We start from the raw sequence: 72,089 nt of genomic DNA on the forward strand, positions 1-72,089 counted from the left end.
TCCCTTGTGATTTGTTCTACGGATACATCTGGTGTTTCAATTGAATTTGGATTCCTTTTGTGATTTGGTCAATGAATGGATACATGGGATGGTTTTGATTAATTCTTTGAAGCATAGTAAAACATATCTATGATTTAATTTGTGAGAACTTCGGATTAATATTGATGAACATAAAATATGTTGTTATGATTTGGTGAGTGTGAATTCCCAAACCTTAGTACCTTTATTCTTAGATTTACTTATTTTATTTAGTTTATGTTTATCCTTTAATTTTCAAAACTCAAAAATCAAAACCCTTTTGGAACTAGATTAGGATTTAATTAGTTTAGATATAAATTGCTCTTTCAAAAATACAATTTTCTGTGGGATCGACCTCGTACTTGCAATCCATTAAACTACAATCGATTCGTGCACTTGCGAGTTAAATAAATTTGCACAACAAGTTTTTGGCGCCGTTGCCGGGGAATTGTTCAATTTTTGAAACCAATTTATTTCTAAATTAGTTTTATTCTTCTACTAGTTATAATTAGGATTTTATTTTTCTGCAATTTGTTTTGTTTTATTCGTATTACTTAAAAAAAAAAAAAAAAAAAGATTTTTCTTGTTGCTTTTTGTTTTGTTTGGCTTGTTTTACAGTTCTGCCGCAGCACCTTCCGCACATCAGCGCGATCGAGCGCACTCATAGCAAAAGCAGCAGCTCCGTAGATCTTTGCCAAAAATTTATTTTTGGTCATTTTTGTGAGTTTTTAAATTTTCATTTTCATTTTTTTTTATTGTGTTAGCTGTTCTTTTAGTTTATTTTATTTAAAAAAAAAAAAATTGGTTAATATTTTATGTGAGATATCTGCATGCTAAAAAGTGAGGGGAAGCATGAATTTTCATTTTAATGATTTTAATGCATCTCCTAGTTATAGGACATCAGCTCCTACCAACTATCCTCAAAATTTTTACCCACATAAACCATGTTCATTTTGTTTCAATCCTTATCATGAGGAAAACAATTGTCCAGATTTGCGAGCTGAGCTCGATGACTTATGGGACAAATTATACCAAATCAGAGCAGCTAGATCTAACTTTTCATATGAACAAATGAACACTAGTTTCTCCAGCCTGGGGTTTAATTCAAATTTCAATTGTTATAACTCGGACTGGAGCAACCAATCTGGTTTCTCATGGTCAGCTCAAGCTACAGGAAATTATGCTCACCAATTTGATGAATTGCACCATTTAGAATATCCGCAGTTCGATTAGCAAGCTCAACCTCCCATTTATCAGGCTACCACTCAAGTGTCACAGCCTGCACCACAGTCATCATTGGAAGCCATGATGAAAACACTAATAGAAAAAGTCGACCAGTCCAACTCCCAAGCTATACAAGAGCTCAAGAATTCCAACTCCCAAGCTATACAAGAGCTAAAAGGTTTTACCAATCAAGCTGTACAGGAGCTGAGGAATTCCAACATGGCTAATGGTAGAGACATACAAGAACTTAAGCAGGCCATGACCAAGATAGAAGGACAGATCGGTCATCTAGTTGCTGACTTCAACAGAATAGAGGAAGAAGAGCTTCAAAGTCAGCTGATGGCTGAAAGACACTACATGATGGATGAGGATGATTCTGAAAATTCTTATCATGAGCATGCCCAAGTCACCATCACACTTGAGAGTGAGGAAATTGTGGATAACAAAGAGGAGGAAGAGAAAGTTGAGCACTTTGAGCAAGTTGAGCACCATGAAAATGGTGAACTCCCAATGGATCCTAATCTGCCCAGTGACATGGAAGTGAGTACTGAAGCTCCTGCCAGCATCACTGTTCCTCTTGAGACACATCAAGAGTCCAAAGCTTCAGCGCCTAAATATCTCAGAGAGCCATCTTATGTCAAGATACTCAAGGATTTGTGCACACAAGCACACAAATCTAGGAACCACTTTCCTAAGACGATCCTTCCAAGCAAGAAATTCTACATAAGATGGCGAAACATCCTTCCAGAGGGGTATGAAGTTTTGAAGAAGAAGGGGTGGAAGGGATTGGTTGGACATCCGCATGATAGGGGGAAGCACTGTAAAGTTTTCTCCTCCAGTTTATTTTCTGCACTTCACTCCACAAATTCTTTCTTTCCTTTTTCATTATATTGCATTTCTTTTTATTTGTTTTTGTTTCTAACAGCAATTAATCTTTTGATGTTTTGTTTCTGTGAAAAAAATATTGCTGTTAGTTTTTGTTGACAGGTGTCTTGGTGTTTAAGTTTGGGGGACGCCCTAGCCTTTTTCATACCTTGAGATTTCTTTACTTCCGGTAATGTATTTCTATACTACACATTGAGGGCAATGTGTAATTCAAGTTTGGGGGTATGGAAAAACACTTTGTCTATTTATTTTTGTTCATATTTGTTTATTTTTATTTATCATTTTGTGTTAAAAAATTTGAAAAAAGAAAAAAGAAAAATTGTGCTATGTTGTTGTCAAGTTTGAGTTAAACTATAACTGTGATTTGCATTTCATTAGCTTGCTTAAAGGGTTAAACATCATCATTATGTCATTAGAAGTTTGAGTCCTTTGACTTATTTTTGGGTAAAAGAGATTTCACTTGTTTTGAAATAAATTTTTATGAGCACATTAGCATGTTTTCTGTGAGGTATGATGTTTGAGCTTAAGCTTGTTCTCTTTGAGATTTGTTGGATGACCTATTGATGAATAACCATTGGCTTGCAAGATATATATATATATAAAATAAAAAAATAAAAAAAATAAAAAAAGAGAAGGAAAAAGAAAATAAAGATCAAGTTGAGTTTTTCACTGAGTAACCGGACCTCTTGCCTCGTTAAGCATTGAGTGTTCGCGTCAAAAGGTGTGAAGTTCAGTGTTAATTTATGATATGGCTAATCTGACTTTGTAGCCTTTTTGACTTAAGTTAATAAGCCCTTAGAGATGTTCTACATCTAGTGCCCTAAAGCCACCTGGCTTGGGAGTCATTGGCCTAACACTTGTTACATGAGTCAATTAGAAAGCTTAAGGGAGTTAGACATTGCAAGGCCTATTAAAAAAAAAAAAAAAAATGCATATCTTGCCTCTGTTGTTTCATTTGTTAGGGATTCTTTCAAATTTTATGGAACTTGTCTTGAGTTTAAGCAGAAAGCTTCATGATTGTATGCTAATTACACTTTACACTTTTTAGAACATATGAGGTCTCAATTGTCCATTTATGAGTAATTTGATTTTGGATTTCCTTTTGACTGTTATTATGGTGTTTGTCTTTTTAAGTTTGCTCATGAATAAGAACCATGGTTTATGTGAAACTTCTTTCTTGTTAACAACATAGTGCACAATGTTTGTGGGTATCATTCCTGTTAAGCCCTCACGAGACTTCACTCGTCCACTAGGGATGCCTAGGGGTTTAAAAGGCTTGTTGCATATGCTAAATGCAATCGTCTCTCCCACGAAAGAGGATTTATGTTTCTTGCTTTCATTTTATTTTTTGTTTTGTTTTGCTAAGGGACTAGCAAAATGTAAGTTTGGGGGTGTTTGATAAGTGCCAAATATTGCATATTTGGACCCCTTTATTTACATTAGTTAATCCTTTAGCTGTGTCGTTATTTAATATTTTGTGTTAGTTTTGTGTTTTTAGTGTTTTGTAGGTCATTGAAGAAAAACTGCAGCTTTAAAGGGAAAAATGCGAAGTTTGGAAGAAAGCATACTTTGAGAAGACCTAGATTGTGTGGTTAAGTCTAACCAAATCTAAGGAAAGGTTAAATCAGATTAAAGTTCAGATTGGATAAGATTTCGGATCGGATTCAAATTCAGATTCTGCACACGTCTTAGTATTTTGACCATAACTCTCCGCTCAAATATCGGATTGAAGTGATTCAAACGGCATTGGAAAGCTAGCTCAAAATACTACAATTTGTTGTGAAATAGAATTTTCGTAATTCGTACAGTTACTATGTCAAAATCGCCCCGCAATTAAAGGACACAAATCTGGACGAATCCTATTCCGATTTCAGACTTCTATTTTGACTGGGAGACAGACTTCCGAATTATCTAGGTTTACTTGGGCTTCTAGGACTTCCCTAAGCCTATAAATAGACTTCTTTGCATTCAAGAAAAGACACACAATCCCAGAGAGCAAAATTCTTTTGTTTAGTTTTTCTTTAGGTTTAGGTTTAGGTTTAGATTTTATTTTTATGTGGAGTTAAATTCCCAACTAAGGTTGGGGATGAAGCCTCACCGATGAAGAACAACATCACTTTTATGTAAGTTTTTATTATTCTGATTTTATTGGGTTTTTTATTTCAATTGTTTTACTTTTAATCAATTGTACGGATTGATTCTTGGATATCTCTTGTGATTCAAGGATACATGTGATGATTTGAGATAATTTTATATGATTGATTGCTTGGCTTTTAACTCATAAAAATTGGATATCCCTTGTGATTTGTTCTACGGATACATCTGGTGTTTCAATTGAATTTGGATTCCTTTTGTGATTTGGTCAATGAATGGATACATGGGATGGTTTTGATTAATTCTTTGAAGCATAGTAAAACATATCTATGATTTAATTTGTGAGAACTTCGGATTAATATTGATGAACATAAAATATGTTGTTATGATTTGGTGAGTGTGAATTCCCAAACCTTAGTACCTTTATACTTAGATTTACTTATTTTATTTAGTTTATGTTTATCCTTTAATTTTCAAAACTCAAGAATCAAAACCCTTTTGGAACTAGATTAGGATTTAATTAGTTTAGATATAAATTGCTCTTTCAAAAATACAATTCTCTGTGGGATCGACCTCGTACTTGCAATCCATTAAACTACAATCGATTCGTGCACTTGCGAGTTAAATAAATTTGCACAACACCTTGCACCCTGAGAGAAACAGATTTACACATACCCTCACTCAAGATTGCTGCCTCATTTGCTACCCTCACTTGTAGATTGTGTGGTAGAATTAAACCCAAAGAGACCTTATTGAACACAGATGTATCGATAAAATTATGAGTGCTACCCGAATCGATTAAAATCACAACCCTTTCATTTTTAATGACCCCCACTACTCGCATAGTATTAGGGTTCAATGAGCCAGATATAGCATTTAACGAAATTTCAGATTCTAACATCTCTTGAATAATAGGTTCCGACAAAGGTTCTACCTTATTAGAGGTATCATAGAAAATTTCCTCGGTCTTGTCATCAATAGATACTTCAGTTCCATGTGAAAGATAGAGTTTAGGGGCCTTACATTTGTGAGTGGGACTCTACTTTTCTTCATAGTTGTAACATAAGTCCTTCTCTCTTCGTTTGTGCATTTGAGCTGGTGAAATTTTCTGAACAGGTACCAGAGTTGAAGCTTTGGATGTAGAGGAGTATTGAGATATCTGCAACCCCCCATGTTGTCTGGAAGAAGCTCTAGGCGGTCCCCACTGTTGCTGACTATAGGAAAAGGAAGAACCTTGAGGTTTAAAGGCTCTGTGGGAGCTGGATAAATACTCCTCTTGCAACTTAGCCAAGCCAAAGGCTGCTACTAGAGTGCGAGGTGCCAACATCCTCAAGGGAAGATGAACCTCATCTTTAAGACCACTGAGATAGCAACTTAGTTTATATGCATCAGAGAGTCCACAGAGGCGATTAGAGAGAGACTCAAACTGGACTGTATATTCTGCCACCGTAGATGTCTGTCGAAGCTTGACCATGGACTCCATGGGATCATCATATGTTGGACCAAATCGAGTGAGCAGAGCTTGAAGAAAAATATCCCAAGTAGGGAACTGACCTATTTCATCTGAGTCCTGGAACCAAACCAGTGCCTCACCTTCCATGTGAAAGGAGGCGATTCGAAGGCGCTGGTACATAGAAGTCTGGTAGTAGTCAAAAAACTAGTTAACCTTATAAGACCAGCCTGCGGGATCTTCACCATTAAAGCGAGGAAAATCAAGGCGAATATCCCTAGTACGAATCTGTCTGTCTCTGAAGTTATCGTTACCTTCATCCTCCTGGAACCATCTCTCATCTCTTTCTTCCCTACGATCATTGTCATGGGCACGCCTCTCTTGTCGTGCGTCTCTGCGGGGTGGTTCATGTCGTCTGTCTGGTGGGGGCTTAAGGGGTTGATTAGTCTGGTTTGCCAATACAGTACGAATCATCTCAGTGAGCTCATTAAGTTTCCCATCCACGGTGTCATTGACAACTTGCTACTGAGTCCAGCTATCTTGGCATTCCTTCACTAAGTCTGATATTTGAGCTAAATGAGTGTCGTTAGCCATGGAGAAAAAAAAAATTGGTGGTATGGAAGCAAATGAAGGGAGGAACGGAGGGCTCTGATACCAAATGTAAGGGGTGTTTACTGGCAGTGCAGATTTACAAGGGATACTGTGGCAAAATGAAGGAAGGTTGAAGATGATAATGGAGAAAAAAAATAGAGTGCAATAATATTAAAGATAAGCTGCTTCGAGAGAGCGACTCTCCATAGACTCAGGTAATACAAATATTCCCAAATCTCCTCTTCTACCCCTCTAGCCTAGCCTTTATATCCAGCATTCTGTTAGAATCCTTTCTAACAGATTTCCACCTATTCACACAAGCTGACAAACGACAGCTTGAGGGGATATTACAAACACAGCAGCGTGAACACAAAACGTAAATACAAGGTAAAATGACAAGGTAAATAAAATAAAGCATTTAAATGATAAAGGATGCCAACTGTGCAGAGCAATCTTCTAGAGGCTTCCCCTTCCTCTTCACTCGTGTCTTGCCACTGAGTGACTCACCACCATGGCCCAGCTCCACCAACAGCACCCATAACAAAAAATCAATTGGCCATGGGTTGCAAAAGAGCGATGGGTTGCTGATTTGGTTCTCAAAAACCGGCTTTTCATCTACCTCAAACTAGGTGGATTCCAACTATGCGTCCTTTGGTGGAGTCCAGCAGAGTTCTTCGGTGGAGTCCGGCGGTGGCTTTCGACGGTTGCGTTTGGCAGGGGAGGAATGCCCATAGCCACTGCACAAAGCAACCATCTTTCGGATCACGATAATTTTTCGGTTTGGGTTGGTTTGTTTTGTTCCTTCAAGCATGTAAGATTCCTGCAATTTTTATCCGGATTCATGAAACCTCGTTTATTCAAAGCTTCGTAATTGTAATTTTTGTTGAATAGTTTCTTCTGGGCTGGGATGGAGAAATTGCTTGTGGTTGGGTATGGAGAAATTGCTTCCGGTGATGAAGAAGAAGCGAGGAAGAAGAAAGGGGGAAAAATGTCAAATTATTTCAATTTTTTGTTTAAGTTGAATGTGATACTGAACCGACATGGATTTACCGTGGATTTTTTGTTTTAAAGGTGGACACGTGTCGTGATATTTTGTGATTTTGTGGCGATGACATGGACTTCATTTAGTGGGGGATTGACGGAAATTAACGGAGGTGGGGATTCAGTCTTTTTCGAAACCTGAGGTACTAGTTTTGTCATGTTTTAAAGCCTAGGGAAAAAAAAAAAAACATTAAATCCTAGATACCAAAAATGTTATTAACCATTTTTTTAATAGCATGATATCTCAATATTTTTATAAAGTCGATCTACGGATAATTTCATCGCGTATTTGATGCACATGGTCCCAACACAAGTCCACCATTTTATTTATTTATTATATGTAGTAGGGAAAACATTACTTACCCTCGAACTTTTCAGCATTTTAGTAATTATACTTCTAAAGTTTCAAAAATTGCAATGTCAAATTCCCATGCATGTTTCAAAATTTTGCAGTGTTATTCCTACTGTTAAAGTTTAAGCCCCGTTTAGTTTGCGAAATGGATATTCCATTAGGAAAAGAAATAGGTATTACTGAGAATAAAAGAGGTTGGAATGGAATACTTATTCTAATTCTTTAATTTGGTAATAATACACATGGTCTAATTAGAATTGAATCAAAATTACTAAAAAGCTCACATTATTTTATTTTATTTTTTCAATTCATATTAGAAAAAAAAAATTAAAAAAACCTTAAGAAAACCTAAAAAATAGTGGGTGGCCGACCACCCCAATAGAACCGGCCGGGGGTGGTATGACCACCCTTGGAGCGGGTGGCCGCGGCCACCCTCGACGACCTACAGGGTGGTTGGGGCCACCCCTAGAGCAGATCTGGGGGCCACCCCCTTTGATTTCCATTTTTTTTTTTAAGTTTAAAATAAAATAAAAAATTATAAGGGGTTGTTTTTTTTTGAAAAATCTATTCCATTCTATAAGGAATAACTATTCCTCTCATTTTTTATAGGAATAGTTATTCCTGTGTATATGAGATTAGTCATTCCCATGGGAATAACTAATTTCAGGAATAGATCCATACCAAACAAAAGAATGACTATTCTATAGGAATAGCCCATTCTATTCTATGGGTCCATTCCACAAACCAAATGGACCCTTAGGGTTAAATCAGATGGTAAACATGTGCAATGCCTTTTGTACCCTTATAAAACTAATAAAAATACAGAACTAACCTTTAGATTTTAAGGCAACCTAAAACTTTTTTCAAACAAAAGGTTTATTTCTTTCCTTTATTCATAGCATAATAGCCTTTAAATACATAAATTATTACAATATTTTTTAGGGTTGAGTTAAGTCAATCGACTCTTATAAAAATATAAAACCTAATAAAACTACTATTGACATAATCCGGAAACACTTTTATATGGGAATAAAATAAGGACTAACATGAAAATAACATAAAGATAAAACCAAATAATGACACACACAATCAAATGATAAAATTGGTCATTGTACTCAAGAACGAAATTATGAGAGTGTATTGATTGCATAAGAGTAGCACGTATTATGGAAGACAAAACCAAATAATGACTGATTCATCGATCAATAGACTCTTATGAAAATATGAAACCTAAGAAGACTATTAGTGAACATATTAGGGAAACAGTCTTACATGAGAATAAAAAAGAAAAAAAATATAATTTAGCCCCCCAAATTATCAGCTATTTGCGATTTAGCCCCCCAATGTTAAAAAAGTAATAAAGTAGCCCCCAAACTACCAACTAGTCGCAATTTGGCTACTCCATTAGTCATCTGTCAAATAGGATGAAAATTTCAATACGAGGTTGTTTTGGCAAGGTTACGTTACTAAAATGCCCTTTTGAAAAAAAAAATCAATTTTAAAAAGGGTTTAGGAAATGACATCATTTTCACTCTAGTCCCTAATCACCAAGCAACTTTGTTTATTTGTTTTCACTCTCTGTGTTTCCATGCTTGTTCGGATTTCATGGCGATGTGGCAAAGCCGGTGGGTTCTTGGCAAGGGAACGTACGGCACGGTGTTCTTGGTTGAACCCGGTGACCCCACGGCTCCACCGTTCGCTGTTAAGATGTGCCCACTTGAGAATTCGTTCTCCCTCCTGTTGGAGGAAAAGAGTGTTGGCGCAACTGTGCGGTTGTCTGGATATTGTTTCCTACCTTGGGAGTTCACTCACCGTCAAAGATGGTACCAGACTCTACATCTGTTTCTTGAATATGTGGCCGGAGGTACTCTTGAAGATTTGATCAAGAAAGAGTTGAGTTCGTGCGACTGGGACATGCGCCGCTATGTGCGTATTTAGTAAGAGGGCATTCGTGACCAACCTAAGAGACCAATCCAAACCTCCCTCTCTGTGTTCTATGATGAACTCCCTCCTGTTCGTGTGCACAAGTTATTTGTCCAATTTTGGGCACCGTAAGAACCGATTCTCTGATTCAATCAAATATCCCAAAGGCCGATGAAAGCCCGCCCAATAGCAAGAAGGCTATTTCAACGATTGGAATGCTTCCTTCCTCGATTGATGAGGCCTAAGGAGTGCCTTTTGTGCTTTGCTTGCCAGTTAGTTTTGCGTATCAATTCCTTGCTTTCCTTCCCCAGCTTAAGTTCAGTTCCAAGTCTTAGGTGAGAGGTTGTATGGAGAAGAAAACGAAGAAACGAAGCTGCTGTGACATCGTTTCCTAAACCCTTTTTAAAATTGATTTTTTTTTAAGGGACATTTTAGTAACTTAACCTTGCCAAAACAACATTGTATTGAATTTTCAATCATATTTGACGGTGATGACTAATAGAGTAGCCAAATTGCAACTAGTTAGTAGTTTGGAGAACTACTTTATTACTTTTTGAAGATTGGGGGCTAAATCACTAATGGCTGGTAGTTTTGGAGGCTAAATTATATTTTTACCATAAAAAAATGACTAACATGAAAATAACATCAAGACAAAACCAAATAATGACGCAATAATTTTAAAAATTTAGAAGATAGAAGAAAGACCGAAAATGATGAGTAGCAAGTCTCAAATATTATATATATTCAGAATAAAAATTCTTGCATAGAGCTTGTTAATTTATTCCTAATTGAACACAAATTTGGAAGAAATTTGCTTCAACTTATTCTAATAAATATCAACTATCTTGTAACATTGCTCATGCATCATTTTCTAAAAAAAATCAACATAAAAATATTCTCATTTTTTTTCTTTCACTTTTTATATTACATTATTCACTTTTTATTACTATTTAAATAACAAAATCTATATAAAATAATTTTTGTTTTTTTTTCACTTTTTAATACAAAAAATTTAAAATTTTATACTACATCAATTATTTTGGACCAATGCAAATATGCTTTACTAGACTAGGTCGAACAGTTGTTTGATCCACGGAAAGAGAACAGTTGCTTGAAAATATGTGTTCAGAAAGTAAAACAAAATGCAAATCAATGCAGCTTTTTCGAGAGCAAATTAACAGGAAAAACCAAAACACGAAGGTTATTCTTGAAAAAAAAAAAAAAAAATCCCACAAGTAAGGGTGGGTATTGGTTATAATGGTACTAGTAACTCTATTTTTGATAACTAACCAAAATTATCGGTTAATTTGGTTAATTAATCGATAACATTTGGATAATAAATTATTTTGAAAATTTCAGTTAATAACGGTTCAGATAATCGGTTACCGTCAGACCACCACCGTGCAACCCACGAGGCTCCAATGTTGTAGTACCGAGCAACCCATGACCACAAGGCTCCGACAATGCACCATTGACAACTGGAGTCAAACCACGCTGTCACAGACTCATGACAGAAGAGGAACACGACAACGACAGAGCTAGAGAGAGACGGTTGGGAGATGAGAGTGACGAGAGAGTGCCTTGCGAGATATGCAAGGACAAAGGACCACACATGTGCCCCTTGAGACCAATGAAGGAAGACTAGCATGGGCGTCTCAACTTCTTCCTAAAAAATTGATCCCAACACTTCAAACGCTTGTGGTCGTGGCCGCTCAGAAGGTGGGTTCTCTTTTGTCTCACTAGCATGTTCGTATGAGTAAGATAGCAAGGAAAACTTGCTTTTAGGAGGAATACTTTTTGCTGCTTTCTCATTGAACTTAAATAGAGAAGAGTTATAATTGTAGTTGATCACATCAAGCTAACAAGATAAGCATTGATGTGATAAGGTATCTATCTACGCTAATTAATACAAGAAGATTAATTACAATCGATCACAAGAGGTGTGATCGAATACAAACAGATTACTTAAATGTTACCTGTTTGTATTATAAAAGATAAGTAAGAGTGGTAAGAGTCCCAATAGGAGTAGGAAGTTTACGGCGATTGGTTGTGCTCTGGCACTGCGATCGAGCACTCTAGTGATTGCGCTCGATCGCCCTCGGGATGGTATTGCACTATGGTACTCTCAAGTACTGCAATCGAGTGCTTAAGTGATTGTGCTCGATTGCCCTCGGGTGCTCTAGTATTCTCTGGTACTGTGATTGAGCGCTTAAGTGATTGTGCTCGATTACCCACGGGATGCTCGTAGTGTACTTCCTTAACAACCCCTCTCAAACTGATGGGAGGAGAGGTGACCATTAGTTTGTCTCTAAGGAATAGAAACCTTGTGGATGTGAGACCTTTTGTGAACATGTCTGCGCACTCATTAGTTGTTGAGATATAAGATGATGCCAGGTCTTTGTGAAGTATCTTGTCTCTGATAAGGTGATAATCAACCTCTATGTGTTTGGTTCGAGCATGATAGATAGGGTTAGAAGCTAGGACAATGGCTCTTAAGTTGTCATACCATAATCGAGGAGGTTTTTGGAGCATGATGTGTGCCAAATATTGCATATTTGGACCCCTTAATTTACTTGTGTTAATCCTTTAGCTGTGTTATTATCTGATGTTCTGTGTTAGTTTTGTGTTTTTAGTATTTTGTAGGTGTTGAAGAAAAACTACTTTTTGGAAGAAAACATACTTTGAGAAGACCTAGATGATGTGGTTAAGTTTAACCAAATCCAAGAAATGGGTAAATCGGATTAAGGATAAGATTGGATAAAATTTCGAATTGGATTCAAATTCAGATTCTACACGTCTCAGTATTTTGACCATAACTTTTCGCTCACATATCCGATTGAGGTGATTCAAGTGGCGTTGGAAAGCTAACCCAAAATACTACAATTCATTGTGAAATAGGATTTTCCTAATTCGGACGTTTACTATTCCAAAATCGTCCCGTAATTAAATGGTACAAACCTGGACGAATTGTATCCGATTTCAACTTGTAAAACCCTAAGTTTTAGGTCTATAAATAGGGAATTATCAGATTAGTTGAGGGGGCTACGAATTTGAAGATTGCAGAGGAGAAAGAAGAGAGTTTAAGGTTTTCCTAACTTTTGAATCTCTACTTTGTGATTCTTATTTGTAAGTACTCGATTTTACATTATGAATTCAATCAATTTTGTTTTGTCTTTCAATAACATGAGAGGCTAAACCTTCAACTAAGGTTAAAGATGAAGCCTCACTTATGATTAGCAACTTTGTTTCATGTATGTAATATTTCCCAATTTAATGGTTTAATTGCTCTATTGTTTTACTTCTAATCAATTGGATTGAATAACTCTTGGATATCTTTTGTGATTCAAGGATACACTTGATGATTTAAGATTATTCAATACAATTGATTGCTTGGTTTTCTTTGTTAAAAATTGGATTTCTTTTGTGATTTGGGTTATGAATGGATACATGGGATCTTTTGATTAATTCTTTGAAGCAATAGTAAAACAAACTTAAGATTTATATGTGAGAACTTTGGGGAATATTATAGATCATGAAATTATGTTGTTATGAATTTGTGAGTGCGGATTCCGAAACCTTAGTGCTTCGTCATAAGATTTCAATCACTTTAAATTGCTTATGCTTTGGCTTTTTCATTCAAACAAAAAAAACTCTCAAAAATTTGGAACTAGACTAGGGTTTAATTAATTTAGATTTAAAATTGCTTTCAAGAATACAATTCCCTATGGGTTCGATCTCGCACTTGCAATCCATTAACTACAATTGATTCGTGCACTTGCGAGTTAAATAAATTTGCACAACAAGTTTTTGGCGCCGTTGCCGGGGAATTGTTTATTTTTTGAAACCAATTTATTTCTAGATCGGTTTTATTCTTCTACTAGTTATAATTAGGATTTTATTTTTCTGCAATTTGTTTTATTTGTGTTACTAATACACAAAAAAAAAAAAAAAATTAAAAAAAAAAAAGATTTTTCTTTTTGTTTTTTGTTGTTGTTTTGTTTGTGTTACAGCCCTGCTACGATCGAGCACACTTGTGGCCAAGACAGCAACCGCAACAGTTCAGTAGATTTTTGCCAAAATCTTTTGGTCCTTTTTTGTGAGTTTTTAGTTTCTGTTTAAATTAATTTCTGCTTGCAATTGTGTTTAGTTAGTTTAATATAATTTAATTTAGTTCAATTCATTTCAGTTTGTTAGTTTGTTAGTTTGTTAGGTTGTTAGTTCCTTTTTGCATGTTCGGTCGTAGATCTTTAAATCTGGAGTTAAACACTTTTGATCCCGAAATTGAAAGAACGGCGAGAGAGAATTTAAGACAGCCATCAAACTCACCCACCAATTCTCAAAGTTCCGAGTCTGATTCGGAAAAGTCTGTTAAGATGGGAGAACGAAATCAACCTAGATCCCTCAGGGAGCTGTTCGTACCCAATATTACCAACACACCATCATGTATAGTGTTGCCAGCTACTCGCTTCGAGCTGAAGCCGAGTACAATAGGCCACCTTCCTGCATTTAGAGGATTAGAGAATGAGGATCCATATGTTCATGTGAGGATTTTTTTAGAAATTTGCGACATTGTTAATACACAAAATGCCCCAGCAGAAGCGGTGCGCCTTCGGTTATTCCCTCTGTCCCTACATGATAGGGCGAAATCCTGGCTACTCAACAATAGACCTGGATCTATCACTTCTTGGGATATGTTGCAAAGCAAGTTTTACCACAAGTTCTTCCCAATTTCCAAAATCAATGCCCTCCGTCTACAGATCACCAATTTCAGACAAAAAGAAGGGGAAAGATTCACCGATAGCTGGGAGAAGTTTAAAGAGCTTACTATAAAATGCCCACTCCACGGGTTTGAGAATGAGGTGCTAGTTCAAATTTTCTACAGGGGACTAACACCAAGTGAGCGAAACTCGCTTGAGACAATGAATGGTAGAGAATTCTTAAGTGTTTCTGGGGATGAAGCTTATAAAACTTTCGATGAAATGGCTGAACGAGCGCAACAATGGGATTTTCAAGATAGTTGGGACAGACAACAACCCGCTCCCAAGACAGGAAGCATCTATGAGGTGAGGAACGATGCTGAATTAAGGGAGGAGTTCAAGGTTCTCAGGCGTCAGTTTGACACTATGGTCCTAAACAAACCAGTGAATGCAGCAGATACTTACCACGTTGATGCATGCAGGTTATGTGATAGTCAAACGCACTTCACTCAAAACTGCCCAACTCTGTCAACAAAGTACCCAATTGAGCAAGTCAATGCCTTCAATGAGTACAAAAAACCCACCACTGGGCTGTTTTCCGAAACTTACAATTCAGGGTGGCGGAATCACCCCAATTTCTCTTGGAAGCAGAATCAGCCATTGAACCAAAGAGATACCACTCAAGCTCAGAATCAGTTCAGGTCATCTCAACAAGCTCAACCGCCTGTTTATCAGTCTACCACTCAAGTGCCTGCACCACAGTCATCACTGGAAGACATGATGAAAACATTAATAGAAAAAGTCGACCGGTCCAACTCCCAAGCTATACAAGAGCTCAAGAATTCCAACACCCAATCTATACAAGAGCTCAAGAATTCCAACTCCCAATCTGTACAAGAGCTAAAAGGTTTCACCAATCAAGCCATACAGGAGCTGAGGAATTCCAACATGGCTAATAGCAGAGACATACAAGAACTTAAGCAGGCCATGATCAAGGTAGAAGGGCAAGTTGGCCAGATAGCAAATCAGGTGGGGGAAAGAGAAAGAGGGAAGTTCCCTAGTCAACCCTTGCCTAACCCAAAAGGGCAATTTGTGATTGGAAGTTCCTCCGCCTCTATGCATGGTCAGGAGCATGTACAAGCCATCACCACTCTGAGGTCAGGCAAACAGGTGGATAATCAAGTGGTCATGCCTGAAGAGGCCACTCAGGCTGCAGAAGAGAAGGAAAACTTGGACAAGCCTGCGGAAGACACAGGACCGGACATTGCCATTTCGAACTGACGATCCTTCCAAAAAGTATATACCCAAAGCTCCATATCCAGAAAGACTGAAACCGCCAAAGAAGAGCTCGAAGTTCGATGATATTTTGGAAGTGTTCAAGCAAGTGCAGATAAACATTCCATTCCTAGATGCCATCCAGCAAGTGCCTTCTTATGCCAAATTTCTGAAGGATTTGGTCACCATCAAGAGAAAGACGAACGTCCCCAAGAAAGCTTTCCTGACTGAGCAGGTCAGCTCTATCTTGCAATACAAGATGCCTGTAAAGTATAAGGACCCTGGATGTCCTACCATTGCTTGCAAGATTGGTGACAATCGAGTTGAGAAAGCTCTGTTGGATTTGGGGGCTAGTGTAAATCTACTGCCATATTCAGTATTTGTTCAGTTGGGATTGGGAGAGTTGAAATCCACTTCAATTACACTTCAGTTGGCTGACAGATCTGTGAAGGTTCCAAGGGGAATTATTGAAGACGTCCTGATCAAAGTTGATAAGTTCTACTACCCTGTGGACTTCATTGTCTTAGATACAGAGACGAAAAATGCAGAAATTCAAGTTCCAATCATATTAGGGCGTCCCTTTTTAGCTACGGCTAATGCCCTAATCAACTGTAGAACTGGAGTCATGAAGATATCATTTGGAAACATGACAGTGGAACTGAACATCTTTGATATCAGCAAGCAACCATTTGAGTATGAGGAGGTCAGAAGCACATGCTTAATTGAGGAGATAGTAGAGAAAACTGTCAATGAACCAGATATTGAAGACCCCTTGGGAGAATGCCTGATTGCACTGGGAAGTGACATGGCACTGGACACTTTATTGGAACAAGCTGACGCCTTGTTAGACTCAACGCCTGAGATAAAGACGGAGACTACAGAAATTACTTTGACATCGTCCCCTGATCCATCTTCATTAGCAGCTGAGCCTGTCAAGCGGGAGTTGAAGCCTCTACCAGACACCCTGAAGTACAAGTATCTGGATCCTATAGAATCTCTGCCTGTGATCATTGCTGCCGATTTGGATAGTGATCAGGAACATGAGCTGCTAGAAGTTTTGAGAGAGCATAAAGAAGCAATCAGGTGGTCAATAGAAGATATCAAAGGAATCAGCCCTGCAGTAGTGATGCATAAGATTCATCTGGAAGAAAATGCTAAAACTTCTCGCGAGCCACAGAGACGGTTGAATCCGGCCATGCAAGAGGTAGTTCGAGCAGAGGTAATTAAACTTCTGGATGCGGGAATCATATACCCAATCTCTGACAGCAAATGGGTGAGTCCCATTCATGTGGTGCCAAAGAAGGCAGGGATTACAGTTATCAAGAACAAGGAAAATGAGTTGGTCCCCACTCGTGTGCAGTCAGGATGGAGAGTGTGCATTGACTACAGGAAGTTAAATGCCGTGACAAGAAAAGACCATTTTCCTCTACCTTTCATCGATCAGATGTTGGAGAGATTGGCAGGCCATGAGTACTACTGTTTCCTTGATGGTTACTCCGGCTACAACCAAATTCCACTGGACCCCGAAGATCAAGAGAAGACTACTTTCACTTGTCCGTTCGGTACGTTTGCCTATCGCCGTATGCCGTTTGGATTGTGCAATGCACCAGCCACTTTTCAGCGATGCATGATCAGCATCTTTTCAGATATGGTTGAACGTCACCTGGAGATCTTCATGGATGACTTCTCAGTCTTTGGTTCATCATTTGGGGAAGGTCTACATCATCTCACATTGGTGCTGGTACGGTGCAAGGAGAAGAATTTGGTTCTGAATTGGGAAAAATGCCACTTCATGGTGAAACAAGGAATTGTTTTAGGGCATGTAATTTCCCACAAAGGTATCGAGGTTGACAGAGCTAAGGTTGATCTAATATCTAACCTTCCGCCCCCGCGGACAGTTAAGGAGGTTCGGTCATTTCTGGGACATGCTGGGTTCTACAGAAGATTCATCAAGGACTTTAGCAAGATAGCAAGACCTCTATGTAATCTATTGGCAAAAGATGTTCCTTTTGACTTCAATGACAAGTGCCAGACAGCCTTTGAGATTCTGAAAAAGACCTTAACTTCTACACCAATCATTCAGCCACCTAATTGGGGGGTTCCGTTCGAGATAATGTGTGATGCCTCTGATTATGCTATGGGAGCCGTTTTGGGTCAGCGAGTAGAGAAGATTCCGCATGTCATATACTATGCCAGCAAGACTCTGAATGATGCACAACTTAACTACTCCACTACTGAAAAGGAGTTGTTAGCTGTAGTGTTTGCTCTGGATAAGTTTAGATCTTACTTGCTAGGGTCTAAAGTCTTAGTCTACTCGGATCATGCTGCACTGAAATATCTATTGTCAAAGAAAGATGCTAAATCTCGTCTCATCCGGTGGATTCTATTGCTGCAAGAGTTTGATATTGAAATTCGAGACAAGAAGGGTTCCGAGAATGTGGTAGCTGACCATCTATCTAGGCTAGTTGTGGACTTCAATGAAAATGCTGTGCCGATTGCTGAGACATTCCCTGATGAACAACTTATGCACATCTCTCAAAATCCTGCACCATGGTTCGCAGACATAGTGAACTACCTTGTCACTGCCCAAATGCCATCACATTGGACTAGGCAAGACAAATCAAAATTCTTGGCTGGGGCGAAGTACTTCTTTTAGGATGATCCTTACCTGTTCAAATACTGCCCAGATCAGATTATAAGGAGATGCATTCCTGAAAATGACCAGCAAAATGTCCTATCTTTTTGCCATGATCATGCATGTGGAGGCCACTTCAGTTCTAAAAAGACCATGGCGAGGATTCTTCAAAATGGATTCTATTGGCCCTCTATTTTTCGTGATGCCCATGTCTACTGTTCAGCCTGTGATAGATGCCAGAAGTTGGGGAGCATTGGAAGAAGGAATATGATGCCGCTGAACCCGGTCCTTATTGTGGAGCTATTTGATGTTTGGGGCATTGATTTCATGGGTCCCTTCCCTAATTCTTATGGGTATCTTTTCATCCTTGTGGCGGTGGATTATGTTTCGAAGTGGGTGGAGGCTATTGCCTGCAAGACTAATGATCACAGAGTCGTGTTGCAATTTTTGAAGGAAAATGTGTTCGCACGTTTTGGGACACCACGTGCCATCATCAGTGATGGGGGGAAGCATTTCTGCAACCGATATTTTGAGCAACTCATGAAGAAGTATGGTATTACTCATAAAGTTGCAACTCCCTACCATCCTCAGACAAGTGGGCAAGTTGAGATATCCAACAGAGAAATCAAGAGGATATTGGAAAAGACGATGAACCCAACAAGGAAGGACTGGTCTCTTCGACTCAATGACGCTCTGTGGGCATACCGGACTGCATTCAAGACTCCAATTGGCATGTCTCCCTACCGACTCGTGTATGGCAAGGCTTGTCACCTCCCTGTGGAATTGGAGCACCGGGCTTATTGGGCTATAAAGCAACTAAATTTCAACCTCACCAAGGCTGGTGAGCAAAGGAAGTTACAGCTAGATGAATTAGAAGAATTGAGGAATGATGCCTACAACTGTGCCAAGCTATACAAAGATCAGATGAAGAATATCCATGACCAAAACATTTTGAGAAGATCATTTGAAGTTGGTCAGAAAGTCCTCCTTTACAACTCACGTCTGCATCTGTTTCCAGGAAAGCTCAAATCCCGATGGACTGGACCATTCATAGTGCGTGCAGTTTCTACTCATGGAGCCATCGAAATCCAGGATCCTAAGAATGGAAGTGCTCTCAAGGTCAATGGTCAGCGGTTGAAGCCATTCTTGGAACTGGAAATTTCGGAGAGTGAGGAATTGCCTTTGGAAGATCCTACGTCGTCTACTTAATCATCAGCAGTGAAAAGTCTGGCTGAAGACTGTAAACTTAGCGCTTATGGGAGGCATTCCTTTTTCTTTGGTATTTTTAGTCATTTTTTGTGTTGTTTCGTCTATCTTCATTTTTGTTTTATTTTTTGTGTTTTTCAGGACAGGTGTTATTATGAGTAAGTTTGGGGGTCGTCTCTTTGCTCACTCTGGTTCCTTATACCTCTTGGTATTGTGTTTCTGCCTACATTGAGGACAATGTGTGATTCAAGTTTGGGGGTATGGAAAAACACTTTGTCTATCTTTGTCTATTTATTTTTGTTTTTATTTGTTTAGTTTTATTTGTCTTTTTGTGTTAAAAAAAAAAAAAAAAAATTGAAAAAAAAATTATGCTATGTTTTTGTCAAGTTTGAGTTAAACTGTGACTGTGGTTTGCATTTCATTAGCTTTCTTAAAGGGTTGAACACATCATTATGTCATTTGGAGTCTGAGTCCTTTGACTTATTTTTGGGTAAAAGAGATTTCACTTGTTTTGAGATAAATTTTTATGAGCACATTAGCATGTTTTCTGTGAGGTATGATGTTTGAGCTTAAGATTGTTCTCTTTGAGATTTGTTGGATGACCTATTGATGAATAACCATTGGCTTGCAAGATATAAAAAAATAAAAAAGTAAATAAATAAATAAAAAGAGAAGGAAAAAGAAAAGAAAGATCATGTTGAGTTTTTCGATGAGTAACCGGACCTCTTGCCTCATTAAGCATTGAGTGTTCGTGTCAAAAGGTGTGAAATTCAATATTGATTTAAAATATGGCTAGTCTGGCTTCGTAGCCTTTTTGACTTAAGTTACTAAGCCCTTAGAGATGTTTTACATCTAGTGCCCTAAAGCCACCTGGCTCGGGAGTCATTGGCCTAACACTTGTTACATGGGTCAATTAGAAAGCTTAAGGGAGTTAGACACTACAAAGTCTGCAAAAAAAAAAAAAAAAAAAGAAAATTGCATATCTTGCCTTGGTTGTTTCATCTGTTAGGGATTCTTACAAATTTTATGGAACTTGTCTTGAGTTTAAGCTGAAAGCTTCATGATTGTATGCTAATTACACTTTACACATTTCAGAACATATGAAGTCTAAATTGTTCATTTATGAGTGGTTTGATTCTGGATTTCCTTTTGATAGTGATGATGGTGTTTGTCTTTTTAAGTTTGCTCATGAATAAGAACCATGGTTTATGTGAAGCTTCTTTCTTGTTAACAACATAGTACTACAATGTTTGTGGGTATCATTCCTGTTAAGCCCTCACGAGACTTCACTCGTCCACTAGGGATGCCTAGGGGTTTAAAAGGCTTGTTGCATATGCTAAATGCAATCGTCTCTCCCACGAAAGAGGATTTATGTTTTGTTTTGTTTTGTTTTCATTCTATTTTTCGTTTTGTTTTGCTAAGGGACTAGCAAAAGTTAAGTTTGGGGGTGTTTGATGTGTGCCAAATATTGCATATTTGGACTCCTTAATTTACTTGTGTTAATCCTTTAGCTGTGTTATTATCTGATGTTCTGTGTTAGTTTTGTGTTTTTAGTATTTTGTAGGTGTTGAAGAAAAACTACTTTTTGGAAGAAAACATACTTTGAGAAGACCTAGATGATGTGGTTAAGTTTAACCAAATCCAAGAAATGGGTAAATCGGATTAAGGATAAGATTGGATAAAATTTCGAATTGGATTCAAATTCAGATTCTACACGTCTCAGTATTTTGACCATAACTTTTCGCTCACATATCCGATTGAGGTGATTCAAGTGGCGTTGGAAAGCTAACTCAAAATACTACAATTCATTGTGAAATAGGATTTTCCTAATTCGGACGTTTACTATTCCAAAATCGTCCCGTAATTAAATGGTACAAACCTGGACGAATTGTATCCGATTTCAACTTGTAAAACCCTAAGTTTTAGGTCTATAAATAGGGAATTATCAGATTAGTTGAGGGGGCTACGAATTTGAAGATTGCAGAGGAGAAAGAAGAGAGTTTAAGGTTTTCCTAACTTTTGAATCTCTACTTTGTGATTCTTATTTGTAAGTACTCGATTTTACATTATGAATTCAATCAATTTTGTTTTGTCTTTCAATAACATGAGAGGCTAAACCTTCAACTAAGGTTAAAGATGAAGCCTCACTTATGATTAGCAACTTTGTTTCATGTATGTAATATTTCCCAATTTAATGGTTTAATTGCTCTATTGTTTTACTTCTAATCAATTGGATTGAATAACTCTTGGATATCTTTTGTGATTCAAGGATACACTTGATGATTTAAGATTATTCAATACAATTGATTGCTTGGTTTTCTTTGTTAAAAATTGGATTTCTTTTGTGATTTGGGTTATGAATGGATATATGGGATCTTTTGATTAATTCTTTGAAGCAATAGTAAAACAAACTTAAGATTTATATGTGAGAACTTTGGGGAATATTATAGATCATGAAATTATGTTGTTATGAATTTGTGAGTGCGGATTCCGAAACCTTAGTGCTTTGTCATAAGATTTCAATCACTTTAAATTGCTTATGCTTTGGCTTTTTCATTCAAACAAAAAAAACTCTCAAAAATTTGGAACTAGACTAGGGTTTAATTAATTTAGATTTAAAATTGCTTTCAAGAATACAATTCCCTATGGGTTCGATCTCGTACTTGCAATCCATTAACTACAATTGATTCGTGCACTTGCGAGTTAAATAAATTTGCACAACAGAGCACATCATGTAACTCTTTGAGAAGCATTCTTAACCAAGAGATTTCAGCATTAGTAATAGCCATTGCTCTATATTCTGCTTCTGTGCTAGACCTAGATACACCTGGTTGCTTCTTAGCATGCCAGGAGATTAAGTTATTCAAAAAAAATACATAGTAGCCTGTAGTAGATCTTCTGTCAAGTGGATCACCCGTCCAATCCAAGTCATAGTACGCTTGTATTTGGAGTAGTCCAGGAGTAAAATGTAGACCATGATCTGGAGTCCCTTTTAGATATCTGAGAACTTTTTTTGCAGCTTGAAGATGAGTAGTCGTGAGACAATGCAGAAATTGACAAAGTTTATTGACAGTATAGGCAATGCCTGATCAGGTAAGAGTACAATATTGCAATATTGCAAGGCTCCAACAATGTGTCTGTAGGCCGTGGGATCTGGGAGAGCATCACCAACTAGCTTTGTCATCTTCTGCCCTGAGGTGCAGGGAGTTGCATAAGGCTTAGCTCTAGACACGTTGACCTATGTAAGAAGATCAACTATGTATTTGCTTTGATTGAGATGTAGTCCTGTCTTGTCTCTCAAAACATGAATGCCAAGAATGTAGGACAGGCAGCCTAGGTCTTTGAGTTTGAATTCCTGTTGCAAACTAGAAATTATTAATGCAATGACAGTGGAATCAGTACCAGTGATTATAATGTCATCAACATATATTAGGATAAATAGATGTACTGAATCTCGATGAAGTATGAAGAGGGATGTGTCTACTAAGGAGCCAATAAATCCCAGGTGGAGTAGAGCCCGTGAGAGTCGATAAAACCAAGCCTTAGGTGCTTGTTTGAGACTATAGAGAGCCTTTTTGAGCTTCATACAGGGAGCTTACTGTCCACGAAACCAGTAGGTTGTTCCATAAATACTTCCTCAGATAAGTGACCATGTAGAAATGCATTAGATACATCCAGTTGTTTGAGTGGCCAGTTGTAATGCATTGCTAGAGAGATAAGTATGTGTATAGTGGCTGGTTTAATGACTAGAATGAAAGTCTCCTTATAGCCTATTCCATCTCTCTGTTGAGAACCTTTAGCCACAAGTCTGGCTTTGTACCTCTCAATTGAGCCATCTGAATGCTGTTTCACCTTGTACACCCATTTGTTCTTGATAATATTGTGGTTTGGTGGTCTAGGACAGAGGGAACAAGTGCCATTATCTAGAAGAGCTTGGATTTCACTTTCCATAACAGAAAACCATTGAGGTATGGGAGCAGCTTTGGCAAAGGTAGTGGGAACTAGAGGTAGGATAAAGCTGGTCATGGCCTTGAAAGGATTTTTGGTGGATTTAAGAGAGTGGTATAGTTTGTAGTCTAGAAAAATTTTAGGTTTGGAGAGTCCTGTCAATGATCTGGTATTCATATGTGGAGATGAGGATTTAGGTGAAGGGGAAATGGCTTGAAGCAAGGAGGCATCATTAAAGAGGATAGTAGAGTCAGGCTGTGGTGCTGCAGCTAAAGATAGTTCATCAGGGTTGAAAATGGATGTAGGAGATTGAGCAGGTGACTAAATGATGAGAGATGCGTCCTAAGATATGTTGCTGTCATTTGGCAATGGTGATGAGGATGGTGTGTTGTTTGAGAAAGGGGGGGGGGGGGGGGGGATGATATGATAGTGGTATTATCATTGACAAATAGATGAGAGGGAATCATCCATACTTATTGGTTTTGGTGATGAAGCATGAATAGGAATGAATTGAGAGGGATCAAGATCAATACCTGACTTGGGAGAATCAACCCTTGCAGGGGAAGTTGTGGCTGCTCCACCCTTAGCGGGAACAACACTTCATCAAATACTACATGTCTGGAAATATAAGTTCAGTTGGAGATGGGATCAAGGCATTTGTATCCTTTTTGGTTTGGGCTATAACCTAAAAATACACATTGCTTGCTTCTAAACTCAAATTTGTGTTTGGTGTAAGGTTTTAATAGAGGATAGGAAGCACAACCAAAAGTTTTCAAGAGAATATAGTCAGGTGCTTTTTGAAACAGTTTGAGAAAAGGACTGAAGTTCATGAGAGTAGGTTTAGGTAGTCTATTTATAAGGTAAACTAAGGTACTAACAACTTCTATCCAATACTTTGAAGGAAGATGTGAATGTGCTAAAAGTCTAAGGCCAGTTTCTATGACATGTCTATGCTTTCTTTCTGCAATGCCATTCTGTTGGGAAGTGTGTGGGTAGGCTAACTTATAAAGAAATCCATTGGTAGATAGGAAGCTAAGAAATTTGTTTTTGAGGTGTATTCTCCGAAATTTGTTTTTGAGGTGTATTCTCCACCACCATCAGTTTGGAGTTGTTTGATTTTGAGATTGAAGTAATTTTCAACAAGGCATTTGAATTTGACAAATGTTTCAAACACATTAGATTTGTGTTTAAGAGTGAACAACGATGTATATCTTGAAAAATCATCTATGAAAGAACATAGCAAGTGCTTCCATTTATTGATTTAATTGGGGAAATCCATACATCACTATGAATAAGCTTTAAAGGAGCATGAGAAATTCTAATAGACTAAAAAAAAACTAATTGTTTGCTCTTACCTAACTAACAAGGAGCACAAAGGGACTGACTCGACTTAATTGAACACATTGGAAGGTGATGTTGGCTGAGGATATGCTGCATAACAGGTTGGCTGGGGTGACCTAATTGATTGTGCCATATTGAGGAAGACACTTTGACTCCAATGTGACACCTGAGGGCAATTAATTTGTTTTTGGTGAAGTACTGCAACTGGATAGGGTAGAGACCATCCTTACTGGCCCCCTGCAGAAGGATCCTTCCCATAAGGTTTTCCTCAATCAAAAAATAGGTTGCTATTAATTCAAACATACAATTGTTATCACAACAGAATTTGTTTATTGAAAGAAGATTTCCAACAGCATTAGGACAATGTAGAATGTCATTAAGATAAAGTAAGGAGTTTGAGGTGAGAAATGAGGAGGAACCAGTGTGGGAGATACCAAGCCCACTACCATTACCTATTGCCACTGTCTCATTCCCATTGTATGGTTCCTGTATGGTTAGTTTACCCAAATCAGGTGTGATATGGATGTTAGCCCCACTGTCTGCTAGCTAGTGATCTTCATCTTGGATAGCATTGGCTTGGGATACCATGGCAGCAAGATCTGATGGTGGATGGCGCCCTTGGAAGGCATAGTCCATTCAATAGAAGCATTCTAATGCTTGGTGATTAACTTTGCCACAGATTTGACAAGGAATCCTGTTGGATGAGCCCACATTGGAAGGTGGGGCATTGGTGAAGTTGTTGGGTTGTCCTTTGGTGAAGTTGCTGGGTGGTGTTTTGGTGAAGTTGCTGGGTGGTCCAGAATAAGGTCTGCTTTGAGAGAAGCCAGCAGTGGAATTGTGGGGTTTCTTCTGAGAAAAGTTCCTGGATGGAGGGAATTGCCTTTGAAAGTTGTTGTGCTTGGCTGGTGATTTTTGAGACAACAAAGCAAAGGAGGTGTGCTCAGTAGTGGCTGTTTGATACTCCAAAAGCTGTTCATGTCCCAAAAGTTGGGATTGAAATTCTTCAAGGGTCATTGACTTATCCTTGGTATGCATAGAAAAAGTTATGACAAAGGCATTGGGCTCAATTCTCCAATGATGTAGGAGATTAGATCATCATCTATAATTGGATTACCAACAATAGCTAGCTGGTCAGAGAGAGACTTGGTTGTGCGTATGAACTCAGCGCAAGTCTTGGAACCTTGCCTCAGGGTTTGCAATTGTCGTTTGAGTTGTGTGACATGAGATCTTGATGGTGAGGCATAGCGGGCAGCCAAAACAGTCCAAACTTGGGTTGATGTTTTGCAACCATAGACAGTGGGAACAACTTGAGTGGTCAAAGTTGCAATGAACCATCTAAGTATGCACAGGTCCTTCTTTTCCCAAAGAGTGTATTCTGGGTTTAATACTTCAGGTAGTGTTTTGTCAGAAGCAGGGATGAGTTTTGTGAAAAAAAGTATCATTTTGTATTTTTTTTTTTTTAAATATCAAATAAAAGAAGGACCAAAAATAGATATTATTGCTTTAGACATTTTTTTCATTGCTATTTAGTTTTTAAAAAAATAAAAAATAAATAAAAAAAGGCAAAAGTTGGACTTAAATTGTGCAAATAAGTTGGGACTCTAGCATTTCCCTTTCCGTTAAGTCTATTAATGGCAAGTGGATGGAAGGATCATCTTGGTCTTTAGGCAAACGACATGGAGCTCCTGTGATTAAAAGTAAATCCTAAAAGTCAAAAAATAAAATTGTGAAACTCCAAGTGTAAATAAAGTATTTAACCTTAATAAAAAACAAAATGATAATTTTTATCATTTCTTTTAAACAAAAGTCAACATGTGCATGCCCATGCGCTAAGTGAAGAGCAAATAATAGTTGGAATACTTATTTCTTTAATCCAAAGACACAAATCTGCTTTTGTTTTATCTCATCGTCCCTTTTATTTGTATTGTCCGGCGGGCATCATGCGTAGGTATCTGTGTTTGCACATGTAAGATTAATTTTTTTAAGGAAAAAAAAGAAGAAAAAGAAGAACCCAGTTTGGCTACAAAAGGCCTGGAAAAACCCAGCTTTCTCTTAAAGAAGTCGGATTTTGCTTCTTTGTTTGTGAGTGCGTGAGAGAGAGAGAAAAATGAGTTCCATTTCGGAAGGGATTAGACTGTTGGAAATAAAAAAGATAGATGCACAAGCAATAGTCTTCTCCCTACAACTGTTAGGATGAGAGACGTAAAACAAAGTGAGAACAAATATATTCTAGATAAAACTGATGTGATAATTCATTAATGTAAGACATTTAAATAGACTACAATTAAACTACTTACTCCTAAAAACAAGGATCCACTTTAACTACTACTAGTAAACTCCTAGACTTGAGGACTCAACATGCATACAATTAGAGCCCTGCTATCTGGCTGCCAAGAGTCAGACAAATGTCTACCAAAGTCTAATGTGGCTTTATTAAAAAAAAAAAAAAAAAATCGTAGAAATCTCTCTCTCTTCCCCAATTTCGTATTTTTTTTGTTAGTTAAATTTTTATGAATTAATATTTAGTTTCTAATGCCTCAAAACGTGTTTTTGAATTCAAAACTAAAACCTAGGGGTGGAAAGTTAATCTTTTAGGGATGGTATCACCCAAAAGGGATTCAATCATCCTAAATTTGGTGCTAATGTCTTAAATTTGGTGCTAATATCTCAAATTTGAATTTCCCTTTAATGTTTATCTTCTTTAATTAAAACATAATAATTAAAAAAGAAAATTGTAAATGTCGCTTGAGGCAACCGTAAATCTTTACTCATACAATTAAGATAATGCTGAAACAAATAACAAGCTACTAAATAGGAACCACTAACCCACTACTCAACAAACAAGCTAAGTAATACAAAAACATTTTGCATTATCTCTAACATAGACCTCATGTTGTTTGCGTTCCATATCCAGCTCAGGGTCACATAAACCCAATGCTCAAGCTAGTGAAAATCCTCCACCATAAGGGCTTTCATGTTACTTTTGTCAACACCCATTACAATCATAGGAGCTTACTCAAGTCCCGAGGTTCCAATTCTCTCGACGGCTTGTCAGACTTCCGCTTTGAAATCATCCTCGACGGCCTCCCGTCTTCAGACGCCGATGTTAGCCAAGACATCCCCGCTCTTTTCGATTCCACCTCAAAGACTTGCCTCGTCCAACTCCGCAACCTCCTCTCCAAACTCAACGATGCTTCCTCTTCCAATGCGCCGCCTGTGACGTGTATCATCTCTGACGGTTCCATGGCATTCGAAGTTGCTGAAGAATTTGGAATTCCAAATGTTCTTTTCTGGACGCCTAGCGCCTGCGGCTTCTTGGTTTATATGCACTGCCGCCATCTTGTTGAATGAGGTTTAACTCCCCTCAAAGGTAACATGCTCGCTAACATTAATACTATTTATCCAGTTATACGCCGGCGTTTAATATATAGCTTGTTTTCATTTGATTCACATGCAGATGCAAGCTATCTAACAAATGGGTATTTAGAAACCGCAATCTATTGGATTCCCGGGATGAAAAACATCCCTCTGAAGGATTATCCAAGTTTCATTAGAACTACAGATGAGAATGACGTCATGCTCCACTTCATCATTCGTTAAGTGGAGAGAGCTTCAAAAGCTTCAGCTATCATTTTTAAAAGAGTTCTTAGAGAACGTAATTTTGCGGAATAAATTGTGCTGCTTTCTCATTAAGATTAAATAGAACAGAACATAAATTATAATCCATCACCAACTTTGATAAGTTGATATGAATTCAAAGACTAATAACATAATCCTAACATAAGACTTAATACTAATCTGAAAGTAATAACAAGAGAACAAGAGAAGTAGAATGCAAACAGATGACTTAAAGAGTTATCTATTTGCATTAGAAGAAAGAGATACAGTACGACTAGAAGACTTCAGATGCTCTGGTAGTGCGATCAATCACACTACCAGAGACTTTTTCCTCAGAGGGACTGGGATTGATCGTAGTAACAAAAACTTCAGGGACTTCATCAGCAGTATGTTTAACATTCCCCGTCAAGCTAAAAGGGGATGGAATCACTTGGAGCTTGGACTTTTGATAAAGGAATCGAGTTGAAGATAATCCTTTGGTAAAAACATCTACAATTTGGTCGGCTGTGGAGTTGAAAGATACTATGATGTCTCGGTTGAGGACTTTTTCTCTGATGTAGTGATAATCAACTTCGATATGCTTTGTTCTAGCATGATAAACCGGATTGGTAGTCAAGGATAGTGCACTTACATTGTCACACTAGACAACTGGAGCCTTTGGAAGAGGAATTTATATCTCTTGAAATAACATTCGTAACCAAAATAGCTCAGTAGTAGTAATTGCAAGCGATCGATACTCAGCTTATGTGCTTGATCTTGAGACCACAGGTTGTTTCTTTGAACTCCAAGAGATTAAGCAATTACCAAGGAAGATTGCAAAGCCAGACGTAGATCTCCTATCATCTGGACAGCTAGCCCAATCAGAATCACAAAAGGCATTCAGTTGAAGGTTGGTGCGGGAGTAAAACAAACCATGGTGGAGTGTGTTCTTGAGGTATCTGAGAACTCTCTTAATTGCTGACCAGTGAGTAACAGTTGGATGATGCATATGTTGACAAAGCTGATTCACAGAAAAGGCGATATCAGGTTGAGTTAGAGTGCAGTATTGAAGAGCTCCTACTACACTTCTATACTCAAAAGGATCAAGCAGGGACTCTCATTTAATCTGGACAACTGAGAACTAGACGAGCATGGAGACTTTGCAGCTTTGCTTCAGTCATCTTGGTTCTATGGAGGATGTCAGTAACATATTTTGCTTGGCAGAGATGAAGCCCTGTAGAGCTTCGAGTAACTTGTATGCCAAGAAAGAAACTTAGAGAGCTTAAGTCTTTAACAGGAAATTCCTTCTGCATTTGCCCAATAATCTTAGTAATCAATTGAGGATGTGTCCTAGTGATGATTATATCATCTACATATATCAACATAAAAACTTTAATGTTACCAGTGAGAAAAACAAATAAAGAAGTGTCAACTAGAGAGGCAGTGAAGCCTATATCAAGTAAGTAGCAAGACAATCTATGAAACCAGGCTCTAGGGGCTTGTTTGAGACCATAGATTGCCTTTTGCAGTTTGCACACCATTTTTGGATTCTCCTTGTCAACAAAACCCTTTGGTTGTTCCATATACACTTCCTCATTGAGAGATCCATGAAGGAATGCATTAGAGATGTCCAACTGTCTAATCACCCAGTTGAAATGGACTGCTAGAGCTAGTACAATTCTGATGGTGGAGGGTTTTATGACTGGACTGAAAGTCTTAATGTAATCAACTCCAGAGGGTTGTTCAAAACCCTTTGCAACTAGTCTAGCTTTAAATCTGTCTACAACACCACTAGACTTCCTCTTGATCTTATACACCCATTTGTTATGAAGAACATGTTGATGAGGTGGCCGAGGGCACAAAGTCCATGTTTTGTTGGAGAGAAGAGCATTAAATTCAAGATTCATGGCATCTTGCCACCTGGGATCAAGAGCAACTTTACTATAGCAAGTTGGTTCAAACTCAGGTAATACAGTATGAAAACTAAGTAGTGGATACCTAGAGGAGAACATCTTGTAGTCAGAAAAGGTTTTAGGTTTGAGGTTTCTTGTTCTAGACCTAGTAATCATTGTGTGAGATGGTTGAAGAGGAGATTGGGTAGCAGCTGTTGAGGTAGGGTTTGGTTCTATAGAAGTGGATGAGTGTTGAACTATTGAGGGTGGATTTGAGAGGAGATGTGACCTAGATTTGGTAAGCATAGGATGTGATGGCTGAATATCTTGGGTTGCTGCAGTAGCAGCTGGTTCATCAGCAGGTACGATTAGTGCAGTAGGTGATGAGTCAGTAGTGGGAGGAGGTTGAGTGTCAAAAGGAGTATTTGCTGGTGAACTTAGGTAGGGGTTAGTATTGAAAGTAGACAAAACAGGTAAAGGAAAAGGAGAATCACCTTGTGCATGCAGCTTGGAAGGAAATTGTGCAGCTGCAAGATCCTTAGTTGGAAAAGAAGTCTCATCAAACACAACATGTCTTGAGAGGTAAGCTTTGTTTGTAACTGGATCAAGACATTTATAACCTACATAGTTGTAAACTAAAAAGATACAAGGCTTAGATCTATACTCAAGTTTGTGGGCATTATAGGGCCGGAGCAATGGGTAGCATAAGCAGCCAAAGACTCTAAGTCTTTGGTAGTCAGGAGCTTTAGAATAGAGTTTAGAATAGGGAGACATATTTTGGAGAGTGGGTGTAGGCAACCTATTAATGACAAACACTGCAGTCAGAAAAGAATCAACCCAATATTTATTTGAGAGGTGAGAGTGGGCTAATAAGGTTAAACCGGTTTCAAGAATGTGTCTTAGTTTTCTTTCGGCAAGACCATTTTGAGGGGAAGTATAGGGGCAGCTTTTTCTATGCTCAATTCCATTGTTTTGGAGGAAAGTTTGAAAGAGATGGGATGTGAATTCTCCTCCTCCATCAGATTGGATTGCTTTAATGGATCTAGAAAATTATTTTTCAACGAGAAGTTTGAACTTGAGGAATGCATCATAGGTTTCTGATTTGGTGTGTTAGGGATAGATCCATGTGAATCTTGAAAAATCATCCATAAAAGCTATATAGTATTTGTATCCACTAATTGACAGTATGGGAGAAGTCCAGATGTCAGTGTGAATAAGTTGAAGAGGAAATAAAGAGACACGTGTAGATGGAGAAAAAGTTGTTTCTTACTTTTACCCAATTGGCAAGAACCACAAAGCAAATTTTTATTGATAACTGAATTTGAAACAGAATTTGAATGCGAAAGAGCTAAATTGTTATCTCGAACAACTCAAGTAACTACATCATTAGAAGGGTGACCTAACCTAAAGTGCCATACTAAGGATGATGTTCTTATTCCTAATAAAGCTATAAAAGGCTTGTTGCTGTTGTGAGACTTCCTACCCAGCTTGAGAGGATACATGCCATTCTCACTCTTGCCTTCCAAGAGGATTGCCTTTGTCTGAAGATCAATGATAAAAAAATGAGATGATGTTAGAATAAAGAAGCAGTAATTATCTACACAAAAACGTTAAATTGAGACTAGATTGGCAGCAGATTTAGGACAGTGTAAGACATTGTTTAGTTTAAAGATAGAATTAGAATGAGGGGATTGAAGAGTGGCAGAACCAGAGTTTGCTATGGTAAGTGCTGTTCCATTCCCCACGGCAACAGTGTCATGTTGTTGAAATGGTTCTTGAATATTGAGGTTCTCCAAGTCTTGAGTAATATGTGTGTTGGCTGCACTGTCAGCAAACCATTGAGGGTCTTCAAAGGCAGTGTTGGATTGAGCCACCATTGCGGCCAATTGAGGAGGAGGATGTCGTCCTTGATAGGAGTAATCCATCCTATAGTAGCAGTCTAGTGCTTGGTGATTGACTCTTCCACATATTTGACATGACATGCGGGATGGTTGACGAGTGCCAGGAGTTGGCAACAAAGCAGGTGCATTATTGTACCTTGGAGTAGGAGAATAAAGAGGCCGTGGACTAGGAGGCCTGCTGTACCTTGGAGCTGTGGTGAATGCAGGAGTAGCAGTACTGAATGCAGGGGCAGCAGCAGGGAATTGGGCAACAGGTGGTCTAGGACTGAAATTTCTGGGAGGATACCCACCTCGGTTCTTGGATGATTTCTGACCTCGCTTCTGTGTAAATAAGGCAAAGGTTGAAGTGTCAACTGTTGAGGCTGCTTGTTGATTGATCAATATTTCATGATTGATGAGTTCTTCTTGGAAATAATCAAGAGAGAGTTGTTTCTCTCAGGTTAGGAGGGAGACAGTGGTGACAAAGCTATTGAAGGAAGGATTGAGGCCATTGAGAAGGAATGAGATAAGATCCTCATCAGAGATAGGTTTTCCCACAGCAACTAGTTGATCAGACCAAGTTTTGGCTGATTGAATGTAGTCTGAGCAAGTCAAGGAGCCTTGGTGAAGACTCATCAATTGCCTTTTGAGATTGGCAATTCGAGACCTAGAATCATTAGCAAACCTGGTGGCGAGGGCTGACCAGACTTGTTTGGAAGTATCAAGTCCATAAACTATGGACAAGACCTTCTTAGATAATGTGACATTTATCCAACTGAGGATGCATTGATCCTTTCTATTCCAGATGGTGAATTCTGGATTGAGAATTTCTTTTCCACTGTCATCAGTGATGAATTGAGTAGGGCATGGTTCGGTTCCATCCACGATGCCTACTAATTCATGAGTGCGCAGGATAGGCATGAATTGAGTTTTCCAACCAAGATAGTTTGGACCTTCAAGCTTTCCATTGAATTGAGAAAGTGTAGGTGGGGAAAAAGAAGGAGCAGAGAAGGGGGTATTGGCTGCCATAGGAGAGCAGTTTGTGTGATGCAGGAGAAGAGGTGAAAAGAAAGGAAAGCAGCTTAAGAAAGAAGAGCTATGGGGCGTATGCCTATAATGGCTCTGATACCATAAAAGAGTTCTTAGAGAACGTGATTTTGCGGAATAAATTGTGCTGCTTTCTCAGTAAGATTAAATAGAATAGAACATACAATTATAATCCATCACCAACTTTGATAAGTTGATGTGAATTCAAAGACTAATAACATAATCCTAACATAAGACTTAATACTAATCTAAAAGTAATAACAAGAGAATAAGAGAAGTAGAATGCAAACAGATGACTTAAAGAGTTATCTGTTTTCATTAGAAGAAAGAGATACAGTACGACTAGAAGAATTCAGATGCTCTGGTAGTGCGATCGATCGCACTACCAGAGACTTTTGCCTCAGAGGGACTACCATCGATCACAGTAACAGAAACTTTAGGGACTTCATCAGCAGTATGTTTAACAATTTTGAGCATGTTCGACCACTTTGAACAAGATGTTTTGGAGGGTATTTCCTCTTTGCTTCCTCACATCTACACCGTTAGTCCACTTCCATTGCTTGCTGACCAGATCAAAGATCAACAGCTGAAATCAATAGCCTCCCATCTACGGAAAGAAGAACCTGGATGTGTGGAGTGGCTGAATTCAAGAAAGCCCAACTCTGTAGTTATGTAAATTTCGGCAGCATCACTGTCATGACGCCTCAACAACTCATTGAGTTTGCTTGGGGATTAGGCAACAGTGAGAAACCCTTCTTGTGGATTATAAGGCCTGATCTTGTTGCAGGCGATTCAGCTGTTCTTCCTCCTGAGTTTCTTACAGAAACGAAAGATAGAGGCATGCTAGCAAGTTGGTGTCCTCAAGAAGAAATCCTCAAGCACCCCTCGATTGGAGGGCTTTTAACGCATAGCGGATGGAATTCAGTGCTTGAAAGTGTGTGTGGTGGAGTGCCAATGATCTCATGGCCCTTTTTTGCCGAGCAACAGACAAATTGCAGGTATTCTTGCACTGAATGGGGAATTGGGATGGAGATAGATAATGATGTTAAGAGAGATGATGTTGAGAAGCTTGTGAGGGAGTTAATGGAGGGTGATAAAGGTAAAGAAATGAAGAGGAAGGTAATGGAGTGGAAGAGTAAGGCACAAGAGGCTGCCAAGCCTGGTGGTTCTTCTTACCAGAACTTGGACAAGTTGATTGCTGATGTTCTCCTTGCTGGAAATGTTTAAACCAAACAGAAGAAGCAAATAATTGGCTCTTCCCTTGTTATGGGTGGATCCTTCTACATATATATTTGTTATATTCTATTTCCATTTTATATAGGCTACTATAGTTCCGGTGGCAGTTTTGGCTTTATTTTCTTATAGACTAATTTTGATTAGTTTATCTTTTGATATGCTTTTTTTTAATGTATATGTAATACCACGAAATTGATCTCATAAAATAACGGATAATCTCAATATCAAGGAGAAGGGGGATTTTCAATATTTGTAAGACCTACATGGAGTTGAGTAGATGAACTTAATTTGATAGATGGTAAGAATGACTAGTTAATGATATAGCAAGCCAAGTGGAGAGAAGCCACACAATTTTAGATGCCGATACTTCATTAAGTGAAATAAACAAAATTGTTGTAAGGTATTATAGAATGATAAGATATGAAGATTTTAAAAATAGTTTCATAATTTTTGGACACTTGTGGAAGGAGTGTTGTAATTTTTAGAAAGTGCAAGTGTCAAAACAAAAATTTCCGACAAACTAAATCATAGGCAATTCGGATGACTTTTAAGGTATCAAAAAGTTTTGAGTTGTAATTTTTGGATATGTTGTGGACGTGTAAACAAGGAAAATTGCAAGCTAAATTTCATATCATTCAGAGTAAAATTGAAAAATATTATGATTTTTTTAAGCTTGATAGGTCAAGCTATCAAACAGTTAATAGAACTCGAAATTTATTGAATTATTTTAGAAGATTAATGATCTTATTAGGCCACTATTTTTTGGATATGTTGTACTGTTGTAGTAAGAAAAAAAGTTTAGGCCCATTAGGGATTAATTCTAAATTTTTATAACTACATTTTCTGACAAAAACAAAAACATGAGAAGATGAGCTGGAATAATTACTATACAAAGTTATTTTAGGACAGGAGTTACGTAAGGTTGCAATTCCTTTTGTATAAACACGTGGACAGCAAATTAATCCATAAAAAGTTGTATATTTTGACAGCAAGACTACCTACAAGAATGGTGTGTCAAGATGCATGGACGAATTCTTCTCAGCTTCGCAGCAAATTGGCTTGATGGCAAATAACACCACTTGTCATCGGGCATGTAGGAGCTGGTTCCGGGCTCGCCAAGTAACACTCTCATCATCCCTTAGCAACCGAATCAAATGAGAGAGAAGGGAGAGACAAACCGAGAGAAAAGGAGTGAGAGAGAGAGAGAGAGGAGAAAAGGGGAAGAAGAAAAAGATAGTGAAGAGAAGAAAGGGGAAGAGCGGATGAACCAGGGAAGGAGAAGGAAGAGAAATCAAGGAGACTATTTATCTCTCTCATGTCATGCTGTGTTTACTCTTTTAAGTTTCGGTTATTCTCTCTTGATTTCTCTTAAGTTTGAATGAAAGTAATTGTTACGTACGTTAGTAGATTTATTGGCTGCATGAATGAAAATTTTGTAAATGATGATGTTTTAGTAGACCAAATCCTTGAATGCCCACAGAAATTTGGTAAGTACTAGATTTGAGTTAATCTCTTAATAGCTAATTCGTGTATGAAATATTGGTAGTTGCTTTGGGGTACAATCCAAGTGTACGCACTGATGTAGGATGTAAGTATATTACACAAACACATACGCATGTATGTATATTTCATATGAATGGTTGCTTTAGAGATATTATATATGTGAAATCTTGATCTTTCTAGGTACACGTGTGCCTATTTCATGAAACTCTCCCACGCATGTTTGAAATTTGAAAGGAATTTTTGGGGCTGAGTGGATTGTAGTATATCTTAGAGAAAAACAATTAGAGTAATATATGTTTTGTAGATATCTTATAATAAAGGGTGATATTTGTGGTAGAGAATCCTAAGGTTGAAATGACTTATGGATCATTGAGTCTTATAAATTAGGGATAACTTTATGCTTACTGAAATTATGAGTCTCTGTGTGTGATAAGGAACTGATATTAATGAAGTATGAAGAAATGAATGATATTTGGGATTTAATTGCCGACTTAATAAGGACTTATTTGGGCAATGGTCAATATATAGCATTTTACATGGACCAAAGGATTTATTTGGACAAAGTGTCACTGCAAAAAAAATGGTATTTTTTGATGTGGCAAACAGTAACTTATGTTTGCCACGTCAACAGATATATTTTTGACGTGGCGTGCTGTAACACGTCAAAAGTTTTTGACGTGTGAAATTGACACGTCAAAAAGTTTTGACGTGTAAATTCACACGTCAAAAACTTTTGACGTGTCACAAGAACATGTCAAACACTTTTGACGTGTGTAATTGACACGTCAAAAGTTTTTGACGTGTAGAATCCACACGTCAAAAATTTTTGACGTGTCAATTACACATGTCAAAAACTTTTTTTTTTTTTGTAAAAAAAAATTAACATTAATTTTGATATAAAAAATGGTGTATTAAAAAACAATTAATGTTAGTTGGCTTTAAAAATTAATTTTTATTGTCATTAGTATAAATTATAGTTTATTATCATTAGTATAAATTACTTCGTAATGATAATTTTTTAAAAAATTATCATGCATGCATAAATCGATCAGTCTAATAATATTAAGATGATAGCTAACCATATTATTTTTTAAAAAATATATAAAACATACTTGATACATTTATTTTATAAGACCCGCAAGCCTTACATGAATTCGGCAAACACAACATATGTGGTCGGTCAATGGATATATCTAATTATCTATACATCTAGAATATTAATTTATTTATTCTCTAATTAATTGTAATTGGATAATGTGTTGTATAAGAGGAAAAAATTATATGATAGAGTAAATATAATTTTAATAAAATTAAAATAAATATAATTTAAATAACATAAAATATTGGAATTATTTATTAAAATTTTTTGACGTGCCACACATGGCACGTCAAAAACTTTTGACGTGTCATGCATGCATGGCACGTCAAAAAAATTTAAATTATATATATATATATATATATATATATATATATCAAAAATAATTTAAATTTTGATATAAAAAAATATGCATTAAAAAACAATTAATGTTAATTGGCTTTAAAAATTAATTTTTATTGGATGGGAAAATTATAGTTTATCATATTAGTCTAAATTAATTAGTATATACATATATATATCACATGCATGCCAATTACTTAGTATTATAATTATATACTGTTGTACAATTAATATTAATACATGCATATGAATCAAACATATATATATATGATATGAAATTCTCATGCATAAATAATTCTAGCTAGTAATATTAATTAAACAAATGAATTTTATTATTTGTACGTTTAGAGTATTAATTTGTTTATCATCTAATTATAAGTTTTAAGTATATTGTATGGATAATGTGTTATATAAGAGAAAAAATTGATATAATAAATAATGGTATAAATTAAAATTGTATATTTTTTAAATTTAAATTCAAATTCTTACAAAAAAAATTAAAAATTAAAAGAGTTCTTGACGTGCACACGTGGCATGTCAAGAGTTCTCGACGTGCCATGTGGCACGTCAAGAATTCTTGACGTGCCAAATGGCACGTCAAGAGTTCTCCTCAGGAAGGCGTGCAAGCCAGCTGCGCCTTCCCTCGCTTTTTTTTTTTTTTTTTTTTTCTTTTCTTCCTTTCTTTCTCCCTTCTTTCTTCCTTCTTCCCTCTCTTTCTTTCTCTCCCCCACGCAACTCAGCAGATAGAGACCCATTTCATCCGCCATTTTTGTTTCTCCATCCCTCTGCGCGCAGCATCTCTCTCACCCGCATGCTCTCTCTTAGCCCGGCCGTTCTCTAGGCCTCTCTCTCTCTCTCGGTGATTCTCTCTCTCCCTCTGTGGTGCTTCTCTCTAAAACCGACGTCCGTACCGCCGCTGCTCCCTCCGGCGACCAAGCCATTCCCGATCAACTATCAAAAATCAGGTATATATATACTTGATTTTAAAATTTATATATATATATATATATACCGAAAATGCTAAAATTTATATATATATACAGAAAATTAGTTTATATATATATATAAACTAATTTATTTATTTATTTATATAAATTAATATATAGATTATATATGGATTATATAAATATATTATTATATATTGTTGATGTAGTTAATTATATTAGCAAATTTAATTTTTTTTACATGTTAGCTAATTAATTTATTTGCTTAAAATTTATGTTATGTAATATTACTTGTTTGATATATATGTTTTGTATATGGTGAAAATATTGTTTAATGTATTTGCATGCAAAATTACGTACCCTCATATATAGTTTGAAATTTGTTTTTCTGTTTAGGATTTTGCATTTACATTTAGACCCATATTTGTGTAGGTTTTTCTTTTGCACATTGTTGTAACCAAATATATATATATATATATATATATACAAATAAGAAATGCATATCTACTTTGGTCGACCGTTAATTTATAATTAGATTTTTTAAATTTATAATAAGTATGTACATGCTATGCTCGAAAAAAGAAAGTAAGAAACAACTAACATAGGTTGCTTGATTTGTTTTATATACACTTCCCATACAAATGCATAATGTTATAATAAGCGGACTAGAGAAAACCAACATTTAACCTAGCTATGTATATCTAATTTATTTAGGGTCCCCCTATATAACAAAATAATTAATTTAGGTCTTACAATTTCAGGTTATGTAAATGTCAGAAAAAATGAAAACAAAAAATTTGCAGCAAATAAGATAGCCACATATATTTTATCTAGGTTCCCCATGTGGCATGTCAAATGTTTTTAAGTTTGGACCTTAATTTTGTTTAGGTTTTACAATTTTTGATTATGTAGATGTTATAATTAATACTTAATGTGTGTGTTTATTTGTAAGAAATATACAAAAAATTGTAACGATGTACTTAAACAAATACACAAAAGAAAAAAAAAATAACATCTAACTAACTAACTTAGATTTATTTTATTCAGTTAGGGTTACAGTAACTAAAGTTATGGACAAGAGTTGGATGACAAAGTCTAGGGGTACGAGGAAATACAGAGACGGGTGTAGATCATTTGTGGAGTTTGTAGTTAGTAACTGTACAATCCCTCATGAAAAAATTCACTGCCCCTGTACGGTGTGCCGTAATAAGCAGCGCCACCCACCGGATTTGGTATTTGACCACTTGACAGGGGGTAAGGGAATAATGATTGCATACAAAACTTGGTATTATCACGGGGAGAGGCCTGTTCGGTCTCATGTTGCAGTGTCTACTTCGTCTCCCACGATCATAGATCAGGGTATAGGCACAACACAAGGTGAAACCATGCAGTCAATGTTGCGTGATCTATTCGGCATGCACGGTGTCGTGGAAGACAATTGTGAGCCTGAAGTGGAGGTGTAGGGGAATGAAGAAACTGTGAACGAAGCAACTGATGAAGGTGACGTACTAAAGTACAATAACTTGCTTAAGAAGGCAGAGAAGCCACTTCATGATGGGACCAAACATAGCAAGCTTAGTGCTACTGTACATCTGTACAATTTGAAGTGTGTTGGCGGACTTAGTAACGCAATATTTTCATCTTTTCTTGAGTTCATCAATCAGTTGCTGCCTCCTAGTGATGAAGGGTTGCCAGTTAATACATATGAGGCAAAAAAGTTTCTAAGGGACATGGGCCTCGGATATGAGAAGATCCCGACGTGTCCTAATAATTGTATGTTATTCTGGAAGAACAATCAGGATTTGGAGACATGTACTGTTTGTGGAGTATCTAAGTGGAAGGATGAAATTCAGTTGGATGAGGATGGGCAACCCATATCATCGAGTAAGAAACGGCCGGTCAAGGTGTTGCGGTGGTTTCCACTCATACCACGGCTACAGAGATTGTTTATGTCAGAGCATACTGCTCCTTATATGAGGTGGCATGCAGAAGGTCGGACTAAGGACGGTGTATTGAGGCATCCGGCCGATGGTGAAGCATGGAGGGCATTCGATAATTTGCATCCAGACTTTTCGGCGGACAGCAGGAACGTCAGGCTTGGACTAACCTCGGATGGATTTAATCCATTCGGGAACATGAGCACATCCCACAGCACTTGGCCTGTAATGCTTGTACCGTACAACTTGCCTCCTTAGACGTGCATGAAATAAACATCATTTATACTATCCCTGATAATCCCAGGCCCAAAGTCACTTAGGATGGATCTAGATGTCTACCTACAACCCTTAATTGAGGAGTTACAGGAACTATGGACTGTAGGTGTACGCACATTTGACGTGTCCAACAAAAAGAACTTTGTGCTGCAAGCGGAGTTGATGTGGACAATTAATGACTTCCCAGCATACGCAGATTTGTCTGGGTGGCTTAACAGGGGTGAGAAGGCATGTCCCTGCTGTATGTACTCGACGAGGTCCACGTGGTTAAAACATGGCAGAAAATTTTGTTATATGGGGCACAGGCGATACTTGCCCATTGATCATCCGTGGAGGATGAATAAAATAACATTTGACGGAAAACAAGAATTTGAATGTGCCCCTGATGTGCCAAGTGGAGATGACATTCTTAGACAATTACAAGATATGGCATATGGAGATGAGAATGCCGGTAAGGCAAGGACGGATAATGAGAAAAAAAAAAAGAAACGGAACAAAAGTGGGCCGACAGAAAGAGAAGGCGAGACTGCTAACGTACTGTGGAAGAAGAAAAGTATTTTCTTTAGGTTGCCGTATTAGAAAGATAATCTATTGTGGCACAACCTTGATGTCATGCACATTGAGAAAAATGTGATGGACAACATTCTTGGCACAATACTAGACATTCCAAAGAAAACGAAGGACAACATCAAAGCCGGCACAGACTTGCAAGAAATGGGGTTGAGACATGCACTTCATCCGTACACGGGTGAGGATGGTCAAACGTATATGCCCGCAGCTTGTCACACGATGTCTAAGGACGAAAAAACACATTTTTTGAAAGTGCTTCGGAATGTAAGGGTGCCGAACGAATATGCCTCGAATCTTTCCCGATGCGTACGACTTAGTGATCGTATGATATTTGGTTTGAAGAGCCATGATAGTCACGTAATTATGCAACTTCTCCCTATTGCATTGCGTGGATCAGTGCCAGGAAATGTGGTTAGACCACTTGTCGAGATGTCTGCATTCTTCAGGGGCTTATGTTCAACGTCATTGACACGAGGTGATAGGGACCGACTAGAGGGTGACATTTATATTACTTTGTGCCAGATGGAAAGGGTCTTCCCCCCAAGTTTTTTTACTATAATGGTTCACTTGGTCGTGCATCTTGTCTGTGAATGCCAACTTGGTGGACCGGTACAGTATAGGTGGATGTATCCGGCAGAAAGGTAAAATAACTTTACTAATATTCATGAAATTATTTTTTTCTCCAATATACAACCGTCACTAACTGTAATGAATGAATTATGATCATATGTAGAAGCCTTGGAGTGTTCAAATCTAATGTTCGCAATAAAGTGGCTCCTAAGGGCTGCATTGCAGAGGGCTACATACCAACGGAGTTGGTGGCGTTCTGCTCAAGGTATCTAGATCATGCACCAACATTTCACAATAAGGCTCTAAGAAACCCGGATGGTTCAAAGGGTGCGGGAACACGAGTCATCCTCAACCGTGTCACATTGACACAAATTCATCGATACATTTTGTTTAACTCGGATGAGTTCCTTCAACTACGGACGTAAGTCGTGTTAGTAGTGTATGCAAGTTCAATATCATCTTGCACCCTTAGTTGTGAATTATAATATAATTTAAACTTTGTATTGTAGGGTGCACATGGATACACTTAGGCGATCATGCGATAGGGGGCGAACGACGGAGGACCAATTGGAAACCCAACATCGTGCGCTGTTCTGCGATTGGTACTGTGACTACGTAAGACTATCGTGATGTATAACTGTTGCATACCCATTATATTTAGTTATTGGTTCATAACAACTAACAAAACTAACTTTCTTATGGTCAATTGTACGTATGTGCTAACAGGTCGATTGATTGGACGATCGACAAAGGAAGAAAATAGGTGACAAACTGGTAACGCATTGTAGAGGGCCGAAGGCCACAGCGACCAGATATAATAGATATGTGGTTAACGGAAAGCTGTTTCGCACTATTGCATTTGATGCTGGAAAAAGGACCCAGAACAGTGAGGTGTGCGTGCCAACTGTTGATGGCGAAACGTACTATGGGAAGTTGACGGAAATAATTGAGGTGGAGTACTTCGACAGAACTAAGTATGTTTTGTTCAAGTGTGATTGGGCGGACAACACGAGGGACAGGGGGTACAAAGTAGACGAGTATGGCATACTGCTTGTCAGCTTCAAAAACCTTGTCCACTAGGGTCAGGAAATTACTGATGAGCCGTATGTGCTAACGTCACAAGTTGACCAAGTTTTTTACATCCAAGATGAAAGGGACCCTGATTGGGCTTGTGTTGTAAGGACTAAACCTAAAAACGTATACGACGTTGGACAAGGTGAAGGTTCTGATGATGAAAATGTCAACTACCATGAGTGTGAGCCGGTCCTATTGACCAGGAATAATGAAGTGGATCCGCAGGATGGCATTGACTACATCCGACAAGACTTAGATCCGCAGGATGGCATTCACAATATTTTGACGTATTTAATGTTATTTCTTTATACATTGATTGGGTATTGTGATGCATTTTTTATCTATTATATACATAATTAATTGGGTATATTATGTGTTTTGCAGGTTGATATGAGCACGAGGGGGAAGAGTAGACGACGGGGGTCCATACAGATAGACGACCAGGGGTATAGACCCTTACTTCCTGAGCATGGGGAATGGTCTCTGCAGGTTCTGTATCACACGGATGCCTCATATGATCTTGGAAGAGAATATCCTACCTAGAGCGAGTTGGAGGTATGTGAGCATGGTGAGGTACAGAGGATGTTCCCCCCTGAGTTGAACACGAGTATCCCATACAGTGAGCCATCACCTTCGGATGATAGCGAGACACAGTATTATGGGGAGGACGCGGATGATGGCTCAGGTGACTTGGAGGCCGCTGATCGTCCAGAGGAGTTGGGCATTCGCTAACTCCGGACGATAAGTAAGTATATATGCTTTAAATACCCATATTGAATATGTATAAAATTTCAAACAATTTAATACTACGTAATTACTATTAAATTTCAAACAATTAACATTTGCAATTATTAATGTCTTAGGGATCGGGGGAGACGGCAGCACCTAATTTCAGGTGGTGGACATCCCACCATCGAACAAGAAGTGGGAGGTCCCCCCAGGGCAAAAAATCGTATGTGAGTACAATAAGGCGTGGCAGCCCGTAGGATTTAGTGGGATGAAATTCAGAAGGGAGACCGGCAACGTCATAAGGGCCGGGACTTATGTTAGGCTCCGAGATGAATGGGAGCATGTACATCCCCGTGCGAAGGAAGATGTATGGGATGCCTTGATGGTATGGTTAAATTTTTTTCTCATATTTTCGCATGTGTTTTTTTTAATATTTTAAACGTTGTTAATGTGTGCAATTATACGCCTAATTTTTACTTGGTATATATGCAGACTCAGTTCTACATGCCGCCTGAATACGATCTTCAGGCGATTAAAAGAGACGCCTTCAGAGATATGGGCTCGAAGCTAAAGAGTTGGAGACACGCTGTAAAACGTCAGTTAAAAATCAAGGAGGGCGATACTCCAGACTCAGTAAAGGCGAGAATGGGTGAGGCTACCGTTAGGAAATACGACGCCGAGGACTTGAATGTCTTGTTGGCGAGATGGTGTGACCCGAAAAATCAGGTATGTCCGGAGTGTTTTTATAATATGTCTTCTTGATTGGTTTGCTTTAATTTGTTCATAGGCTTGTGATGATCAATCTTCCATTGTTGATTATTGTCTATATAGTAAAGAAATATATGAATATATTTGAATAGGAAGACAAAATGAGCAATTGGCTAGTGGAATTAATTATAATTGTTTAGTTTCATTAATTATAATTGGGTTAGGCCTGACATTTTAAGAGTGATATACATGTAGGAGTTTGCTGCCAAGATGAAGGAATTGCGAGCAAAAAACAACACACCTCACTGCACCGGGTCGATGAGCTACGTTAGAGTGACATATCAAGAGGTATATATATATATATATATATATATATATATATATATATATATATATATATATAATCGGTTGTTTAGGTCTATGTTTTTCTTAATTTTTTTTTTGTTTTTGTTGTTGTTGTATTGATATATTTTCTATGCAGACTGTAGCCAAGGGCGGCACTCCTCCAACTCGAGCGGAAAGTTACGTCACTACTCACACAATGAAGGATGGTGGCTATCCAAATGACGTGGTTAGGGAGAGATGTGTAAGTACTCAAACATATATATTTTGATAAATTACTTATGATTAACGTTCCTTATACGAGATACTAATTTGTTTTTTAATGTACAGGAGAGGATGAAGGAATTGATGCCCACTGACCCGGCAAATAGTAAGACTGTGACGGAAGGGACGGTACGGTGGACACCTGATGACGCGTATGCTCAGGCGCATGGAAATAAGCCTGAGTATGCTGGCAGGGTCCGCCAGCTGGGTCCGAATGTGCTGCCGGTGCGGGGCAGCATACATTCATACTATACACCGTCCCAGACACGGTCTCAAAATTCTTGGAACTCCTCGTTCTCACAAATGACGGATAGAATTAGAGAACTTGAAGAGGAGCAGGCACAAGAAAGATGTGTGATGGAAGAAGAGCAGGCAGCACAAGGAAGGGCAATGGAAGAGATGGCGAGGCAGATTGAAGCACAAAAAGCGCTGATAGCAGAGAAAGATGCTATGATTGACGCTCGTTTCCGCCAAATCGAGGCCATGTTCGGGTCGACGTCTGAATTTGCGCCCCACAAAGGTAATGATATATTTTATTTTATTTTTTTAACAATTGTTAACTGTTAGAAACAACGATTAGAAAAAATTGTTAGAAACTCCTAGTTACAGCGGTCTGTTTTAGAACTTACGTATATTTGCATCATATTACATAGTAATTTTGAATTTTTGTATTGATTATTATTGGTTCACAACTCATTTGCAGGTAATGCAAATTAAGAGTTGGGGGATGACTGTGTTGAGTTGGGCGCCACACGTCGTTGATTATCACTGTTTGTATACATACTGCTGTTTATTGTTTTGTATATAGTTAGATCAAACTATAGGTTTGTTGAGACACATTGGAACTTATTTCTAGTAGATAGTCCAGATGTGTTCTATTGTATATTTGTTTTACCTTGTGCTAGAACGTGTTTTCGATATATATATATACGTTTTGTTATGTGTTGTGTTGGAATGTAATATGTGTGTTGAAATTTTGTTTAATGAAGTATGTGTTGGATATTGGATATTGGATATATATTATTAATGAAGTTGTGTTGTGTTGGATATATATATTGGATATTGGATTTTGTTTAATGAAGTTGTGTTGAATATATATATTCTTTGAACCTCATAGTATGGTCAGGATGTGTATTATGTATGTGGATTATGGATGTGTATTATGTATTGGATTGAATTATGTATTGCATTGAATTACGTATTAGATTGGATTAGGTATTAGATTGGATTATGTATGTGGATTATAGATGTGTATTATGTATGTGGATTATGTATTGGATTGGATTGGATTGGATTGGATTACGTATTGGATTGGATTATGTATGTAGATTATGAATGTGTATTATGTATGTGGATTATGTATATGGATTGGATTGGATTGGATTGGATTGGATTATGTATGTGGATTATGAATGTGTATTATGTATGTGTATTATGGATGTATATTATAGATGTGAATTATGTATTGGATTGGATTAGGTATTGGATTGGATTAGGTATTGGATGTGGATTATGGATTGGATGTGTATTATGTAGGTGGATTATGTATTGGATGTGGATTATGTATTGGATGTGTATTATGTGTATTATGTAGGTGGATTATGTATTGGATGTGTATTATATATGTAGGTGGATTATGTATTGGATGTGTATTATATATGTAGGTGGATTATGTATTGGATGTGGATTATATATGTAGGTGGATTATGTATTGGACGTGGATTATAGATGTGTATTATATATGTAGGTGGATTATGTATTGGATGTGTATTATGTTGGTGGATTATGTATTGGATGTTGATTATGTATTGGATGTGTATTATGTAGGTGGATTATGTATTGAATTGAATTATGATTTAATTGGATTATTGGATGTGGATTAGAAATATTGGAATTATTGTATTGGAATATCAGGAATTGGAATATTGTAATTATTTTTTATTAAAAAAAAATAATATATATTTTTTTACGTGTCAAACGGTGTGAGACGTAAAAAAAAAACACGTAAATTTTTTGACGTGTCGATTTTGACACGTCAAAAACTTTTGACGTGTCAAAATCGACACACCAAAAATTTTTTGACGCGACAAAATTGACACGTCAAAAAAATTTTTGACGTGTCAAAAGTGACATGTCAAAAATTTTTTGATGTTTCAAAATTAACATGTCAAAAAAAATTTTTTTGACGTGTCGGTTTTGACACGTCAAAAATTCGGGATTTTTGACATCCCCCCTTTTAACCGCTGCTAAACGTCAAAAACCTCCAGTCAAAATTTCTCACGAATTTTGTAGTGAGTGTTTTTTTTTTTTTTGAACAAAAGAGTATTTCATTGAATAGAATGGTAATGGATGGAGCAGATAACCTCCATCAACATTCACAAAGATAGAGTTGATTGCTCCATCAAAACGATATCCCTAATACAATTTGGAGTTGTATCCCTCCATATCCTATCACTGATATCTATTATCGCCGCTTTTGCAAGCCGGTGTGCCGCCTCATTTGCATTTCGATAAACAAAATTACATCTCCAACTTGAAAAAGATTGTAAAATTCCCCTTGTGTCATCTATTAGGTGTCCGAAACGACTCCATGTACTCGTTTGAGAATTTATTGCTTCCACAACTTGTTTCGCATCACCTTTTAGATATATATTTTGCATTCCCAGATCCCTTCCAAGGCAAACTGCATGATACGCGGCTAATGCTTCCCCCATTGTCGGCTCCAATAAACCCAAGGTGGTCTTACTCATCACCGCAATAACCTGCCCATTTTCTCCTCTAATCATGACACCTATCCCCATGCGTTCATGTAATTTATCAATAGCCACATCCCAATTTATCTTGTGCGAACCTTGGGGTGGGGCTAACCACTTTTTTCCACGCTCATTGTTCTCCACCACACTTCTATTGTGACTCACCTCATTTGCTTTGTTGAACTCCTCGGCCTGTTCTTCAGTCTTACGGAGAATAATATTTGGGTTAATAAATATTCCTTCATGGATCCATTTATTCCGCCTAAACCAGATCTGACGGGCTAATTGCACAAATATGCCAAACTCAGCTGCTCCACTTCTTTCAAGAATATATTCTGCCGTCTCCATGAAGTTGCTGCCCTCAATGACACACTTCTGGAAAATTCTTCTGCTACTACCCCAAACGTCTGTGGCTGCTGGGCAGCCCCACAAAGCATGATAAACAGTTTCCGGTTCCTTCTCACAAAATGGACACCAAGGCTCAGTCACAACCTTCCGCCCAAGGAGATTATCCTTTGTTGGCAATAGATTGTGACAAGCTCTCCAAAGAAAATTTTTAGCTGCATTTGGAATAGTTAGCCTCCAAAGAGTCTTCCACAAGATACTCTCCTTTGTCTTCAAAGAGTCTTCTGGATTCCCACTCATTACCATCTCTTTTGCAAGGTGATAGGCACTCTTCACCGAGAACATTCCATTGTTTGTGCACCGCCATATCTGGACATCTGGTTGATTCGTTTGGCTTATCGGGATAGAAGTAATAGCAATTCTTTCCTCCTCGGTGAAGATACTTTTCAACAACTCTTGGTTCCATCCACACTTTCCGTTGTCAAGGAGTTCACTTACCTTACTACTCCGGTCCAACACGCTCGGTGGGGAATGGATTCTATAAGTTGAAGAAATTGGGATCCAGCAATCCCCCCATATATTGATTGATTGACCATTTCCCACTCTCCAGAAAAGACCATCTTTTAGAAGCTCTCTGGCACCTTGAATACTTCTCCATGCAAAAGAAGGCTCCGTCCCCAGTTTTGCTTCCATAAAAGAACAATGAGGGTAGTATTTAGCCTTTAAAATTGTTGCTGTTAAGCTTTCTGGGGACTTCAGTAATCTCCAGCATTGTTTCGCCAATAGAGCTTTGTTAAAACATGACAAATCTCGAAAGCCCATGCCTCCACATTCTTTTGACAGCCCCATTTTACTCCATTTCATCCAATGTATTCCGGATCTATTTTCTTTCTGTCCCCACCAAAAATTCTGCATCATAGAATTAATCTCGGAACATAAACCTTTGGGGAGGAGGAACATACTCATTCTGTATGTTGGAATGGCCTGGATCACAGCTTTTAGCAATATCTCTCTCCCAGCTTGTGACAACAATTTCAGCTTCCAATCACCCAGTCGCCTCCACACTCTGTCTTTTATGCTATTAAAAGCTTGTCTACGAGATTTACCAACAAGAGCTGGCAGCCCAAGGTACTTGTCGTATCTCTGCGTGGACTGAATCCCAGACAGTCTCAGAATTTCCTCCTTTGTAACTGCAGGTGTATTGCGGCTGAAAAATAGGGACGTTTTTGCCTGGTTTAGTCGCTGTCCAGAAGCTTTCTCATAAATGGTTAAAATCTTAGTCATCTGTCACCAATATAAGGAAGTAGCTTTACAGAATAACAGACTGTCGTCCGCAAAGAAAAGATGGCTTAAACGGGGTCCTCACTTTGAAGTTGGAACACCAGGCAGTCTGCCATCTCTGTCAGCCTGAGTCAGAAGGGAACTAAGAGCCTCTGCACACAATAAAAACAAATAAGGTGAGATAGGGTCCCCTTGTCGGATCCCCCTAGAAGGGTTAATCCGACCCGTAGGGGAACCGTTCACAATAACCTCATATGTGGCCGACTTGACACACATCATTATCAACTGGATCCATCTACTCGCGAATCCCATCCGCTCCATAATGGCTTCTAAAAAATCCCATTCCACCCTGTCATAGGCTTTACTCATGTCGAGTTTAACCACCATATGACCACCTTCCCCCACATTCTTGACTTCATAGTATGAAGGGTTTCAAAAGCTGCCAATACATTGTCCGTTATAAGCCGACCGGGGACAAACGCGCTTTGGTTTGGTGAGATTATATCAGGGAGCACAATTTTAAGTCTGTTTGCAAGGGTCTTGGAGATCAATTTATAAAGGACGTTACACAAACTAATGGGGCGAAATTCGGTAACAGGAATTGGGTTAGCAGTTTTTGGGATTAAAGCAATATAAGTCAAATTTAGCTCTTTATTCATGCTTCCATTATTCAAAATTTGTAATACAAAATGGCTAACCTCTTCGCCAATCTCCGCCCAATTTTTCTGAAAAAGACAGGCTGAAAAACCATCCGGTCCAGGCGCTTTTAAATGAGCCATTTGACTTAAAGCATTTCCCACTTCTTCCACCGTAAAATCTTTCAACAAAGATTCGTTCATTGATGGGGTTACACGCTGCTCAACTGCTTCCAACGCCTTCTCCATCTGTCTGGGTCCACATGTGGTGAATAAATTTTGAAAATATCTGGTAAATGCTCCCCCAATTTGTTCGTTTGTTTCCCAACGTTGCCCAAATTCATCCGTAATTCCAGTTATCAAACTGGCTTTTTTCTTCTGAGTAGCACATGCATGGAAGAAACGAGAATTCTGATCCCCAAATTTTGCCCAGTCTTCTTTCGCCCTCTGCTTCCAGAACAGGTCATCCTCTCGTTGCTTTTCCAGCAGCTCCTTTTTTAACTTCATCAGTAGAGAGGTGTCTGTCCCTCCATGTTCAGCTTGTGCCTTCAACAGCTGTTCGGACAGCTCATTTATTTGCTGTCTCATATTTCCACCTTGCACGTGTTGCAATGCCTTTAGTCTAGATTTGCTAGCTTCGAGTTTCCCTGCCACCGAATGCCAGGTTCCCTTCCCATGAGTTTTTTTCCGCCATATGCTCCTTATAACCTCACGGCACTCCATGTTATTAGCCCACTTGGCTTCGAATCTGAATCCCTGCATCCTCCTACTTGTAAACTGAGGGCCCACAAGATTAATAGAAATTGAGTGATGATCAAAAAAAACTGCAGCTTCAAGCAATACCTCCACGTTGGGAAACCGAACATGCCAGTCATGAGAAGCCACCATTCTATCTAATTTCTCCATAATAAATTCTTCCCCCTCTCTCCCATTATTCCAAGTGCATGTTGGGCCTTTGGTCGCTACTTCAAAAAGGCCACATTCTTCAAGTGTTGTTTTAAAATTCTCCATAAGGAAGTTAGACCTTCGCTTACCTCCCACTTTTTCAGATGGGTCGACAATTTCGTGAAAATCGCCGGCGCACATCCAAGGGCCAAGAGCCTTGGATTTCAAATGTCTCAGTAGCTTCCATGCTTCCCATCTTCTATGCGCTTTCGGGTGGCCGTAAAAGCCAGTGAAAGTCCATGGAACTGAGTTTAGAGGACACACAACTGCATTAATATGCCTAATGCTGTAATTCTGGATTTCAACTCCCATTTCCTCCTTCCACAGTAATGCCAACCCTCTACTTCTCCCTATACAATCCACAACTAGCATATTATTGAACCCCATCCTTTGTTTTATCATAGACATTTTATTACTTCTTAATTTGGTCTCCATCAGGAAAACCAAATCGTGACACTTATCTTTGACCTTTCGGCAAAGCTCTCGAACTGTCTCAGGGTTCCCAAGCCTCGACAGTTCCAACATAGTATTTTCATGCCGGTCGGCGGGGCTGTGATCCAGACCCCGCCATTCCCGATCCATTAATGCTAGCCCCATCTTCATCACGTAGCACAAATTCACGTTCCCCCTTATATTTTAGTCTCCTGTTTTGTACCCCTTTTTCATCTCCCTGTTGAGCTCCTAGACCACCTGAAATTTTCCTTTTTCCCACTGGGCTCGCTTGTTGGGCTTCAGACGGCAACTGTTGGCCAGCCCTTGCACGACGTTTCCACTTCAGCATCCCATGGGCCTGATCTCCCCCACCTCCATTTAACTTCTCCTTGGTTGACTCCCCACGTGGCTCATTCTCATTCACCACATTTACTTGCACAAGTTGATGGCTTTCCTCTTTTGTTCTTTCATTTCTTGTTTTCTCATTCAAAATCTCGCATTTATTGGACAGCCCATTCGCATTCATTGATACTTCTTTCCCTTTTAATTTCAATTCCCTAACCGCCTTCAGGAAATTTTCTTCCCCTAATAAATCCTCCTGCGCATCTTCTTTATTAGGGGTGAAATAGCGGTTGCGGTTAGCGGTTAGTGGCTAAAACCGCTAACCGCAACCGCCTAGGCGGTTAGTAAATTTTACTAACCGCCTCCGCTAACCGGGTAGCAGTTAACCGCTTTGGAATAACCGCTTTTTTTCTAACCGCTTTTTTGGGCTTTTTTCTTTGGACCGATTTTGGGCCGGGTTTGGACCAGGTTTGGGCCGGTTTTGGGCTTACTTTAAACATTTTTTTTCTCATTTTAAACTTTTTTTTTTCCCTTTTCATGGCCATTTTAGCATTAAAAATTGCTATACACCAAAATCTTGTTGGCCACCTTCTACAAATCTACACATCATATAATATACAAATAAAATTATAACAAAATCATCACTTCACTTGTAGTCTTATACATAAACTCAGAAGCAAGTTCATAAACTCACACATAGAAATAAAATAAAACACAAATAAATTCATAAACTCACAAGCAACAAAAAAACCAACATATATGGTTAAACTTGAAGCTGGAGGCCTATTTCAATCAATCAAAAAAAATTCATAAACTCACAACTTATTGTTATTATATATATATATATAAAATATAAATATATATTATATTTAAAAAAAAGCGGTTAGCGGGTAGCGGTTAGCGGTTAGTGGATTTTCAAAACTCACTAATCGCTAACCGCAACCGCCTAGGCGGTTAGCAGTTTTTACTAACCGCTTTCAAAGCGGTTAGGCGGTTAGCGGTTAACGGTTATAGCGGTTAGCGGTTGCGGTTAGGCGGTTTTAAATTTCACCCCTATTCTTTATTGTTTCCCTTAATGGCTGGTGATTCAACTTGCCGACTAATGAAAATCCCCCCAGTAAATGCTCCTTTTTTCACGCCAGAATCTGCTCCCTTACCATTAATACTCCCTTCGTCTGTAACCGCTCTTTCCCCACTCGCCGGCGTTTCGTCTGGGATCACCGGAGATTTTTCCTTTGTTGATTCCTCTGCGTTTGAAGCTGCTGCTTCATCACTTTCACTGTGATACTTGCTGCTTCTACGCCGATTTCCACGTATCCCTGCATGAGATTTGTCATCTTCCCTCATTCCTTCCCCTTGCTGTTCGAAAAAACGAGGAGTAGGAAAATCACGCCTCCGCCGTGGAGATGGTACACGCATCCAGGGGCCATACTGCTTCTCCATCTCCTTGGGTCGATTTCCTCCTTGTACCGTACAGCCCATCCGCCCATGCCATATTTTGCCACAGTCAAAGCAATATTTTGGTAACTTTTCGTATTGAAAAGCTATCAACGTTTGTTTACCAAGGAGATTGATAACCCGACCTCTAGGCAGAGGTTTAGTTAAATCAATTTTGATCTTGACTCTTAAAAATTTTGCCCAACCTACTCCTTCCTCATCGGTATCAACTTCCTCCACAGTCCCCATTGTGGCCCCAATTTGTTGGCCCACCTCTTTTCCCATGCATGCCAAAGGGAGATTGAACATTCTAACCCAAAAGACCGCTTGCTCAAAAATTATTTCAGATGGTGAGGACTGACCATCGAACTCTTCCACTGAAAACAGGTTTCCTTCGAAAATCCATGGCCTCCCCTCTAACACCCTTGCTTTATCCCATTCCTTCTCGAATTCCAGAATAAACACATTCTCGCCCAATACTTTGAAAGAAAGACTACCCGTTGGTCTCCATCCCTTGATCAACGTTCGTTTGATAATATCCTTCCCAACAAAGCGATCTATGAGTAGTCTCCCTACCACACAAAATTTTCCTCGTGACACCACTCCTTCAACCATCCGTGGCTGGATCGCCACTTCCATCGTTTCTCCTTCATCTAGAGATAGTTTCCCCCATAACTTCGAAAGATCCTCCTCCATGATAATTCTTGTCGCCCAAACAGTAACAGCACCACCCAACACCGCAGTCACCACCACCGCAGGGGAATATTTTCTTCTACTCTAGGTTATGAGCCTAGAGAGAAAACGACTCCCTACAAACATGCAAATATGTAGGGGAATCAAACATGCAAGAGGGAGAACTTAACCTTAACATCCAACCACGAATATACATACTGTTCAATTGTAGAATGATGCAACTGGCTTTTGTAGTGAGTGTTACCTAAACATGGAAGGACAATTATCTGAACTTGGAGAGTGGACACATACGTGGGCTGAGACATTTTATCTGGACATAGGTAGCACTTTCTTAAAAAGAAATTCGAAATTGTAGGGAATCACGTATCGGATGCAGGGAAGAGGAAAATGAAACATTTATGCTTTATGAAACAAATAAGATTTATCTTCATGAAACATGAAACAAGAGTAAGTGAATACACTCTTAAGATCCCGACACAAATTGCCTATTAAAATTTTTGAAAAGTTTAGAAATTTTATGACTCATGTTTTTAAAGTTATACTTCCTTCCATATTATATGCCATGATATATGAATGTGATATATGAATGTGTAAATGCTATAATTGCTTCAGAATCTCATTCAATGATTATGAAAATGATTTATGCATGTTATGAATTTGCACGTGCTATGTTTATGAATGAAATGAATTCTCAGAGCTTACATGATATGTTGCATGTACGATATTTAGTTTTGTAGAAAAATTGGAAATAACACTTACTAAGAGATAACACAAAATAGGAAGAGGAATATTCAACTTTATTTAACGTAACAAAATAACTTGTTTACATGAGTATTTATAGGATACAAATGACCCTTCTAACTTCTTCACAATAACTTCATTCATTTATATCTCATATAACTTCCATGTAACTCCTATGTAAAATAATTCTTGAAAAACTAAAAGACACTACCTCTTCAACTCACTTAATAACATATGAGAATATGAAATGAAAAGACACTTAGTAACATATGAAAATATGAAATGAAAAGATTCAACTAAATATTAAAATTAAGTTTATTATTCAACACCCCCTTTTAAACTTAATTTCTTTTAGCCTCCTTGAAATAACGAAGAATTCTTTTAGCCACCTTGTCAAGTATCTCAAACTTCCAAATAAACTCTTGAAGATTGTTGGATTCACTCTTTCTCCTTCTTCATTCTTCTTTGCCTTGACCACCCATTTCACTCCAATGGGTTTTTGTTCTTTTCGAATATTCGCCAACTCCCATGTATTCTTTTCAATTGTTTTGATTTCCTCATCCATGGCATTTCTCAATTTTTCGTCTTTTACCACTTCTTCAAAACCTATTGTCTCACAATCCACAAAATGACAAAATAGATTTAGATCACCATTTAAATTCTCTGTTACCTCATAGAGTTCTTGAAGACTTCTCATGTGTGGTGGCTTTTCACTAGAACTTCCACTTAAAGATGACGACGACGGTGTACTAAAACTTGTTAGAGATGGAGAAGGTGTAGTGGGCTCTTCATTTCTTGACTCTTCTTCTCCAAGAAAATGAAAGAAATCATATTTTTCTTTCTCTTGAATGCTCTAATCCCAAAAGTCTTCTTCATCAAACTCCACATCTCTACTAATTACAACTGTGCCGGAATTTGGATTGTGAAGCTTGTAGCCTTCAGAACTTGAGTCATAGCCAATGAAAATGTGCCTTTTGCTTTTATCATCAAGCTTTGACCTCTCTTGATCCGGTAGGGCTGGCAATTTTGACACGACCCGACAACCCGACACGAAAACGATACGAAATTAGCGGGTTTGGGTTTATCTTAAACGGGTTTGGGTCATGAATGGGTCGACCCGTTTATGACCTGTTTATGAGTGCCTGGGGGGTCGTGTCACAAGTCGACCTGCGAGTGACACGCCAGACCCGTTTGTTTTTTTTTGTTTTTTGTTTTTATAACCTAAAAGAATTAAAGAAATTAGAAAAAGACTAAAACTCTAAGACTAAAAGTAAAAAACGCATCCTGCAGAAGACCAGGCGCAGCAAGTTCCTGAAAGTCTGAAACGGTGAAACCCATTCAACCATTCCTCCCTCTCGGCCTCACTAAGCTCATCGGACCTCACGCCACACCACCACCCACGCCCACGCCATGGCCACGCCACTGCCTGTCTCTCTCTCTCGCTGCTCCTTCACTTGTCAGTCATTAGACTCCTCACGTAGCCATGTCCCAACTCCCACGCCACGCCACCGCCACTCCTCGCCTCCTCTGCCGCTACTCTCTCTCTTCCACTGATGTCGCATCCGGTATGTATCTCTCTCTTCAATCTCTTGCTCTCTCAAATCTGAATATCTGATGCTCTGATTTTGTGGATTGTTGGGTTTTGCTTCATTTTAGGCTTTTGTGTTTGTTGTGGAAATTTTGAAGTGATTTTGTGATTTTGTGTCTGGTGAAGAACGAAATGGGGAGGGGATTTCAGTCTCTTGCTCTCTCAAATTTGAATATATGATGCTCTGATTTTGTGGATTGTTGGGTTTTGCTTCATTTTAGGCTTTTGTGTTTGTTGTGGAAATTTTGAAGTGATTTTATGATTTTGTGTCTGGTGAAGAACGAAATGGGGAGGGGATTTCAGTCTCTTGCTCTCTCAAATCTGAATATCTGATGCTCTGATTATGTGGATTGTTGGGTTTTGCTTCATTTTAGGCTTTTGTGTTTGTTGTGGAAATTTTGAAGTGATTTTGTGATTTTGTGTCTGGTGAAGATGAAATGGGGAAGGGATTTTAAATGTGAATCCATGCTTTTGGTAATCCATCCTTCTTGGCTGGATGGGGCAAAACCGGCAGGCAAAAGGGGTTTGATTTGGAACTGCTTGGGCCATTGCGTTGGTGGACTCTCCCGGGACATAGGGCTCCGAGATAGGCTAGATTTCATAGGCTATAGCCAAACCATTTTCATTCATTTCATATAAGAAGTGGATTTTTTTTTTCTTTTTAAATTGAGTAGAAAAATATATTTTTGGTCGTTGTGATTTGGGGTTGTAACAAAGAGGCCTCCAATTTATATATATATTAATTAAGTGATTAAAGCTCCAATATCTCATCCTAGAATACTTATAAAAAAAAAAAAAATCTCATCCTAGAACATGCTAGGAGGCCTCCAATATATATATATATATATATATAAATTGCTAAACACAATTTGACAACAAACAATGTGTTTGATGAATGACAAAGAATTAATGCCTACTTAATTCTAGTTTTGTGATAGCATTACTAAATTTGGTTTGATTCTTACTTTTGAACTTATCTTTAACTAACTTACTAACGATTATGTGTGTAGGTGATTAACGAAGATTCGGTTGTATTCGATGATGATGTGGTTGAAATAAATACAATAGGAGATGAAGATCCTTCTGTTCATACGAATCCGATGACGAACAAAAGGGTCCAGAAGAAGCGTAAGAAGACCTCAATAGTTTGGACCCATTTTGATGAAGTTCGTTCTACAGATCCAAATGACTCAAGGATATGGGCAAAATGCAAGTTTTGTGATCATAAATATATAGCTAATAGTTCACATGGAACTGGAAATCTGCAGAAGCATATGAAGGCTTGTGGGGGAAAAAATGATCATGATATTCAGCAATTGCTCCTATCTAGAGATCAAGGAACTCTGTCCGTAAGTACCTCAAAATTTGATCCTAAAAGATATAGAGAATTGTTGGTTGCTATGATTATTAAGCATGACTTGCCATTTTCATATGTTGAATATGATGGTGTAAGAGAGATGCATAGATACTTGCGTAGTGATGTACCATTAATCTCTAGAAATACTGCTAAAGCAGAATTGGTTAAGATGTATATGTTGGAGAAACAAAAGGTTAAGTCTTTGTTAACTATTTGTCCTGGGAGGATTAGTTTTACATCTGATTTGTGGACTTTTTTGAAAACTGATGGATATATTTGCCTCACTGCTCATTTTATTGAAAAAAAATTGGGTATTATCTAAACGGGTGATAAGTTTTTCATTTATGCCCCCACCACATAATGGTGATTCTTTGGCTGACAAGATAGATAGTTTGATACAAGAGTGGGGGATTGATAAAAAAGTTTTCTCTATAACATTAGATAATGCTTCTGCAAATGATGGTTGTGTTGAGAAACTGAAACAAAAATTAAACATGAGGAAAGCCCTTCTTTGTGAAGGTGAGTTGTTTCATATGCGTTGTTGTGCCCATATTCTTAATTTGATTGTGCAAGATGGATTGAAAGAGATCACTGATGCTATCCAAATATTCGAGATAGTGTTAAGTATTTTAGAGGATCACAAGTGAGAAAACAAAGTTTTTCTCATGTTGTCAATCGAATGTCATTGGACAGTAACAAGGGGTTAAGACAAGATGTGCCAACCAGATGGAATTCGACATATCTTATGCTTGAGAGTGCTATTCACTATAGGCGTGCTTTTGCTTATTTGGAGATGATTGATAAAAATTATAAATTTTGTCCTAGTTCACTTGAGTGGGAAAGGGTGATTGATATCAGTACTTTTTTGGGCTGCTTTTATCGTGCTACATGTGCTTTTTCTGGTAGCAAATATCCCACAACCAATTTATACTTTCCTGTAGTTGCATTGATTTATGTGAATTTGAGGCAAGAAGTGGGCGAAGATGGGTGTAAGAGATTAATGGCAAATCAAATGCTCGCCAAATTTGAGAAATATTGGTCAGAATTTAATGTAGCGTTGGCCATTGCAGTTGTCTTGGATCCTCATTACAAGCTTCGCCTTGTAAAGTACTACTATACGAAAATTTATGGAGCTGATTCTGAAGAGTATAATAATGTTTTTAACAAGTTAATCAAACTTTTTATGGAGTATAGTGTTCCTACAACTTCAAGCTCCACAGTCTTTCGGCCACAAGAAGACCCAGATTGGGAAAAGGTGAATAATATCATAAGTTTCTTAGCTCGTTAGTAACTTACTAACTTAGTATATTATATATATACTCATAATCACTTATTAATTCTATGTTTATATTCTCTCTGTTCATGTAGGAATTTCTAGCATTTGATGGAGTCGATTCTAATGCAAACAAGACTCAATTAGAACTTTATTTGGATGAGCCCAAGTATGTGAAAAAGAATGCGACATTTGATATCCTTTCATTTTGGAAAGGAAATGAATTTCGTTATCCTGAAGTAGCTGCCATGGCTCGTGATATTTTGAGTATTCCTATTTCGACTGTTGCTTCAGAATCCACTTTTAGTGTTGGTGGACGTGTGATTGATCAATATAGGAGTTCACTTAAACCTGATATTGTTGAGGCATTAATTTGTACTAGAGATTGGTTATATGGAGAGCAAGGTAATATTAGTTATTTGCATATTTAATTTTTTTCATTTACTTGTATTTTTTTTATCTTACTTTAATGACATTAATTTCTCTTATCTTTTGATATAGAACAAGCTTTAATGACGGTGGATAGCAAAGAAGAGGATGTTCTGACATTAGATAGTATCAGTTCCTGTGAGATTCCAAGTTCATCTGGACTTGGAGCATTTTAAAATGAGCATATTTGTGGATCATTCAACTATTCAAGAGTGGACAACAAGTGGCAAAAATGAGAACCCATTTTGTATTTGTAATGATGTAGTTTTTTTTTTTTTTTTGATTAGACAATTAAGCATATTAACTTATAACTATTAAGTGATTTGGTGTGGCTAGCCTGCTAGAAGTTTAATTTTAAGAGATAATTGCTAAAAATATTATTATTTTATTAAAAAAAAAATCATTTTTTAAAGTTAAACGGGTCTCATGGGTCATGTCGGGTGACGCGTGAAATACCCGGGTTTGTGTCGTGTCGGGGGGTCCGACCCGTTTAATAAACGGGTCGTGTTTGGTTTTTGGTTAAACAGGTCGCGGGTATCCGCGGGTCGTAAACGGGTCGACCCGCGGACCCGTTTTGCCAGCCCTATGATTTGGTACGTGTGTATAGCCAATGCTTCCAAAAACTCGCAAATGAGAAACACTTGGCTTTCTTCCACTCCATGCTTCTTGTGGGGTTTTGTTCCATAGGCTTATTGTAGGACAACAATTTGATAGATATACGGCACAATCAACAGTTTCCACCCAAAACTCTTTAGGTATTCTTTTTGTCTTCAACATGCTTCGAGCCATATTGAGAATTGTCCTGTTCTTTCTTTCAACAACACCATTTTGTTGTGGTGATCTCGAAACCGTTAAAGGGCGACGAATTCCATTTTCTTCACAAAATTCTTTAAATTCATTAGATGTGAATTCACCGCCTCTATCGGATCTCAAGGATTTAATACAATAGCCACTTTGTTTTTCTACAAAGGCTTTGAATTTTTTTGAAAACCTCAAACACTTGAGATTTTTCCTTTAAAAAATAGACCCAAGTCTTTTGACTAAAATTATCAATGAAAAGAAGGAAGTGATGATTTTAATCGAATGAAGATGGCTTAATTGGACCGCAAACATCTGCATGAACAAGTTGAAGCGGCTCATTTGCTCTTGTAGTAGATTCTTTTGGAAAGTTTGCCGACAAGACATCCTTTGCAAAGTTGATCCGGTTGATTGATAGAAGGCAAGACATTCACCATTCTCTTTTGTGCCAACAATTTTAATCCGCCAAAATTTTCATGCCCAAATCTCAAATGCCAAAGCCATGATGAATCTTTCAAGCAAGTCTTGAGACATTTAGCCACATCCATTTGAATATTTAATAAAAACATTTTATTGCTTGTCATGGAAACTTTGGCTATCAAATTCTTCTTGTCATCTCTTAGTAAAAGACTACGATTTTTCATACGAATTTCATAGTCTTTTTCCAAGAGTTGTCCCAAGCTCAAATAACTACTTTTCATATGTGGAACAAAATAAACATTTGTAATAAATTGTTGTCCTCCACTTTTCAAGCGAATTGAGATTGTACCTTTCCCATGTATTGGAACTTTTGACAAGTCTCCAAAAGTAACATTCCCACTCACTGATTCATCGAGCTCGACAAACTTGTTTTTGTCTCCACATATATAGTTGCTTGTGTGTTGTCAAGATACCACGAGTTCTTCTCCTTTATAAGCAAGCAACAAAGTGGGCTCCGCTTCCTCGTTTTCAACATAATTGGCTTCCTCTTCAACATTGTTAGCATCGCTTCTATATTCCCAAGCATAATAACCATATTTTTGGCAATTATAACATTTAACTTGAGATTTATCATACGTTCTTCCATATTGCTTCCAATTATTTTCTCGTCCTCGTCCTCTTGATGCTTGACCTCTTTCTTCATAATTGTTCCAATTACGTGGGCTTCTTCCTCTTCCTCTACCACGGCTTTGTCCTCGTCCTTATCCTCTTTGACTCCTTTCTTGCTCTTCTTCCTTCTCTCTGAAAAGAGTTTTGTGGCTAGAACTTGCTCCAATGGCTCTTCCTTCTTCGTGTTGAGCCTTTCTTCATGGGCTTGAAGAGATCCCATAAGTTGATCAATACACATGGTTCCTAAATCTTTTGACTCTTCAATAGCTACAACGATATAGTCGAATTTTTGTTGCAAGGAATGGAGGATCTTCTCAATGACTCGAACATCTTCCAATTTTTCTCCATATCTCTTCATTTGATTGACTATGGCCAACACCCTTGAAAAATAATCTGCAATTGATTCGGATTCTTTCATTCGCAAAAATTCAAATTTGCCTCTTAATGTCTGAAGGCAAACTTTCTTCACTTTATCAACTCCCTGATAGGAGTGTAGGAGAATCTCTCATGCTTGCTTGAAGGTGGTTGCATTCGCCACCTTCTCGAACATAGCTTCATCCAAACATTGATGAATAAGAGTGAGAGCTTATTGATCATTCTTTCGAAGTCTTTGAAACGACTCTCTTTGATTATGACTCAAAGAAGCTTCATCACTAGGCTCATCGTAGCATTTTTGTACAATCTCCCAAGAATCTTGCGATCCAAGCAACACCTTCATGCGAATGCATCAATTAACAAAATTGTCTTTGGAAAGGTATGGGAATTGAAATGGGAAGGTTGAATTGGTCATTTCTCTGGGATCAATAAACTATAGCTCTGATATCACTTTGTTGAAAAATTGGAAAACACACTCACTGAAAGATAATACAAAATAGAAAGAGGAATATTCAACTTTATTCAACTTAATAAAATAACTTGCTTACATGAGTATTTATAGGATACAAATGACCCTTCTAACTTCTTCACAATAACTTCATTTATTTATATCTCATATAACTCCCATATAACTCCTATGTAAAATAATTCTTGAAAAACTAAAAGACACAACCTCTTCAACTCACTTAGTAACATATGAGAATATGAAATGAAAAGACACTTAGTAACATATGAAAATATGAAATAAAAAGACTCAACTAAATATTAAAATTAAGTTTATTATTCAACAAGTTTAACCCCATGGCACCATAAGGTTACGAACACTATATTTAGTTTAACCCCGTGGCACCATAAGGTTACGACCAGTACCAGATTTGATATGTATTATACCTTAACGATTAAGTCCTTGAGGGTTTTGAGTTGTATGGAATGTATTGCAGCACGTATTGACTTAAAAGCTTTTAGATTGTCTGGTTCTAAGGTTTATTTTAATGGTTTTATGGCTTATGTTGTGATAAAGCTGCTAGTACAACACAAAGGTTGAATTTTGGTTTTTAATTTGTGTAAGTGAGGGTATAATGCTATGGTGATTTTATGTCTTTGTGGTGAAAATATAATACAAGAATGATAATAATAATAATAAATCTACTGCAATTTTTCTCAATCACTCTAACTAGAGCGGCCTTGGGGCGTTTCAATATATTACATATGTTGATGTGGCCTATGTCACTTTTGTTTAAACAATGGCTTTTAATTAAGTAAAAGCATGATGTAAGTATTTGTTTGTAGAAGTTTATTCAATAGCTCTAATGTGTTATAAGAGAGTTAACCTATATATATATATATATAAGCTATGACACAGTTCATAAGCTCACAGCAGAATTTATATATATATATATATATAAATTCTGCTGTGAGCTTATGAACTGTGTCATAGTTTGTGTTATAAACTCCAAGACATTACAAAATGGTATCAAAGTAGTTTACTCTAAAGACCATGCAAGTTTACCTTATTGCTTTGAGTTTATACACTTTAATGTAATGAATAATGTAACACCCAATGAATTTGTTATGATAACTAAGAATACTTTGGTATCAAAATTAGTTTTAAGTTAGATCAAATATATTTGATGTCTAATTTTATGTTCTAAGTTCAATCTAAGAAGTGGATAGTTTGATCTAGGTTCAAAGAGAAATTAAAAACTCGAGAAAGAATTGGTAGTTCCAAGTGGGTTCCACTTCATCTCCGACACCAATTGGGCTGGTTGTTCTGATGACCGAAAATCAACTGGTAACTTGTCTTTCTCGGCCCCAATGTCATCTCCTAGTCCACCACACTTCTCGATGCCTTTTTATTATTGATACTAGCTGTCAAAAACTCTTGTTATCTTTTTGCCGATTGAGTGTGAACTGACAGATTTTACTATTGATGGATTTGTCTTTTGCAAGGGTCCACCAAGCTTCTGTTTGATCTTCAATCTTCCATAGCGTTGATTAAATTAGCATATTCTTCTTTGTCTAAAGAAGGTGAAGAAATAAAGCTTCGGTTGTCGTCTAGTAGACGTAGCTGTTTTATGTCATTAGCCAATAACTCTAGTTCATACGGTAGATCAAGTTTTTTTTCTTGTTGGCATATTCTCATGAAGCTTCTCTACTTGTTCAATTTGTTCTTGACTCTGAGGGTAATCAATTGGAACTTCAGTAACAAACAGTCTTCTACCATCTGTTGTCATAAATTTTTTAAATGGTGAATCTCTAATTTCTTTTGCTTTATCGGAGAGAATAACTAGACTTTGAGCCTAGTAGTCCATCTCGTCAACATAAGCAAGACTTAGAGTATCTTCCATCTTTCTTTCTTCAAATTCGTCTTCATTAGAGGCCTTCAATACCCATATCTGATAAGGTTAGAAGAATTTTTCTCAGACTCTCCATCCTACTGAACTTGTTATCGAGAAGGTGAAATATTTGCCCCATTTTAAGTTTCTTACTAGATAAGATAACATAGTCTTTATCATAGTAGGAACCTGGCACCATTGTTCTGCTGCTAGCACTACAAAAATGGGGTTAGTTTTTTACTAGAGGTTTTTGACGTGTCAATGGTATTGACACGTCAAAAACCTCTTTTGACGCGTTGTTTTTTACGTTTATCAACAGTCAAAAGGGTAGGTGTCAAAAAACTGGGGTTTTTGACGTGTCTACAGTGACACGTCAAAAAAATTTTGACGTGTCGAAAATGACATATTAGATGTATTAGATGTATCAAAGTATGGATAATTAGATGTATCAACTAACCGGTCACATATGTTGTGTTTGTCAAGTTCATATGAGGTTTGCAGGTCATATAAAATAAATCTATCGAGTATGACCCATATATTTTTACAAAAATAATATGGGTAGCTATCATATTAATATTACTAGACTGATCAATTTAAGCATGCATCATATATATATATACCAAGTAATTTATACTAATATGCTAAACTATATATAATTTTCCTATCCAATCAAAATTAATTTTCTATGCCAATTAACATTAAGTGTTGTTTATTACATATTTTTTTATATCAAAATTAAAATTAGTTTTGATATATATATACATATATATAATTAAAATTAATATCTTTTTTGACGTGTCATGCTTGACACGTCAAAACATTTTGACGTGCCATGCATGACATGTCAAAAGTTTTTGACGTGCCACACATGGCACATCAAAAACTTATAATATATATATATTATCTTATTTAAACTATCATAAAAAAATTTTATTTATTTAAATTTTATCAAAATAATATTTACTCTATAATATATATATTTTTTCTGTCCAATTAAAATTAATTAGAGAATAAATAAATAAATTAATATTCTAGATATATGGATAATTAGATGTATCAACTAACCGGTCACATATGTTGTGTTTGTTGAGTTAATATGAGGTTTGCGGGTCATATAAAATAAATGTATCGAGTATGACCCATATATTTTTACAAAAATAATATGGGTAGCTATCATATTAATATTACTAGACTGATCAATTTAAGCATGCATCATATATATATATACCAAGTAATTTATACTAATATGATAAACTATATATAATTTTCCTATCCAATCAAAATTAATTTTCTATGCCAATTAACATTAAGTGTTGTTTATTACATATTTTTTTATATCAAAATTAAAATTAGTTTTGATATATATATATATATATATATATATATATATATATAATTAAAATTAATATCTTTTTTGACGTGTCATGCTTGACACGCAAAACATTTTGACGTGCCATGCATGACACGTCAAAAGTTTTTGACAAAAACTTATAATATATATATATATATATATATATATATATATATATATATATATTATCTTATTTAAACTATCATAAAAAAAATTTATTTATTTAAATTTTATTAAAATAGTATTTACTCTATCATATATATATTTCTTCTGTCCAATTAAAATTAATTAGAGAATAAATAAATAAATTAATATTCTAGATGTATAGATAATTAGATGTATCAACTAACCGGTCACATATGTTGTGTTTGTCGAGTTCATATGAGGTTTGCAGGTCATATAAAATAAATGTATGGAGTATGACCCATATATTTTTACAAAAATAATATGGGTAGCTATCATATTAATATTACTAGACTGATCAATTGAAGCATGCATCATATATATATATACCAAGTAATTTATACTAATATGATAAACTATATATAATTTTTCTATCCAATCAAAATTAATTTGCTATGCCAATTAACATTAAGTGTTGTCTATGACATATTTTTTTATATCAAAATTAAAATTAGTTTTGACATATATATACATATATATATACATATATATAATTAAAATTTATATCTTTTTTGACGTGTCATGCTTGACACGTCAAAACATTTTGACGTGCCATGCATGACACGTCAAAAGTTTTTGACGTGCCACACATGGCACGTCAAAAACTTATAATATATATATATATATATATATATATAATCTTATTTAAACTATTTTCATAAAAAAATATTATTTATTTAAATGTTATTAAAATAGTATTTACTCTATCATATATATATTTCTTCTGTCCAATTAAAATCAATTAGAGAATAAATAAATAAATTAATATTCTAGATGTATAGATAATTAGATGTATCAACTAACCGGCCGCATATGTTGTGTTTGTCGAATTTTTATGAGGTTTGCAGGTCTTATAAAATAAATGTGTCAATTATGTTTTATATATTTTTACAAAAATAATATGGGTAGCTATCATATTAATATTACTAGACTGATCAATTTAAGCATGCATCATATATATATATACCAATTAATTTATACTAATATGATAAACTATATATAATTTTCCTATCCAATCAAAATTAATTTTCTATGCCAATTAACATTAAGTGTTGTTTATTACATATTTTTTATATCAAAATTAAAATTAGTTTTGATATATATATACATATATATAATTAAAATTAATATCGTTTTTGACGTGTCATGCTTGACACGTCAAAACATTTTGACGTGCCATGCATGACACGTCAAAAGTTTTTGACGTGCCACACATGGCACGTCAAAAACTTATAATATATATATATATATATATATATATATATATATTATCTTATTTAAACTATTTTCATAAAAAAATATTATTTATTTAAACTATTTTTTGACGTGCTTGCTTAGACACGTCAAAAGTTTTTGACGTGGCAAACATAAGTTACTGTTTGCCACGTCAAAAAACACATATTTTTTTGTAGTGTAGGACTTAAAAAATCACTTGATTAGTGATTCCCCATTCTATATCTTCAATGAACCATTCTTCATGATTTATTAGAATTGTCAGCTTCGAGATTCCTTCATGAAGATTAATTTTCTGATGGCTGGGATTTAAGATTGTTTTGATCTTGACTCCCTATTCTTCAAGTTTTTCTTGAATCATTTGAAGGACATCATGAGGAAGTAAACATTTGGCTTTTTCAAATAAAAGAATTCTCCATGCCTATTGAATTTCAGGATCTAAAATTTCATTATCCAGAAGATCAATTATGCAAAGAAAATTATTCAATTTTGGAAAATTTGTTTATTCGTCCCATCTTGTCTATTTGAAAAGATCGGCATAAAGATTTTTGAACTTTTCTAATTTTGCTGTTTGGTCAAATATTTTTTTCTTCCAAACAACTCATATACTGTCTGAATCTCTCTTTTTGGTTTAAAATTTGGGACTGCCAAATACCATTGAGTTCATTGTATATATCTCTGAGGATTCCAGGTTTATAAAAATCTTTAATGCCTAAAAAGTCTTGTTTAGACTGTTCAATCATCGGATAACGTTGTTTAAGTGATCCTGCAGATTCCATAGAGTTAGAAAAAGCTTGTTTAGCTTCGTCAAACGTATTATATGCCTTGTAATAGGCACCTTTGAAACCATTAACTTGGAAATGGCATTGTTTCCACGTAGTAAAGATTCCTGGTTGGAGCCTCCTGGTTGGAACCCTTTAAATACAACTTACACCTTGTTTGGGCGTTCCGAGCCTTTTTGGCTATAGTGACCCATTCCATTGTTCCGGTTTGGGAAGGTCCATGGATTTCTGCAAAAATTTAATTTCTATTAGCTGCTTGTTTAGCAGTTCTTCATTATGGTTTCCGCTAAGATAATCTACAATAAAATTATTAGTGCCTTTTATAAATTCTACTTCAAAAGAATAATTAGCAATAGCATTATACCACTTTAATCTTCTTTCTTCGATAATATTTCTTTTATTTGTCAGAAAATCTTTAATAGCTTTATTATCTGTTTTGATAATAAACTTTTCTGGAGCAACATAGATATGAAAACTTTGTATTGCTAATTTAATAGCCAAAAATTCCTTTTCAAATATGATGTAATTATGTTCATTTGTTTTAAATTTTTCAAAATTATAACCACATATCAATTCTTATTTTTTAAGTTTCTTAGGAATAGGGTCTTTTTTTGGCTCTAATTCCTAAATGACACTGCTGAGTAGGGGGTTCGTACTCGGTCCATAATTTTTTTGGAATTGCTTTTAAAACGCATCCCCAACAATTGTCGGAAGCATCTGTACGTTTCAAGAATAAGTTTATCTCCTTTTCGAGGAAAATAGACTTCTGGTAAAACTTCTTAATCATTTTTGATTTGTTTTATTAATTCTGAATCTTTTTTTTAGTCCAGATGAATTCCTTATCCTTTTTCAATTTTTCAAAAATAGGGGTTTCTTTTTTAGAGAGATTTTTTATGAAATTTCTTCCATAACCTTTTTTATAATCCTGGAATCCCGAGAGATATATACAATGAACTCAATGGTGTTTAAAAGTCCCAAATTTTAAACCAAAATGGGAGATTCAGACAGCATATAAGTTGTTTGGCAGAAAAAAATATCTGACCAAATAGCAAAATTAGAAAAGTTCAAAAATCTTTATGTTTATCTTTTTCAAACAGGCAAAATGGGACGAAGAAACAAATTTTCCAAAATTGAATAATTTTCTTTGCATAATTGATCTTTTGGATACTGAAATTTTAGATCCGGAAATTCAAAAGGCAAGGAGAATTATTTTATTTGAAAAAGCAAAATGTTTACTTCCTCATGATGTCCTTCAAATGATTCAAGAAAAACTTGAAGAACAGGGAGTCAAGATCAAAACGATCTTAAATCGTAGCCATCAAAAAATTAATCTTCATGAAGGAATCTCGAAGTTGACAATTCTCATAAATCGTGAAGAATGGTTCGTTGAAGATATAGAATGGGGAATCACTAATCAAGTGATTTTTCAAGTCCTAGCAGCAGAACAATGGTGCCAGTTTCCTACTATGATAAAGACTATGTTATCTTATCTAGTAAGAAACTTAAAATGGGGCACATATTTCACCTTCTGGATAACAAGTTCAGTAGGATGGAGAGTCTGAGAAAAATTCTTCCAGCGTTATCGATTTGGGTACTGAAGGCCTCTAATGAAGAAGAATTTGAAGAAAAAAACATGGAAGATACTCTAAGTCTTGTTTATGTTGAAGAGATGGACTACTAGGCTCAAAGTCTAGTTATTCTCTCCGATAAAGCAAAAGAAATTAAAGATTCACCATTTAAAAAATTCATGACAATAGATGGTAGATGGCTATTTGTTACTGAAGTTCCAATTGATTACCCTCAGAGTCAAGAACAAATTGAAGAAGCAGAGAAGCTACTTGACAATATGGCAACAAGAAAAAATCTTGATTTACCGTATGAACTGGAGTTATTGACTGATGACATAGAACACCTATGTATGCTAGACGACAACCAAAGCTTTATTTCTTCAACTTCTTTAGACAGAGAAGAATATGTTAATTTAATCAATGCTATGGAAGATTGAAGATCAGATAGAAGCTTGGTGGACCCTTGCAAAAGACAAATCCATCAATAATAAAATCTGCCAGCTCACACTTAGTCATCAAAAAGCTAACAAGAGTTTTTGATAGTTAGCAGCAATAATAAAAGGCATCAGAAGCGTGGTGAACACATAGCACACGAAAAAGATGCCACCTATAAATAAAATAAGGCTATTGTGCATATACGTACACATAAGCCTTGATAGGAATTTGTTTTTATGTCTTTTTGTGAAGGTTTTTGGTACTTGTGTTACTTTGGTAATTGTGTTTATGAAGTGTTGTAAGTTTTTGGTAATGATGTTGTCTTTTGTAGTCTCTCACTTTTCCTGCACTTGTTTTGTTTTGTAAAAAATCCCTTCACTCTTCGTAGCGTTCCTTTGTTCTTTCATGAGTTTTCTATCATTCCAACACTAAAAATTTGAATACCAAACCCTTGCTACCACTACCACCAAACTCATTTGGCTCTTATCCATTCTTCACGACCTTGGCACTTTTCTCCCTACACCACCTACCCTGTGATATGACAACAATGGTGCCATATATCTTTCTTGAAACTCCACTTTCTGTGTCTGTATCAAGCACATGGAGATTAATTTTCACTTTGTTCGTGACTAGGCCTGTAAATGAGCCGACACACTCGACAGATTGCTCGATACCCGCTCGACTTAGCTCGACCCGAGTTCGAGCTCGACACTGTATTAGCTCGCTCGTTACTGCTGAAACTCGCTCGATTAGCTAGTGACACATGCCCGACTCGCTCGAGTAAGCTCTATGGGGGCTCGTGAGTTCGACTCGTCTAAGTCGAGATCGCCCGTGCTCGTTAAGGGATCGTGAGCTCGAATCGTTTAACTCGATAATCGCCCGGCTCGCCCAAACTCGTTAAGGGATCGTGAGCTTGACTCGTGTAGCTCGAAAATTACCCGGCTCGCCCGACTTGTTTAGGGCTCGTGAGCTCGACCCGTTTGTCATCCGACCCGACCCAACCCACACGACAATGTAACTAACAAAATAATTAAACATGTTATTAATCAATAATAATCATAACTTCAATATGTATACAATTAACTAATTAAGATGTAAGGCTATAGTGTAACTAATATTATATGGACTATGTTATTATTTATAGGTTTAATGTCCATTGCCCAATTCCAAAATAATAATAATAATAATAATAATAATAATAATAATAATCATATGTTCAATGTGTGTACAATTAACTAATTAAGATATAAGGCTATAGTATAAGTGTATAACTAACATTGTATATAGTATAGACTATGTTATTATTTATAGGTTTAATGTTCAATGTCCAATTCATAAGTTAACAATAACAATAACAATAATAATAATAACCATATTCATAGGTTCAATTAATTTGTGCACAATTAATTAATTAAGATCAAGAGTATGGTATAATAATGTAACTAACATTGTATAGAGTATAAACTATGTTATTAGTTATAGGTTTAATGTCCAATGTCCAATTAATTAGTCAATAATAAAAATAATAATAACAATAATCATCATCATATTCATAGGTTCAATTAATGTGTGTACAATTAATTGATTAAGATCTAAGGGTACAATATAAGTATATAACTAACATTGTATATAGTATAGACTATGTTATTATTTATAGGTTATTTATAGGTTTAATGTCCAATGTCCAATTAATTAGTTAAAAATAATAATAATAATTATCATCTCATAGGTTCAATTAATGTGTGTACAATTAATTTGATTAAGATCAAGGGTATAGTATAAGTATATAACTAAGATAGTGTAGAGTATAGACTATATTATTATTTATAGGTTTAATGTTCAATGTCCAAATAATTAGTTAAAAATAATAATAATAATCATCATCATATTCATAGGTTCAATTAATGTGTGTACAATTAATTGATTAAGATCAAGGGTATAGTATAAGTAAATAAAAATAATAATTATCATCATATTCATAGGTTCAATTAATGTGTGTACAATTAATTTGATTAAGATCAAGGGTATAGTATAAGTATATAACTAAGTTAGTGTAGAGTGTAGACTATATTATTATTTATAGGTTTAATGTTCAATGTCCTATTAATTAGTTAAAAATAATAATAATAATCATCATCATATTCATAGGTTCAATTAATGTGTGTACAATTAATTGATTAAGGTCAAGGGTATAGTATAAGTAAATAATAATAATAATTATCATCATATTCATAGGTTCAATTAATGTGTGTACAATTAATTTGATTAAGATCAAGAGTATAGTATAAGTATATAACTAAGTTAGTGTAGAGTATAGACTATATTATTATTTATAGGTTTAATGTCCAATGTCTAATTCATAAGTTAATAATAATAATAATAATCATATTAATGTGTGTACATAGGTTCAATTAAGATCAAGGGTATAGTATAATAATAATAATCATATTCATAATAATCAATTAATCATATTAATAATAATAATAATAATATTAATCTCAAGATTCTCAACCATTTAGTATTAATAATAATAATTAGTATTAATAATAATAATAATCTCAACTCTCAAGATTCTCAACCGTTTAGTATTAATAATAATGACTTAATTAGTATTAATAATAATAATAATAATCTCAACTCTCAAGAATCTCATTATCTCAACCGTTTAGTGTTAATAATAATAATGACTTAATTAGTATTAATAATAATAATAATCTCAACTCTTAAGAATCTCAACCGTTTGGTAAATTAGTATTAAATTATTAATGATAATAATAACTATGTAGTACTACACTACTATTCACACACGGTTTCTTTAGCACTTTAGTTAATTGAACGGTTAAGATTTAATTTATATAAATTTGTATTTAATTTTAACGGTTTAGATGATTTATTGGATAACTAAAGAGACGAGCTCACCTGAAATTACCCACACTAGATTTTTATGATTATTTGAATTTTTGAAATTTTAGATATTTAATCATAGCCGTCCGATTCAATG

General features: G+C 36.6%; 1 non-coding gene and 3 pseudogenes across 1 annotated transcript; 3 read left to right on the forward strand and 1 right to left on the reverse strand.

The window, feature by feature from the left end:
* Positions 1-14,320: 14,320 nt before the first annotated feature.
* LOC132180161 (small nucleolar RNA R71) lies at positions 14,321-14,427 on the reverse strand. The gene has a single exon (XR_009440054.2). It is a non-coding gene; the product is annotated as a small nucleolar RNA R71 (small nucleolar RNA).
* Positions 14,428-14,497: 70 nt separating this feature from the next.
* Positions 14,498-19,394, forward strand: LOC148586264 (uncharacterized; annotated as a pseudogene).
* A 4,752-nt stretch (positions 19,395-24,146) lies between these two features.
* LOC132178032 (7-deoxyloganetin glucosyltransferase pseudogene) lies at positions 24,147-34,323 on the forward strand (annotated as a pseudogene).
* A 6,821-nt stretch (positions 34,324-41,144) lies between these two features.
* Positions 41,145-43,376, forward strand: LOC148586265 (uncharacterized; annotated as a pseudogene).
* Positions 43,377-72,089: the final 28,713 nt, after the last annotated feature.

Source organism: Corylus avellana, chromosome 4 (genome assembly GCF_965113065.1).
Source record: "Corylus avellana chromosome 4, dhCorAvel1.hap1.2, whole genome shotgun sequence".
Taxonomy (NCBI): Eukaryota; Viridiplantae; Streptophyta; class Magnoliopsida; order Fagales; family Betulaceae; genus Corylus; species Corylus avellana.